The 54,159-nt window shown below is 38.0% G+C and overlaps 5 protein-coding genes and 2 long non-coding RNA genes across 29 annotated transcripts; 6 read left to right on the top strand and 1 right to left on the bottom strand.

The window, feature by feature from the left end:
* Positions 1-1,091: 1,091 nt before the first annotated feature.
* Positions 1,092-7,281, top strand: LOC126627422 (uncharacterized). 13 transcript variants are annotated; one of them, XR_007625006.1, is made up of 8 exons: positions 1,092-1,937; positions 2,125-2,339; positions 2,535-2,561; positions 2,682-2,760; positions 3,688-3,772; positions 4,682-4,742; positions 4,913-4,974; positions 5,367-6,429. It is a non-coding gene; the product is annotated as an uncharacterized LOC126627422 (long non-coding RNA). The 13 variants fall into 13 exon arrangements; XR_007624998.1 differs by adding an exon at positions 6,727-7,281 and having other exon boundaries at positions 2,682-4,742; positions 5,367-6,626; XR_007625009.1 differs by adding an exon at positions 6,727-7,281 and having other exon boundaries at positions 2,682-4,742; positions 5,367-6,227.
* A 5,726-nt stretch (positions 7,282-13,007) lies between these two features.
* On the top strand, positions 13,008-15,504 carry LOC126627424 (uncharacterized). The gene is made up of 2 exons (XR_007625011.1): positions 13,008-13,250; positions 15,269-15,504. It is a non-coding gene; the product is annotated as an uncharacterized LOC126627424 (long non-coding RNA).
* A 3,904-nt stretch (positions 15,505-19,408) lies between these two features.
* LOC126627396 (protein STICHEL-like 2) lies at positions 19,409-24,781 on the top strand. 8 transcript variants are annotated; one of them, XM_050296872.1, is made up of 9 exons: positions 19,409-19,742; positions 19,877-20,109; positions 20,314-21,994; positions 22,095-22,314; positions 22,629-22,799; positions 22,941-23,129; positions 23,327-24,071; positions 24,152-24,208; positions 24,368-24,781. In XM_050296872.1, the coding sequence occupies exons 3-9, from the start codon at positions 20,408-20,410 to the stop codon at positions 24,378-24,380; spliced, it is 2,982 nt and encodes a 993-aa protein (XP_050152829.1). In that variant the 5' UTR covers positions 19,409-19,742; positions 19,877-20,109; positions 20,314-20,407; the 3' UTR covers positions 24,381-24,781. The 8 variants fall into 8 exon arrangements, with proteins under 8 accessions (XP_050152829.1, XP_050152828.1, XP_050152825.1 ...); XM_050296871.1 differs by having other exon boundaries at positions 19,877-20,086; XM_050296868.1 differs by having other exon boundaries at positions 19,877-20,033.
* Positions 24,782-34,692: 9,911 nt separating this feature from the next.
* On the top strand, positions 34,693-39,330 carry LOC126627404 (probable Ufm1-specific protease). Its single transcript, XM_050296934.1, has 13 exons — positions 34,693-34,971; positions 35,079-35,441; positions 35,965-36,233; positions 36,366-36,453; positions 36,570-36,745; positions 37,300-37,390; positions 37,712-37,837; positions 37,956-38,003; positions 38,093-38,169; positions 38,359-38,447; positions 38,564-38,675; positions 38,761-38,863; positions 38,992-39,330. The coding sequence occupies exons 1-13, from the start codon at positions 34,791-34,793 to the stop codon at positions 39,219-39,221; spliced, it is 1,953 nt and encodes a 650-aa protein (XP_050152891.1). The 5' UTR covers positions 34,693-34,790; the 3' UTR covers positions 39,222-39,330.
* Positions 39,258-40,724, bottom strand: LOC126627409 (uncharacterized). Its single transcript, XM_050296939.1, has one exon. The coding sequence runs from the start codon at positions 40,627-40,629 to the stop codon at positions 39,481-39,483; it is 1,149 nt and encodes a 382-aa protein (XP_050152896.1). The 5' UTR covers positions 40,630-40,724; the 3' UTR covers positions 39,258-39,480.
* Positions 40,725-41,963: 1,239 nt separating this feature from the next.
* LOC126627397 (pentatricopeptide repeat-containing protein At5g50280, chloroplastic) lies at positions 41,964-45,597 on the top strand. 3 transcript variants are annotated; one of them, XR_007624993.1, is made up of 3 exons: positions 41,964-42,914; positions 43,365-44,894; positions 45,056-45,597. XR_007624993.1 is itself a non-coding variant. In XM_050296876.1 (2 exons), the coding sequence occupies exons 1-2, from the start codon at positions 42,058-42,060 to the stop codon at positions 44,668-44,670; spliced, it is 2,163 nt and encodes a 720-aa protein (XP_050152833.1). In that variant the 5' UTR covers positions 41,964-42,057; the 3' UTR covers positions 44,671-45,029. The 3 variants fall into 3 exon arrangements, 1 of the variants encoding a protein (XP_050152833.1); XR_007624992.1 differs by having other exon boundaries at positions 45,087-45,597; XM_050296876.1 differs by lacking the exon at positions 45,056-45,597 and having other exon boundaries at positions 43,365-45,029.
* Positions 45,598-48,830: 3,233 nt separating this feature from the next.
* Positions 48,831-52,886, top strand: LOC126627399 (MA3 DOMAIN-CONTAINING TRANSLATION REGULATORY FACTOR 1-like). 2 transcript variants are annotated; one of them, XM_050296877.1, is made up of 4 exons: positions 48,831-49,170; positions 49,727-49,963; positions 50,618-50,712; positions 50,826-52,886. In XM_050296877.1, the coding sequence occupies exons 2-4, from the start codon at positions 49,744-49,746 to the stop codon at positions 52,623-52,625; spliced, it is 2,115 nt and encodes a 704-aa protein (XP_050152834.1). In that variant the 5' UTR covers positions 48,831-49,170; positions 49,727-49,743; the 3' UTR covers positions 52,626-52,886. The 2 variants fall into 2 exon arrangements, with proteins under 2 accessions (XP_050152834.1, XP_050152835.1); XM_050296878.1 differs by lacking the exon at positions 48,831-49,170 and adding an exon at positions 49,177-49,410.
* Positions 52,887-54,159: the final 1,273 nt, after the last annotated feature.

A 54,159-nucleotide genomic window follows, 5' to 3' on the forward strand; every position in this document is an offset into this window, starting at 1 on the left:
CCACCCTCATCCCCTCACCCTTCCTCTCCCAACGCCTGCACCCTTTAGCTTCATGGTCGCACGACTAAATTTAATAGCCAGGATTAATGGATATCTCAGCTCTTGAGGTAAAGATCCGGAGATGATCTTAGTCCTAATAGCAATAGCGACACTACTTTGATGTGAATATATTTCTACTGCTCCTTAGGGACCTTTTTCAAGATATTTGCCTTTAAAAATACTTTAAGCAACAAATCTCACCTCCTCATTTGAGATTTCGAGAAAATTGGATCAACAAATTTCATGAAACCTCTATGGAATTATAAATCTATTAAAATTCCTCAAAATCCCAACTAATTACACCAAAACTTGGTTTAGTAAATAGTATTTTCTTCCTATCCCTAAACTCTAATTTCTTAGGAAAACTAATGAAAAGGGCTTGAAAACTTTGAGTTTTAATGATAAGGACAAAATAAAGGGTAAAGTGAATAGTACCAGGATTGACTTTTTAGTGTAAAAATGTGGTTTTTCGTTAAAGTGAACAGTACCGGGTGCTTTTCGTTAAAGTTCCCTTTCTGGTGGCTCCCTTGGAATGACAAGTTGTTCATCTTCTCCCTTTAAGAATTAAGCTCCTCGCGACAGCTATACTTCGCCAGCAAAAGGAAGCTGTTAATTTTAATATTTGTTATGCAGGCTAAAATAGGAAACAACAACAACATCCAAAGCAGTTTTCGACCAAAAAAAATCAAAAGCAGTCAAATTGCATAATTTTCAGAAGGATCTACCTAAAAAAAAACAACAAAATCTGCTATAAGAATCCTTTTCTGGCCAGAGAATTTGAAGACCTTTTAGCATCTCTGCCGATATAGCTCAATCAATCACGTTATACATATACTAAAACCCAAACTCGGATGGCACTGTTTTTCACTGTTCATGAACAGTGAAATGACGAAAATGCCCTCATATTTTTTGGCTGGTAGCACTTTGTTTCAACTTATCTACAGTGAAAGGACGGTTATGCCCTTCCACTCCACATGTCGACCATCACTGCGTCTTCTGGCATCTTCCCTTGCTTTTCTCTCTTTTTGCTTCTGTTGCTTTTCATTCTTTCTCTTCCAATTTTCGTTCGATTGTTTGGGTTTTTGTGGTTTACGTTTCCTTTGCTCTCTCTCCCTGTTACCTCTGTTGGTTTTTGTCACTGGTGTTCTTTGTTCTCTCATGTTCTATCTTGCTCTTCTATCACCTTAAAGCTTTCCGGTGAGTTATTCAAAACTTGCAAGTGGGAGGTTTTTTTTTTTTTTTTTTTCTTTCCAAATCGATGGGTTTTATTATCTTCAATTTTAGATGTTAAGAATTGATTGTTTATTTTGGTTAGATATTTTATTAACCTTTGTTATGTGTTCTGATCAAGGATTGAATTGGGTTTGGGAGTTTTAATTTGATGATTTTTTTTTTATTCAAATGTTTAGTTGCAAAAATTTAAATTAGTTTGTGTTCTGGGTTTCAGATTTGGCGAAATATTTTATTGCCCTGTGTTATGTGTTTTGATGAAGGTTTGAACACAAAAAAACAACCACACAGGCCTTGGCCCTTTGCATTGAGTATTTTGCTTTTTTTTTTTTTGGTGTTGTGGTTGTTTGTTTTTTATTTCAGGAAACATTGCTGATCGAATTTTAGGGTTTTGTATAGAAGCTTGCTAGCCCTTTCTGATTAAGGTATATAATTTATGTTTTTCCTCTTAAATCTTTTCTTGAACAAAAGTTTAAATTTTTTTGGGTCTTATTTCGTTTGCAGATCTATTTTATAATAATAATAATAATTAATTTTTGGGGTTTTGTTTCTGTGTTTGGATTTTTAGTGTGGGTATATGATTTGGTTTTTTATTTTATTTTGAGGAAGCAATGGTCATCGTTTTTTGCCGCTTTTATGTGTAGGGTTCCAGTTTCCAGGTGCTTGAGGTTCCTCTCTCTCTCTCTCTCTCTCTCTCTCTCTCTCTCTCTCTCACTTTTTTTATTCAATTCATGATCGAATTTCATTTGTATGAATGTTGGATCTAAAATCTATTGCCTTCGACAAATTGTGCACTTTGTTTACTTCGACTAATTTTTTGTGGTTTGATTTGGTGAATTTTTGGGAAAATCCAAGGTCAATCTCGTTCTGTTTGCAGCATACTAGCGATGATTTAAAACATTTTACGGTGGACAATCAATTGGAAACAGCTTCAAATGGGAAGTTTTCGCAAGGGACGCATGTAAGTGGGGTTTGCCCGATGCCGATGGAGAATGCTTTTTGGAATTCCATTAAGGGAAATTTTGGGTTTTATTGAAGAAATTTTAAACCCATAAAGCTTGGGTTTCCTGGTGAGTTCTCTGACATTTTTTGTTAGGGTTTAGTTCTTGGGTTCTCTTTTCGTTGTTCAAATTTTTGTGATTTTAATTTTAAAAATCTGGGTTAATGAAATTTTTCTGAGTTAATTCATGATATTGTATGAAGTATGCCTTATTCTACTCTCTTTTTATTGAGGTATGAATTTACATGGAAATGTTTATATGTAGGTGGACTATGCCGTTTGAGAAACTATGGTATTCATATGTTCTGTAATTATATTTATTTTATTTTGGATTTGTTCAAGTTCCAGTTTGCACGATTATAAGATGTATATCTAATTCCAAGTATCTAATTGGTTTTTTACCAATATATAGTACTCAAACGCTCTCAACGAATAGCCACTTTCTCCCTCTCTCTCATGATAATTGATACGGAGTACCAGACCCAGAGAAGGTGAGAATCTAGACTTCCCAAACTTGGCCTCCCATCTCGGCTGTGGAGTATCAATCGGTACACTTGAGCTTCCCAAACTATGTTGAAATATTTGAGAAATGCTGAGTAAACAAAAGAGAAAAGGAATTTTAGAGAGAGTGATATAATAGTTGCTCTATAATTGTATGAATGAATTAACTATTCAACAAAGAGAGAGAGTTAACAATTTATACAACAACTAATCACCTTGCTTAGCTCTCATGGCACATACTTAACAGACTAACAAACACTAACAATCTCTAAACTGGTCTGCTGAGCTGGACCATTAACCTCTGTTTATATCTCAGCCACTCATTTTTCGGCACTTATCACTATTTGCAAAGTCTAGAATTGCAGAAACCCCATTCTTAATGAATATTATTTTTTGTTGATAATTAATTGATGATTAATCTATTCCATTATTATTATTTTACCGCCAAATACTTTGAATATTCATTAGCAAAAGATATAGGGTTAACTATTTAATGAATACAATTTTGATGGTTGATTGCATTTCGTCAGTTATAAATATGGTGAATCCATTATTCAATGCTAGCTGAATAATCACAATGATTTGGCCACTTATCTTGAATTCTGTTCAAATTGATGAAGTCGCATGTTTTTAAATGGAAACTTGTGTTCTTTGAATTTGGCTTTTACAATTGAAGTCAAATTGACTCTGGCTTGAGCGACATTTGTAAATCCCGTGTTCTGAAAAATACTTTACACACCATGACCTGCATTTCTAACTGTTTACTAGTCTATACTTTAGAGATAGTGTACATCATTTTACTTTTTGTTGTGCATGTGACTGTGATCTTGAATATTTGATATTCTTTGAGATTTTCAGCATTCAGGTTTCGAAAATTCTGAACTCTATTCTTTTGTTTTTCTTCCTGTTTTATCAAGAATTGAGCCATGGTCCTTTAAACAACATTTGGGGCAAGCTGTTTTTATCCCTGTTGGATGCCCTTTTCAAGTCAGGAATCTTTAGGTAGTTTTCTTTGTTGCTAAATTAATATTTTTGAAGTACCAACTCCGGGATATTTAATGAAAATGTGAACGGTTTAGATTGACTAGACAAGTAATTTATTTAAAGCATCTAATTGTACTTGCATATGTATTAGTTTTATTTCTTGGTCGTTCAACGACGTCACATAGCAAAAGTTAAGTCATCTAATACTACAATGTACATACAATACAGAAAGAAGAAACTATCTTAATATTGGATAACTTAACATTCTCTATTTTTTATTTTTTAGTTTTCATTAACCCTGTAACTTAAAAAATAGTTATTTTGGAGTTTTGTAGGCTACTTTTATCAATTGTCAAATGTGACTCAAAAACTAATCCAAAAGCTTTTAAAAAATTTTACTGTTTGATAATTTCCTTTCCGAAATTCTAATTATGTTTATACTTTTGTCAATCATTACATTTTTTGTAAGAACTCCAAATTCACATTGTATTTCAATAAATTTAAAACGCTTTGTCTACGCTCTTAAATTTTTTTACTACAATGTGTTAAATATTTTTAATTACTAAATCAAATTATTGCTATTCCATTTAGTAGAAAAAAAAAATTCCAGCATTATTCTTATCATTCACAGATGTGTGCTTCTCAAGCTTTGTTCTATATAAATTTTAATGCACTTAACACTTCAGGATCATTGGCATTGATCAAATAAGGTGACCAAATTCTTATTATTGATCATTCAATACCTTCTTTCTTTGCTAAGTTTTTTTCACCCCTCTTAAAACTTATTAACTTTGATATGCTTCAAGTTATTCCTTGGAATAGAACCTGCCTCAACTGCTTTCGAAATAATCAGATTCTCTTTTGCATGATTATGTGAATGATTGAATTTTTGAAAGAAATTGATTTAATTTTTTTTTTCATATTTAGGCGGGCAAGAGAAAATGAATTGACAAAGCAGAAAGCTTTGGAGAAAGCTAGAAAGCTTAAGGTAAAAATCGTGAATGCATTTTGCGTTATTCTTCTTTTCATAAGTTCGAAATGCAAATGATACTTGAAATGCAGTGCTTATTTTATGGTTCACAATTTTCCTAAAAGGTATTAAGAAACTTCTTTTGTCAAATTTTCCTTCCTTTTTGGTTGATGGTGGGAATAATACAGGTAAAAAAACTGCATGTTACAAAGGAAAAACCACACCAGCGCACACTTGGAAATAGCTAGAGGTATTGGCAAACCTCACTTTGTATATACATGCTTTACAATTCGTGGAAATCCACATGACTCCTGAAAATGATAGTAGCAAATATGAGATAAAGGGACTTATTTTATTAACATGCTTCTTGCGATTTTGGAGTTATGCCAGGATGAGTAGTTTACCCTTGGGTGTGGGTTGATGATTGTACACACATTACATTTATGTTACGATAATTATAAATAACATCTTATTTCGTGGATGAATTTATTTCTACTCTTCATTTAGACATTGAAGCTGATGCAACTCTAAAATTAACATCTTGATAGACTAGAAGTAGATATCTGTTTTTTTATTATCCACACTTCTGTCTAACTTCTTCTTGAGTGATAGTTTAGTTAATTTCTTTTTACTTTCTTGCAGGTTTCATGGGAATTTTCAGCTATTTGCAATAATGAGAATGCAAAGTAATAGTTTTGTCATCTTTTGATTTATATTAAATTTTATTGTTTTGTACATTAATAATTATGCGACTGATTATATTTTATTGTGCTAATGTGTAGTGTATATAACTTTAGCCAACATTATAGAATCCATTTTATGTTGAAAATTTTGAATGTTCTGTGATGGAAAAGGTTATGATAAATTGCAAGGTAGAAATTATGTTATGAGTTCTTCAGCTGATTTGGGGCATGTTTCTTTACGATGTTTAATTTCATCTAGAAACAAATAGTGTTTAGAATCACCAAGTGGTACAAAAAAGTATTTTAAATTGTTTTTTAACCAATCTATTGCCAACTTTTCCAACAGGTTTCTTATTTTATTTTCCATTATTATTGTGTGCGTAAGAATTAATCTGTTTTGTTTGATCCTTATGTTACAATACTATATGTGGTTGCAAATTTGAAAAATGTAGGGAGACATATCAGTTATGAACAAATTAGCATGGTTCATCCTAATGCTATATAAGTTAGGTGGCTGATTTGTTTCCTCATTTCTTCATTGGTGATTTGTGTTTTCAGTGACTTTCCATTCGTGGGTAATAAGTTTTTGTCAAGAGTTAATGTGTTTAGTTCTTTTTCTTTTTTAATTTCTGTTATGTGTGGTTCTGTGTCATGTGGTTGAAGTGTCATGTGATTAGAGGTTCTAAAAGAGAAACATTACTTCTTTTATTTGGTCAGAGGAGGGGGATGAAGTTCTGTTCAATTTTGGTTTTTCCGATGGTTTAGGAAGAAATTATGTCACTATTGATATTGCAGGTGGACAGCTTGCAGAAATTACAAGGTATGCTACAATTTGTACTTCTTCGGTAGATTTGATTCAAATTGATAGATTTCGGTGAGAAATAAACTTTTATCTTTTCTTTCAGTTAAGGACTCTTAGGACTTCAAATTTGTAAAAGATGTGAATGTTAGAACAATGGCAATAGAACCACCAATCCATATGATTGTAAACAGATTTCAACATATATCTAAATACTATTGCATATCGTATGTATTTAGAACTTTTCACATGTTTTATACAGTTTTAAAACCCGCAGCATCGCCCGGGCACTGTTGCTAGTTAATGTACTAAAGAACTTATGACACTTCAAATTCCTATTGAGTCTGCATACTAAAATTCAAGTGTTCAACTCTTTTTACAAAATCGGACGCACGGAAAGTTGATACAACGATACCTACGGTAAAAACCATTTATTAATGATTAAACCTTCTGTTGTGTTTGGCTCATATACTTATGAGTTGGCAACAATTTTGATAGTGTAACATTCTGAGTGCTACAGAGAAATGGTAGTAGCCACTTTGTGTTTGGCTTTCAGTTGTGGCATGGATGTCTTGTTTCAAGAGAAGACATGGTGACCACCACAAGCAAAGTTGGAAGCAAGACTTGACTTTGTGGTTGCTTGCACACAATTGTGCATTTTTTATTTTATATGCATTAAATGACAAATGGAGAAAAGTTCTACTTTATAGACTAGGTATAGACTTTGATGCATGCTAGGTAGGCTAGGTGATAATTATGTCATGTGAACTTAAGACTTTTTGGTCTTGTTTGTTGGCATAATTGTTAGTGTATGCCTATAACTAGATGCAATATTTGTGCATTTAGAAATGCATTGAGAGAGCATCCGAAGGAGAACACAAAGGAGAGAAAATATAGAGTGAGAGTGAGAAACTCTCGGGGAGAGTGAGGCTCTTAGTAAAATTTTGTGAGGGTACAAGGGATTGGGGTTTGGGTTATGTTGATTTAACTCAAGTGTATATTGTACTAGTTATTCTCATAGTGAAGAGCAATATCTCTTGGAGGACGTAGGCAGATTTTTGCCGAACCTCGTAAATTTCTCGGTGTATTTATTTCTTGTATTTTATTATGTTCAACTGAGTGTGATTTGGTGAGGTTGTAATCTGAATCTCGTTTCCGCACTGACAAACGGGCCAAGGCACAACACCTTCAACCCCTGAACTTGCACTAGTTGATGACAGAAACATACACGACTGCTGATCATCCGTGTCTTCCGTAGAAGGTCGTATAGAACCTACAAGGTGATGGAGCAATATTAGAAAATATGAAAATCACACAAGAATTCTAATATATAATAATAATCATAAAGGAATTCACAACATCAGTTATGTATGAGATTAATATCAATAACTAGAGAGAAAGTTAGAAAAACTGACAAACTTGGAGATTGAGGCTTGCATAAATGAATGTCCTAAAGACTTCGCCCCTACTCATGTGCTTGTAAACAATCTATAATCCAAAGTCGAAGCACTTCAATCTTCGAACTCTGGCGAACCCAATACATTCTATACTCTCAAGACACGACTCGAAATTAACAACAAAGAATGAAAGAAACATAGTGGGGAAAGTCTATTTCTCATGAATAAGAGTTGACTCACTAATTCTCTATATGCACGTCTTAGTGTCTTTGGGTTTATGTAGAACCCATTTCACTGTTTGATGGAAGATGTAACCTATCAGAAATATGCAATATTTCAAACAAAAACCGTTGGTTCTTCACTACTTGGCATCATGTTTGCGTTGTGGAACAATGCAACTATTCATGCAAATTATAATATGTAATTTCCAACACAAGTCCCCTCTTTCTGCCTGACATTCATAGAAAATGTAATCTGCCAAAACATAAACACGTATAAGCAATTCGCAAATGATACAACATAAAAAAAATTCATTCAGCTAAACAAAGAACATGGAATTGTAATTTACTGAGGTTAAAGCTGATATGATTCACCATAATTTATTGTCAAAGAAACAAATACGTAAAATTTAAGCCTCTCTCACTATCTCGCTAAAAATTATAGTAGATCAGTCAACTACAGCCAGCTGCTGGTACTCTTCATCGGATATGGCGGCTTCCATGACCTTGTCCGGGCCAATTTCCCCATCATTTTCCAAGAAAATTTTGAGCAAATTTTTGGAAAAATCACACACTATCGTCACCCCTGGTTGTGTATAAGGGATTAGTGGCCTTCCTTCATCCTGAAAGTATTTATCTGCCAAGTTCCAGTACACTAATTGTGGCACAACATCTCCATATCCTTTCTCTGTAAACTTCCTTTGTATTGCCTTATAATCGGTCTTCGAGCAGCAGTCACCATAGGGATAATCCTCCTTTTAAAAGACTTGGTGACTGAACACAAACACCTTCTTGATCATCTGCTCTGGCTCCAAATTCTCATTCACAGCCACCTCGAGAATCAAATCAAACATCTTCTTGATATCAGTCGAGCTGTTGCTGTCCATCCTTTTAACAAAATCGCACTTGCACGCACTGTTGCTGTCCATCCTTTTAACAAACTCGCACTTGTACCTAAAATCATTGCCTTGTATCCGATGCAGCTCAGGTGACTTATTGAAACTGATCACTTTTCCTTTCCATGGCTCTTCACTCAATTCAGCTATCAAAATTCCCAGCGCAGACGACACATCCTCCTGAAGCCCCCTTATCCATGTCTTGCCAGGGTCGCATACAGCCAAGCAGTTTTTGAATTTCCCTTGCTTTAAGTAGATGTCCTCCACCATCGCCTTCCACTGAAGCTCGGCTGCTTGCCTTAAATTCGAATGATTCACATAGCGTAGGACCTCATGTGGAAGTAAAGCATTGGCCACAATCTTGGACTTGTCGGCTTTCACCTCCTTCAAATACTTTTCAACATTAAGGGGCATCCTTCCAAATCCCATATGGGTGCTAATAGAGCTGTAGTACTTCTCCAAGGGATTCAAAAACTCCTTCCTAAGCCGGTCGGCGACTCTTCTTGTGTAATTGGCCTCCTTAGCACCTTGGTATTCTGGATATGATTCCTGCGGGAAAACCTTCCTCGCAATGTTTTCACACAGAAAAGTGGCGCGGATTGGGACCCAGGTATAGTGGCGGTTGAAAACGCAACTGTCTGCAGCATCACTTATCTTCTCACAGTTCTCATCATCATCATCATCATCATCATTATCATCAAAATAACCACCATGATATTCACGCTTAAGATTTTGCTGCTTCAATTTTTCAAGATCAGACTTCAAGGATTCTGCATAAACATCAGTGACCTGGTCGTATAACAACTTATAATCTGGGTCACGCTTGTACCTCTCAATAGCTTTCTTGGCCATGGCGAGGGTCTTCTTCTCACTCCCCCTTCTCCCGTCTTGGTCTTCTAGAAGACGGTACAGAATCTCCGGAAGTTCAAACAATTTCCCTATCGACTTGGCAAATGTTGCGTAGCACAATAGGGTCTTGGGGTGGTTGTGGTGGAGCCAGTACGCCGCCGTGTAAAACCCTTCCCAGTAAAGTCTGCCGTGCACTAGGTAAGCAATGAGCTTGAGGGTGGTCAAGGGATCATGGGACCAGGCCAGCGGCAGCAGTTGCTTCAGATATGCACACGAAGCGTCCACCTCGGCCTCTCTCTCTAAGTTTTTCTTGTTTTCGGATTTGTACTCGTATGGTTCGACAACGTTGTAAAAGAGATCATGGCAGCTGAAGGTGCGACGGGTGAATCCTTGTTCGGAATCTGATCACTGGTAGTACTCAAGCCCCCCCCCTCATTCGTATCGAATTTGGGGGTCTCATGTTGATTCTTGTCATCGCTGTGGCTCTCTCGTTCTTGAAATTCGCAACCGTTAACGGTCGTTGGAGCTGCGGAGGAGGAGCAAGAGTTGTATAACTCGTAGCTGCCATTGCCAATGCCATGGATCTTGCTCTTGTGAGATGCAGGATGTGGTTGACTGACAGGATTTTCTCCATTTTCCTGATAACAACGAATGGGCATCTTTTTCGTTTTTAATATAGAACTAAATACTTGGACATCAAGCAATTGCCTGCTCCGTTTAAATTCCTCATTATCTTTTATTTTTAGGAAAACTAATGAAAATGACTTCAAATCTTTATATTTTAATAAAAAATCATACACTAGATTTTATTTAATGATAAGGACAAAAAATAAAAATAAAAATAAATAAAGAACTTAAAAAAACTCAGGTCATCGTCAATAAAAATAAAAAACCAACTGGAAAGGCTTCTGCATCTTTCTTTTTAGTCTCACACTTGGGAAGTGAAGAGATGAAAGAAAGAGTTTACTGTAAGATTAAACTTATCAAAATATAAGTTAAGAGATTAAGCTCATAAACCACAAATTTATATAAGTATTAAAATCACAATTTGATAAACACAATGACAAACTAACCCGTAAAAGCAGCAGAAGAAGAAGCCAAAGTAGACTTCTAAACAGTGCACCTTCTCCTCTCTTGCAAAACCAAAAGTACTCAAACTAACAATAGGTCTTAGTTCAATATTGAGCATATCTTTTGTGAGAGCAGTGGCTTATGTTTTTATACTAAACATAGATTGCCCTATTACAATCCTACAAGGAATACAAGACCAAATCTTTGTATAAGTATGAGTTCTATTCTCGAGCCAATAGTAGAGTTTCAATCCAAACCAAAGTTGAATTAACTCTTATAAACACATCAAGACCTCTTTATACCAATCTAAAATAACAATGATTATTACTAAACTGTAAGAATCGCACTCATACTCTAACATTCTCCCACTTGAGTATGATTCACAACAGTAAATAATCATCTCAAATTCAATATAAAGGTGATCACATAAGTCATTCTTCAACCACACTAGTACATAGACACAATCAGCTTACATAAACCAAAACAACGAATTTATAATTGCCTCTGCAACACAATATACAGATTTAACTTACAAATCACAATGTCCAGTTTGTGTTCATAGCAATGTATCTAAGCTCAAAAGTAAACCAAGACGTCTACTCCCACTCATATAGCCACCAAATCTTTTGGATAACAAAAGCTTAACCTCACATACAACTTACCTATGCATTTTAAAGTATTGAACTTAAGAATCTTTTCTGTTACATCGCAGAATTAACTCAAAAGTCACAACATACTTAATTTGCACTTTGTAATTATGTGAACCAATATAGCAAAACCAAACCAATTTGCTCCCACTTATCTAGGCCATACTCAACACAACCAAGTTAAGTAAAAGATGTGGTATAGCAACTATATTAACTAAAAAATCATTCCAATACAATGAACGACTAATCAGAATCCATATGGAAACCAAATTCATTTCCTTTTGAATGCTAACCGACATAATAGGATCTTTCTCATTACTTAAACAAATTAAGTAACACAAATAATTCAACCAAATGAATTATAATGGCCGGCCTAACTCTTAGCCTTATGCTTACATTCAAACATATGATTTCTAAGGTGCATTGTTTAGAAGTCTACTTTGGCTTCTTCTTCTGCTGCTTTTACGGGTTAGTTTGTCATTGTGTTTATCAAATTGTGATTTTAATACTTATATAAATTTGTGGTTTATGAGCTTAATCTCTTAACTTATATTTTGATAAGTTTAATCTTACATGTGGTATCAGAGCCTAAGATTTTTGCTCTTGAATTCAAATTGAAAGTATTAAATTAAAAGAGCAAAATACGTGACGGTAAATTAGCAGGGTTCAGGCTTAGTTTGTGAGAAATTTTGGACTTTGAATTGAGTTTCTTGTAATGAATATCATGTTTGCCGCGTATAGTCTTGTAACTTTGGCATGTTGCTGCCAAACGAATGAAAGGATAATGAATCAATTCAATTTGATAGACTTCGATTATAAATATGGTGTGCGGCATTATACATAAGTTTCGTAAGTATAAATGGTTGAGCGTATTATTTCATATCGGGATCTTGGTATATATAATTTATGGAACAACACGCTTCTTATTGTCAATTATTGATTTTCAATTGGATTGATTTATGTCAAGTTTGGGTTGGAATTAATAGAATTGACTGCATATCATGTATTATTTATACGGTTCAAATCCGTGATATTAATTTTCGTCAAATATGAAAGCTTGTGGGTGCTATGGAGCAACACATACAAATGAATATATAAGGTAGACGTTTTATTGACTGCCTACAATGAGTCTTGCGACAATAAACTTTTAGCCATTTACAAAATGTATATTCCATTATGAATCAGAAAGCAAATAATTATTTTGTCATCTTACTGGAAAATCATAAGATTAATGATATGTAGCTGTCATTATTTTCTCCAATGCCTTGCTTACAAATATGTATATAATTTATGATGGTGTTGACAATGAATTAAAGGTATGAAGATTTTTAATTTGGATTATTGTCAACTTATGTTATCATGTATAAATCTTAGGATTAATAGAATTGTTATTGTACATATGTCAATATATTGAATTGCATATGTCGATATTGGAGGCCATGGTTTTGTGTCTTGATGCATCTAATGGTTAGTCTAATAATTAACCTTTTTATTTGTTGTGGTTATTAAATTAATGGTTTGATATTAGACTAATAAAGCATTAATGCATGTGACACAATCGGTATTGAGGCAAGAAGCTATTATTTGTAATTTTTATAAGGATTATCTTGAATGCAACTTGTGTATTTGTTATTATGAAATATTGGTTTTGTGGTTTCTTGGTTTGAAGACATTTATATGGTGTCTAACATATTTTAAGAGATACTAACGTTCATAATTTTTTTTTTACGGGAATTTGTGTTGACGAGATACGGGCCGATAACTTTTGACGATGATTTTGGTTCGACGAACTTGTAACACTGGAGATTTACTTCAATAATTTGCAATATTATGGGATCCATGTGAATCTGGAGTGAAGGCAATCTGCATGGATGGTTCTTAAGCATTGATGGATAGTTTGTTTCGTTGATGTGGAGTCGAGGAATCTCAGTCGGGTTGACTAATACGGGTCCAGTGATGCATTCGGGTAACTCATTTCACTGTTTCATGCATGATTAATTGTTCTCTTATATGCATGATTATAGTGTGATGAGTTAGAGCATGATGAATTAGGGCTTTTGTTATTTCGAGTATGCTTGTTTATTTATATATATTGTGAAGGCATGATTAAACTCGAAATCCCTATATAGATGCCAACTTGTGATTTATGTGAGATGTTTGAAATCATCTTTTGATATGTTTTATTGATTGCCTCAAGTGAATTTTTGCGGCTATAAAGTTGGGCTTTTCTAATGGTCGTGATTTCATTCTCATTATTATAAAAGTATATGTAAACATATATATGCATCTTTTTGAGTATGCGATTTATTCATTATTTTGGGCACATGATCTATGGTTGGCATATTATATCATTCATGGTGTATACTTGAAAATAAATAAATTAGGTTTTCAATATATATACCCTCTATGGGGTCATATATAGACTTGTTTGGTGTACATTCTTGTGGTGCTGACATTGAATTCACGATAGGAATTTTAATTTGGGTTACTGTCACCTTAGTTATTATGTACAACACAAATTGACATTGCCGAATGCATATTGATTTAATTTATGAATTCATAAGAAAGCATGTGCTTAATATTGTATTGTGAAAATCAAGGAGTTTAAGATGCATGCTTGTTGTATATGTATATTTGTGATTTCATTTATGATGCATGCTTCCGCTATTATGTTTTGGTTGAAATCACAAATAGGGAGGAAGATGAACTTTGAGTTCTCCAGAACAAATAGTGGTCTTGATTATCTCGTTTTAATCAAGACATGTTGTAATATATATCTAGACATTATCAAAATTTGGTCGATCTTGCTCGATGGATATTGAACTAGATATTGAACTAGTTAGGATCAAATTGAATGCAAAAATATTGTGCTTGCTATTCTGATTTTGATCATTGTTGAAACTAGTGATTTTGGGTTTATGTGAGATAAGTTTTTCCGAATGGATTGTGACTATCTTTTGATACATAGACTATTTGCATAATGGTTTAGGTGTATATGACTAAACAGAGATTATGCAATTGGTGAGGAATCAGGAACCAATTGGTTCATATCTCCGGTTTCTTTATTGGTTGTGCAATACATTTTGCTTATGCTTAAGTGGGAGAATCATATGTTTGAATGTAAGCATAAGGCTAAGAGTTAGGCCGGCCATTATAATTCATTTGGTTGAATTATTTGTGTTACTTAATTTGTTTAAGTAATGAGAAAGATCCTATTATGTCGGTTAGCATTCAAAAGGAAATGAATTTGGTTTCCATATGGATTCTGATTAGTCGTTCATTGTATTGGAATGATTTTTTAGTTAATATAGTTGCTATACCACATCTTTTACTTAACTTGGTTGTGTTGAGTATGGCCTAGATAAGTGGGAGCAAATTGGTTTGGTTTTGCTATATTGGTTCACATAATTACAAAGTGCAAATTAAGTATGTTGTGACTTTTGAGTTAATTCTGCGATGTAACAGAAAAGATTCTTAAGTTCAATACTTTAAAATGCATAGGTAAGTTGTATGTGAGGTTAAGCTTTTGTTATCCAAAAGATTTGGTGGCTATATGAGTGGGAGTAGACGTCTTGGTTTACTTTTGAGCTTAGATACATTGCTATGAACACAAACTGGACATTGTGATTTGTAAGTTAAATCTGTATATTGTGTTGCAGAGGCAATTATAAATTCGTTGTTTTGGTTTATGTAAGCTGATTGTGTCTATGTACTAGTGTGGTTGAAGAATGACTTATGTGATCACCTTTATATTGAATTTGAGATGATTATTTACTGTTGTGAATCATACTCAAGTGGGAGAATGTTAGAGTATGAGTGCGATTCTTACAGTTTAGTAATAATCATTGTTATTTTAGATTGGTATAAAGAGGTCTTGATGTGTTTATAAGAGTTAATTCAACTTTGGTTTGGATTGAAACTCTACTATTGGCTCGAGAATAGAACTCATACTTATACAAGGATTTGGTCTTGTATTCCTTGTAGGATTGTAATAGGGCAATCTATGTTTAGTATAAAAACATAAGCCACTGCTCTCACAAAAGATATGCTCAATATTGAACTAAGACCTATTGTTAGTTTGAGTACTTTTGGTTTTGCAAGAGAGGAGAAGGTGCACTGTTTAGAAGTCTACTTTGGCTTCTTCTTCTGCTGCTTTTACGGGTTAGTTTGTCATTGTGTTTATCAAATTGTGATTTTAATACTTATATAAATTTGTGGTTTATGAGCTTAATCTCTTAACTTATATTTTGATAAGTTTAATCTTACATTTACCTGTATTCCACACACACCCCCCCCCCCGGCGACGGCTCTCTATGACATCCCTTGCCTTTCCCCACTTCCCCCCTCTCTGTAACTCCCTCCCTTCCCTTCCCCGCCCCCACCCCCGTAATTCCAACCCTCCTCCGTAAAACCCATCACAATCCCCTCTCTCACACTTCATCGTCAGCTCCATCCACAAAAGCACCATCTTCTCTGTCTCCTCGTCTCCTTCCATGACAAAGCCTAGCAAACCTATACGCTAATTGTAATTTCCTAACCTTCAAATCAAACCCAGTTTCCTCTATGCCTCATTTTGTGGAAAGCCATAGCTTGATGGAACAAGGTTGCATAAGGGAAGGTTTCCCAATAATAGCAGGGAACAATATCAAATCAAATCAAGTCCATTAACTGCCTTTTTCAATACAAAGTGAATTGTTTGAGAAAATTGCAAAATCTGATTAATCCATGGCATTGCAGGTTCTAGATGGTTGCTAAATCTGACTGTATTTTCATAAACAGTGTAGTAAGTTTCATAAACAGTGTCGTAAGTTTCATAAATGGTGTCGTAAGTTTCATAAATAGTTTGTGCGCGCGTTAGATTTTTTTTTTTAAATATTAAAATTATGTCTTTTTCATTAAAATTTAAGCTCTTTTGTCCTTTTGATTAAAATTTAAGGGTTTTTCATTAAATTTTAAGTCTTTTTAATTAAATAAAGTTATATCATGATTTTTTTATTAAAATAAACTTTGCCCAATCTCTTTTCATAAAAATTCCCTTTATTTTTTGAATAATATAAAAAAGATAAGTATTTCCGTAATGTTGAAAATAAAGTAGAGAGTAAAAGAAACCAAGATAGAATAAAGAGAAACGAAAGAGGGTTTTGAGGAGAAATTAGTGTATATTTCCTTATCATTAGAAAATGCTTCATGGTTTAATCGTAACAATTTAAAATAAGAGGGAAGAGAGTTTAGGAGAGACTCCATCACTGGAGAAGAGATTAATAACAATGGCAACACAATTTCACCAAAAGAACTCCATGGTCTAGCAGACTTTATCCTACAATTTCACCAAAAAAACTCCATGTTGTAGCAGACTTTCTCCTACAATTTCACTTCACATCTTCACCACTCAACCGTCATCCACCGCCATGACTGCCGTCACCCCACCCCCATCCCTTCCTCCTTCCTCTCCATCTCCGTCGGCTGCACCCCTTTCCCCTCTAGCTTCGTGGTCACACGATAAATAACGATAGCGACACAACGTTGATGCGAATATATTTCCGCTGCTCCTTGGGGGGCTTTTTTTTCAAGATATTTGCTCTTAGATGCAAATTTTATTGCCCTTACTACTAGCGTTTCTTGCATTACTTTTTACATTCTACACATCTCTTATTGATTTACATCATTTGATTCTCTTTAATTCATTTGGTCCGACAACTAATATGTAAAAAAGTGAGTGTATGCGGATATCACCGCCATATTCGTTAAAGAAAAATGCTAGTAAACATTTGCACTAACATTTACACTTCAACCTTTTGACTCCTTCACATGACATGTATCATTTTTTTTTGCAATCATATGTTCTGTTTTTCATCATCAATATCATGCAGGAACCTACTCCCCATCGACGGCTCGTGCAATTTAGCTAAAAGGAAAGCCAATGATTCATAAATACCAACACTATGGACCAACCCTCTATCTTTCGCCGTACTACTCCCTATGTGAGCAGGTATCTGGACCTATAAAGTTGAAGGTCATATATGTATCAAAATTAGGTGCAATGCGCAGTGGAGAGGCTGTCTTCCCCATTGCTATGCAGAGGAGTAAAATATGTAGGTGTGTGTTTACTTTTTTGGTAATGCCATCATGACATGTCAATACGTTTTCTGAATGGTTAATATGGCCTCGTTTGAAAGCAGAGCCGGAGTTCGAAATCAGTCTCATGAAGAATTTTTATTGGCATGAAAAATTTAGGGTCTGCTACCCACAAATCTAATTTGTACTTCTCATACACCTATAAATTTTCGAACCCAAGGCCTGTGGATCTTTCAAACTGCACTTACCAATACACTGCAAGCTATTTATTGAAAACATTAGCAAACAATATATATATCAAATTTCAGGATGAGCCTAGGCCTTTTCTACCTTCCGTGTGGCTCCGTCACTATTTGAAAGTGTTTTAAAATGACTGAAAGTTCTTTTTTTTTTTGGTAAAATTGATTTTGGATTCCGAAACACTTTAAGCGTTTTCTGAAATGTACTTTTTGCAGGAAGCACTTAAAGTGCTTTTTTAGGATTCACTTGAATTTTTATTAAAGATTTGTTTGAAAAACATTTTCACAAAAAACATTTTCAATCATTTTATAATCACAGTCAAACGAGCTCTATATATATTCTTTTCTACAAGTACAGTAGTACTCTCTAGAGGTTATAACTTAGGACCCTTCAACAAGATCTAGTGATTCTCATTTTATGCAACTCAAAACAACAAATATCAGAAACTTTTTGGTTGTTTAGAACATGTAGCGAGAATTTTTTAACAAACAACTAGAGAACGAAAACGAAGTTAGCAAGTTAGTCTTGAGTAGAAACGCCTTCGACTTTGAGTCGTAACCATGTTTGTGTAAAAACTGTGTCAACATGTTTAACTCAAGTAGTAAAGTTGTGACATTTGAAAATGCCTTCAATCCTATACCTAAGTGAAATAATTACATTTGATATTTTACATTGGTGATTCTTTGAGATTCAAATTTCAATCATAATTTTAAGATAAATTATTAAATTCCTTTTAAAAATTTGAGGAGTATTCAATCAGAATTTTAAGTGATTTTTTAAAGGTTGTTTTTATCCAAAATGGTTCCTAAGATTTGAAATTAATATAAGTGGTTCCTGAGTTTGTCTACTATCAAACTTTTGGTCATTTTAAAAAAAAATTCTGTTAAATAAGGACTACAAAGATAAAAAAATACCCTCAAATTAATATAAAAAAGGGCCAAAATGATTGACAAAAATTTAGGGTATTTGTGTCATTTTATTCTTATTTAATGGAGATTTTTCACAGAAGGGCCAAAATGCTTTGTACAAACTCAGGGACAGTTATATCGATTTCAAATCTCATGGACTAAAGTAAAGAGTTATGCCAATTTTAAGAACCATTTTAACTAAAAAGCCTTCTCTAAAATAAACGTGTATTCAATTAGGATTTTAAAATAGCTTATTAAAATCTTTATAAATTCGGGTGTATTTAATTAGAATTTAAAAAAAAAATTATACATCCATATGTATTCAACCTAAAAATTTACTTTAAAGAATTTTAAAAAGTTGACGAATTTGAGGGACTCAGAGAGATTTCATTGTGTATTAGGTATTCATAAATTATACCTCTTTCTATGAGATTCCATTGTGAATCCTTTAAAATTTCTCAAAATCTTAATCAAATAACCCTAATATTAGTATCACATTGGAAACACACGCAATCAATTATTTTCATATACAGGTATGTCCAAAACTTGGTGCAAAATTTACTATTTTTGTTCCTCAAATTCAACAGGGGCCATGTTACATAAAAGTTTCAAATACTTTTATATTTGTAGTATTAAAAAATCACCTCAATTTACTGTATACTCACAGACTCTCAAATAATTCAAACTTTGCTGACTTTTCCTCCATTTTCCCGGGAAACAAACAGACCAAAATGGAAAAACACGCGCCACTCATGCGCGTGGGAAAAATCCAAAAGGATACCCATCGAAATCTACCGCTAGATACAGCTTTTTCCCGGGACCAAACTAACTAAAACCGCCCAGTCCGAAATTACCAAAAAACCCCTTTCATTGTCTCTCTCTTTCTCTCTCCTCTCTCTGCACAATTGCACATTAACTCTGCAACAAGCAACAGAAATTTTCTGACCAAATTTATGTCTGTCCTCTCCTCACTGTCCACGTCGGCACCTTCCTCACAAGCAAAATGGCACTCCCTAACCTTACCGCCCCTCGCATTCACCGCATTTACAACTCTGCCACTGACCTCCCCTCTACCGCCTTCCCCTACCTATTGCTGCTCCTCCACGGAGCTCAACCACCGAGACCCCCCTCTGTTTTTAGGGTTTAGGGTTTTATTCTATTCCGACTTTTGCGCTTGCCCATTTGAAAAATTTCCCAAATTTCGAAGCGGGTGAAGATTAATTTCTAATTCGGAGGTTTGGGTTCGCTCAAACTTTGTCCTTTTTTGTTTGCCTTCGAATATTTTTATTGTATTTTTTGTTTAGATTTTGAATTTTTAGATTCTCTCTTTGACTTTTTTCTCTCTCTACGTCTCTCTCTCTCTCTCTAGACTGTGTAGTGGTGAGCTGGAATGGATGATGGTGTTGTGGACTAATGGGAATGGGATTGCAGGTTTTGGTGGGACGGCCAACGGAGTAGTCAGCAGTGAGTTTTTGATGCTTTTTCTTGGGAATGGCTTTCTGGGGTTTTGGTTTTGGTATCCAGAGGTAGGAAGAAAGTGGCTTTTCTGAATTTCATGGTGTTATTCTGTAGCAAAAAGGTGCTGCATTGTTCTGTATTTCGGTAAAAATGCTCAAGTTTTGAACTTTATTCTCTAATATGGCAATGCTGATTGATATATATGTGTGTGTGTATGTTCTGTTTCCAGTTTTGTGGTTTATTGTTCTCTGCGAAATCAAGGCTACCGCGATTCTTTACCGGTTTTGTTTATTCGAGTTTTTTCTGGTGTCTTTTTTAAAGTGTGTATTGTTGGCTTGCCTCTCTCAGGTTGGGAATGCAGCTTCTTTTGGGTGCTGAAATTTGAGTTTGGCGGGTGAATTTTGGAATTTCTTTTGAGTTATTGTGTTTGATTGGGACAAAGATGGATGGGAGGCGACATTCTGTTGATATTCCTATCTCGAAAACTCTTGTGCAACTGAGGAGGGTGAGGTCTTTAAGGGATCCTGATACTAATTCTATGAGCAAGTACTCTGCTTTGGTTGAGAATGTGAACTGGGAAACGAATTCGAATAATGATATTTCTGTGCAGTTCATGAATAGTTTCCAAGGTGGCTCTGACAAACATCGTTCTTTTAGATCAAAGAATCCGGGTCTGTATGGATTAGGAGGGGATTGCATAGATGATTTTGAATTAGATTGTGCTTTAGGAAAATCTAGGTTTATCTTGCATGAGAATTCAGAGTGGATTGGAAGTACAGGGAGTCGTCTGGTTAGGAGCAAACAAGCTGAAGAATTTGATTTTTCAGGATCAGATAAGGAAGATGTGTATGGAAATAAATCCCTCAGTGATAGACACTGCGGCAGTCAAATGGATAAAGGATTGGCCTTGACATGCGTCAACCCTTTGGAGGATGGGGATTATGAAGCAGCTGGTAGATCATTGCATTTAGAAAGAACAGATCAGATTGCATCAAAGAGACAATCACAACGCAAAAATAATGTAAATTCGTTCAGGGAAGTTGGTAATTTTCGTAAAGTTTGCAGTCCATGCCGCTCAGCAAGTGATTCTCTTTCAAGCCATAGTGCATCTTTATTTGTAAATGAAGAGGCCGATGCCATTGATCACAACCGTCCTAGTTGTGAGGTCAACTGCTGCTGGTCAAGAACCCCTCGATTCAGAGGAGCTAACCTCCCTTTCAACGTAGATGAATTTCCTTTGTTATACAAGCATGCAGATGAGAGTGCGCTTTATGAACAGAAGAGCTTGAAACACATTGGCAATGAAAGGAGTCCGTATCCTAGGAGTCTGAGTCAGAAATTCAGGCCAAAATCTTTTAATGAATTGGTGGGACAAAATGTAGTAGCGAGGTCTCTTTTGAGAGCTATCTCTAGAGGAAGAATAGCCTCGTTCTATCTATTTCATGGCCCTCGTGGTACAGGAAAGACATCTGCCGCAAGGATTTTTGCTGCTGCGCTAAATTGCCTTTCGCATGAGGAGCATAGGCCATGTGGTCTCTGCTGTGAATGTGTTTTGTACTTTTCTGGAAGGAGTGGGGACATCAAGGAAGTTGATTCTGTGAGAATCAATCGAAGAGACAGGGTTAGATCTCTTATTAAGAATGCAGCTATTCCTCCACTTTCATCACGGTTTAAGGTTTTGATTATTGATGAGTGCCACCTGATGCATGGGGAAACATGGGCAACGGTTTTGAATAGCATAGATAACCTTTCTCAACATGTTGTCTTCGTGATGATCACTCCAGACGTCAATGAGCTTCCCCGAAGTGCAGTTTCACGGTCTCAAAGATTTCACTTTCCAAAGGTTAAGGACGCTGATATTGCAAGCAGATTAGGGAGAATCTGTGTTAAAGAGGGTCTTGAATTTGATCAGGGTGCTGTTGACTTTGTTGCTTCCAAATCGAATGGTTCACTTAGGGATGCAGAGATGGTGCTTGATCAACTAAGTTTACTTGGCAAAAAGGTCACAATGGGCCTGGCATACGAGCTTGTGAGTGCTCAGTCTATTTTTATTCATTTATTTACTTTATATATATCGCATTCTATTTATCCAGTATTTACAGGAAAATTTCCCTGTTATTGTAATGCAGATTGGAGTCATCTCGGATGATGAATTACTGGGTTTGCTAGATATGGCATTGTCATCCGACACTTCTAATACGGTAATAAAAGCCAGGGAGTTGATGAGATCTCGGGTTGATCCTATGCAACTGATATCACAGTTGGCAAATCTTGTTATGGACATTCTTGCTGGTAAATGTCAGGACAATGTTTCTGAAGTCCGAAAAAAGTTCTGTAGCAGGCACACCTGTAAGTTGTTTAAGATTGCGCTTGTAATATTGTCACTTACTCCCCGAAAGCTCCCTACACAATTTATACAGGAAATGCAAGTTCTTTGAGCATGCTTTCTTAGACCCTAAGTTTTGTTTGATTTTGGTCATGACTCACGAGTAATGGTCAAGGAAATTAATTATTAATGGTTTTCAAGCAGTCCAACAATTGTTTTGCTGCATTATTAATGTTTGTTGATTAATCGTCGTGCCTTCTGCTGTTAATTACTCTCTGTCATCTCATGATTATATGCTTATACTAAGGTGCTGTTCCCTCAATTTTCTTCCTCGCAGCTGAAGCGGACTTGCAGAAACTGACTTTTGCATTGAGAATATTCTCCGAAACTGAGAAGCAATTAAGGGTGTCCAAAAATCAAACAACATGGCTTACTGCAGCTCTGCTGCAGCTAAGCTCTGTGGAGTCTTCCTCCTCGGATGGAAATGGTACAAAATTGTGTTTCAGAAGTACGCAAGACATTAGCTTGACTGACAAATATCTTCCCTTTAATTCCGTTCGTGAAAGGCTTTTCTTTTTCCATAAACCCTAGTTAGTATGGCTGAACTTTCATATATTTTGCTATTATTCTGATGGTACATCATCCACAGCGGACAGCTTCAAGAATCTTGCCACTTGTTCATGCAAGTTAAATACACCAGACAAGTTGCGCATGCAGAAGGATAGTGATGGAAAGTTGGAAGCCGTATGGAAGAGAGCTACAGATTTATGCCTATCCAATTCACTCAAGAATTTTCTGAAGAAACAAGGAAAATTGTCTTCCTTGCTTCTTGGTCAAGGTACATTCGTCTAGTAATATCTAGTAAATTATCCTTGATCTTCAAATTCTGGTACAAACCACATGAAACATAAAAAAAAACCAGAGGAAGATGGAAATCAAGATCATCTCAAATCATCAACTTTATCTTCGTAGTTTGGCTTGTTATATGACATTTATGTATGTGCAATTGTTCTCACCTCTAATGCTTAATTGTAGGTTTAGCAATAGCTGAGTTGGAATTCTGCCATCCTGATTATGTATCAAAGGCTGAGAAGTCGTGGAAGATCATTGCAAATTCACTTCAATCTATATGTGGTTGCAATGTGGAGATCAGGATCAATCTTGTACCTTGTGCTTCTGATTCCAAGTATGCAAAAGTGAAGAAGTCATCTTTGAGGTTGTTCAGCTGTTCCCGCAGAATGCAGCAGAAGTCACAATCATCTACCAAACGTGGAACTGATTCAGACTATTCTGAGTACACATCTGAAAAGCCCATGTTAAGTGATCAACCGACTTTACCTTGCTCCTCTGAGTGTTCTTATAAAATGCCAAATAACTGCAGTGACAGAATGGTGGTGGTAAGTACTTTGAGAAATGGCGAAGGAAATATACTCAGCACAAGGACTGCCTCATCCCACAGATCAGTTGAAGATGATATGTCAAAGATACCTGGGTTAGTGGTTGATTCTTCAAAGGAAGAGGGAAGCAATCATGAATTCCATGTTTTATCTTTTGAAGAACCTGAACATCAACCAAATTGTTTTCCTAGAACTCTGAGGCTTCAAAAGAAGTTCCGTTCGTCAAATGCTTCTCATACGACCTGTTGCACCAAACAACATAACAAGACTGCATCATCTAGCCTAAGCAAGACATCTTTTGGTACATGTCTCGTGGGAAATGATTCATATGTTTTCTGCAGCGGTGCTTGTAATAACACTGACAGCTGTATAAACGAGAATGTGTAAGTGTTGCTGTAGTCTCCTTTCCATATGTTGGTGCCCTTAAACTTTGGGTTTGAGATTCTTCTTGTCTAAACTGCAGACTGAAGAAGAATTCAGCCATGCTCTGTTGGAGAACCCCATGCTTCACTCGGGAAAGGTATTAGTAAAAAACTACAGGACTGTACTAATCGTATGTTGAAAATTTTAAATTGATTTTTCGTTGAAGTTTTAGGACCAAAAGCAAGGGACAAGATGTTCTTTCACTGCATACTTAACGAGATAAGGTCTGCCTAATTCAAGCGTGTTAAATCTGCAGGCCTTACAGTTGAGACATAAGCGCAACATTTGAACCGAGGGTGTTGGATTCTTCCCTGCGCAACTGCTAAGTAGTTCTACAAAGGAGGAGCACTTGAGAAAATAACCATAATTTATCATGACGGTTGCAGAGGAGCTCGAAAGACTTCATATATCACATATTTCTTTTTGTAGGTTTATATTTTGCAATCTGCAGCGGTTGTCATTGATGTTATAGGTATTTTCTGGACCCGGATTCAGGGTTTTACATAGAGTATCTAGCAAGAACTGTTTCTTCTCCGATCTAGTAAGTGTTTCTTGTTTGGTTTCGTACATGCCTTGCTTACGAAAACAGTACTGTACAACCGGTGTGTACCCTACTAACTCTCGGTCTAGTGGTATTTCTGCTTCCAATGCAATGGAACATTCATTACAACGCCTTCTCGCTATATACATTGTTAAATCAAGGTATCGACCCCCTTTTCTATTGAAATGAGAAAATACAAGCATCGACGGAATGGTAAGGTGCATTTATTTAAGGGTTCTTTAGATATAGACCCTTGCAACTCTTATTCCCTAGATAAAAACCCACTTAATTCTAAACATCCAAATAAAACCTAAATTTGAAAAAGATTACCAAGTAAAAAAGTAATTGACCTATTATTACAAAATATTTACAACTTGTGCCACAATATTCAAATCAAATTAATAAATGTTATTTCTCACCTTAATTATAATGAACAAATAATTATTGCACATACTATTACCCCTAACATATATATATATATATATATATATATATAGAGAGAGAGAGAGAGAGAGAGAGAGAGAGAGAGAGAGAGAGACACACACACACACACATACATCAGAAGTATATAGTACTACTATAAGTTCAATATATATATAATTTACCAATATGTACTACTATACGTCTTACCTATATATGTAAATTTATGATTAGCAAATAATATATATTTTGTAGGTAAATTAATAATGAATCAAATAACATTCTTTTATTTTGTAGGTAACTTATTGTTCATATATTATTACATGTTGTTGATGCACAAAATCAGTGAGAACTTTGGTACAACAGAAAGTGTTAAGTTTGTGACCTTCGCTAGATTGCTCCGGTCACTAGTGTGGATAAATATGTAAATGGATAGGGACAGGGAAGCAAACACAAGATGTGCGTGGTTCACCCAGATTGGCTACGTCCACGGAGTAGAGGAGTTCTCATTAATTGTGAAGGGTTTACACAAGTACATAGGTTCAAGCTCTCCTTTAGTGAGTACTAGTGAATGATTTAGTACAAATGACATTAGGAAATATTGTGAGAGAATGATCTCTATTTATAGAAGAGAGTTTCTAGTTTCATTCTGATATTGACACGTGTTGTGTTGTGATTGGCTTCTGATGTTGACACGTGTCGCGTTATGATTGGCTTTTGATATCGACACGTGTCGCGTTGTGATTGGCCTTCTGGTTGTAGGGAAACTCTTCTGGGTTCTTGACGGTATAACGTTGACCGGTGCTCAGTAGTTTCGAGATTGGTCAAGTATGGTACAAACACTGCTCCCCTAAGTTCCCGAGTGAGGGAAGCTCCTCGGTTGGGGACTTGCAAGATCCAAGCCATTGAGTAATCACGAAACTTCTAAGTACCAAAGTGTGGTATCATTTTCACTTGCCTTATCTGTCTCATACGTAGATGTGACATCTTCTCTGGAAGTACTTTTCCTCCATCCAGGGGTGGTATCTTTAACTGATGAAGATGCACAAGGTAATGTATCAATTTCACTTGAAGCTTACTTGTAGTTTCGGGCTTGGTCAAGTGCGATACAAAGTGGTACAACTCACCTTCGTACCACCAACCAAGTGATGAAAGCAACTCACCATTCATTCCACCTATCAGAAGACGAGTGGTACAACTTGTACATGTGAACTCTTAGCATTCACAAATAATAAAAAACCCTTAAGCTTGACAACTCAACTAAGGGAGCACTTATGCCCAACAAGAGTTATAGTCACCAATAAAGTCTTATTGCAAGCCAACAAAAACTTCAGTGCATGGCATACGAAGATTAAGTTATTCAGCCCTCTTGCATCTGCTTCAAACATTTCCCCTTTGTAACAATGCAAACACTACAACTTGTAGAAAGCTTTACACACTCTTGATCAAGACAGTGTGAAGCAAAACCAATTTATGGTGCCAACAAGAGCTTCATCAATGGAGGGCAACCACAATTCTCAAAAGCTTTACACACTCTTGATCAAGACAGTGTGAAGCAAAACCAATTTATGGTGCCAACAAGAGCTTCATCAAAGGAGTTCAACCACAATTCTCAAAAGCTTCACACATTCTTGATCAAGACAGTGTGAAGCAAAACCAATTTATGGTGCCAGCAAGAGCTTCATCAATGGAGGACAACCATAATTCTCAAAAGCTTCACACGCTCTTGATCAAGACAGTGTGAAGCAAAACCAATTTATGGTGTCAACAAGAGCTTCATCAAAGAAGTTCAACCACAATTCTCAAAAGCTTCACACACTCTTGATCAAGACAGTGTGAAGCAAAACCAATTTATGGTGCCAACAAGAGCTTCATCAATGGAGGGCAACCACAATTCTCAAAAGCTTCACACACTCTTGATCAAGACAGTGTGAAGCAAAACCAATTTATGGTGCCAACAAAAACTTCACCAATGGAGGGCAACTACAATTCTCAGACCTTCAAAGCAAATTCAATTTATATGGTTCATCCAAACCTTCGACTACTACAAGGTGTGGCTTGCATCACAATCTCTTGCTCAACAGTGTGGAAGCAAAATTTGTATATGTTGTCTCTCCCACATTTTCAAATTTCTAGTTTCCCAAAAAAAAAATTGGGAAATTCAACAAAGCTTCATCAATGGAGGACAACTACAAATTCTCAAAAGCTTCACACTATCTTGATCAAGATAGTGTGAAGCAAAATCAATTCATAGTACCCAACAAAAGCTTCAACTCCAAAGCTTCACCTACAAAGCTTCAACTCCAAACAAAAGCTTCAACACAAAAGCTTCACCCACAAAAGCTTCACCTACAAAAGCTTGACCCACAAAAGCTTGACCTACAAAAGCTTTACCCACAAAAACTTGACCCACAAAAGCTTGACCCACAAAATCTTCACCTACAAAGCTTCAACACAAAAGCTTCACCTACAAAAGCTTCACACTATCTTGATTAAGATAGTGTGAAGCAAAATCAATTCATGGTGCCCAACAAAGCTTCAACCTCAAAGCTTTACCTACAAAGCTTCAACACCAAAGCTTCAACACCAAAGCTTCACTTACAAAGCTTTAAAAATATATATATTTATTTATTTATTTTCAGAAATTAGAAAATTCAAAAAAATAAATAAAAATTGCCTAGGCCTCATCTTCTTTGGGCCTAACAACTTTCATAACAAATATATATGAAGAAGGAGTTTTGGGCTACCACTTAGAAAGGAAATGCCTCATTTATCAACTCCCTCGACCGGAGACTTGAGGGACTCCTACCATATGCTACTGCATCTTGATACTCGGAAGTCTGACGACCACTCAGTGACTTGGATTTTTCAAGTCTCCAAACGAGAAGTTTTCCTCACTCGGGAAATTAAGGGAGCACTACCTCAACCTACATGCTTCACTCACAAAGCTTCAACATACAAGCTTCAACAAAAGGAAAAATTCAAACAACGTAGTGAAGAAGGCCTTGGTGTATTTAATACAATACGTTGAAATGAAGAAAAGCTTGTTTATTGATATCTCCGATAAGTTACAAATATGTACATATACATGAATCAAAATAAACAAACAAGAATGAGCTTTCACAAAGGTTGCTCAGGAGAAGTCTCAGCAGTCGACAGAGCCCCAAAAAGAGGAGGCACCAGAGGATGATTATTCGAAGCCTCAGTACTAGGCAGAACCCCAAAAGGATGAGGCACTGAAGGTTGATCATTTGGAGCTTCATTACGCGGTACAGCCCCAGAAGACGAAGGCAATGCCTTTGGAACAAACCCACAAACCTCTGATGATCAAGTAAAATCTGACCATCAGATTCCTGCAGCTGGTCGAGCTTCCTCTTCATGTTTGTAGCATGGTCATGTGCGAGCCTTTCCATTTTTTATTCTCATGCTTGAGCCCTCTTATCTCCTATTTGAGACTTATCACTTTAGCCGCCAATGATTCAACTTGGCGGGTTCGAGCAAATAGGCGTTAGGCCATATTAGACATAGAACCTGCACACTGAACACTGAGAGCCAGAAAATCCTTAACAGCCAACTCATCAGACCGTTTGGAAAGTAGTATGTTATTTTTTGGAGTGAAAAGGTTCCTGGCTGACACACCCCGATCCTAGAATCAAGGCGTGTTGTGGTTTTGCTTCACACTGTCTTGATCAAGAATGTGTGAAGCTTTTGAGAATTGTGGTTGAACTCCTTTGATGAAGCTCTTGTTGGCACCATAAATTGGTTTTGCTTCACACTGTCTTGATCAAGAGTGTGTGAAGCTTTTGAGAATTGTGGTTGCCCTCCATTGATGAAACTCTTGTTGGCACCATAAATTGGTTTTGCTTCACACTGTCTTGATCAAGAGTGTGTAAAGCTTTCTACAAGTTGTAGTGTTTGCATTGTTACAAAGGGGAAATGTTTGAAGCAAATGCAAGAGGGCTGAATAACTTAATCTTCGTATGCCATGCACTGAAGTTTTTGTTGGCTTGCAATAAGACTTTATTGGTGACTATAACTCTTGTTGGGCATAAGTGCTCCCTTAGTTGAGTTGTCAAGCTTAAGGGTTTTTTATTATTTGTGAATGCTAGGAGTTCACATGTACAAGTTGTACCACTCGTCTTCTGGTAGGTGGAATGAATGGTGAGTTGCTTTCATCACTTGGTTGGTGGTACGAAAGTGAGTTGTACCACTTTGTATCGCACTTGACCAAGCCCGAAACTACAAGTAAGCTTCAAGTGAAATTGATACATTACCTTGTGCATCTTCATCAGTTAAAGATACCACCCCTGGATGGAGGAAAAGTACTTCCAGAGAAGATGCCACATCTACGTATGAGACAGATAAGGCAAGTGAAAATGATACCACACTTTGGTACTTAGAAGTTTCGTGATTACTCAATGGCTTGGATCTTGCAAGTCCCCAACCGAGGAGCTTCCCTCACTCGGGAACTTAGGGGAGCAGTGCTTATACCATACTTGACCAATCTCGAAACTACTAAGCACCGGTCAACGTTATACCGTCAAGAACCCAGAAGAGTTTCCCTACAACCAGAAGGCCAATCACAACGCGACACGTGTCGATATCAAAAGCCAATCATAACGCGACACGTGTTAACATCAGAAGCCAATCACAACACGACACGTGTCAATGTCAGAATGAAACTAGAAACTCTCTTCTATAAATAGAGATCATTCTCTCACAATATTTCCTAATGTCATTTGTACTAAATCATTCACTAGTACTCACTAAATGAGAGCTTGAACCTATATACTTGTGTAAACCCTTCACAATTAATGAGAACTCCTCTACTCCGTGGACGTAGCCAATCTGGGTGAACCACGTACATCTTATGTTTGCTTCCCTGTCCCTATCCATTTACATACTTATCCACACTAGTGATCGGAGCAATCTAGCGAAGGTCACAAACTTAACATTTTCTGTTGTACCAAAGTCCTCACTGATTTTGTGCATCAACATTTGGTGCCGTCTGTGGGAATCGACACAAAAAACTATGTCGGTTTTCTTTTATTTTTTCACCTCCGCCATGAATCTGCAAAACACACAGAGACACAGACAGCTATGCTCCGTTTCTCCAACAATTTTCAAGAAATGGCACATCTTTTTACTTCTTCTCTCACTCTCCACCTCCACTGTTATTTCCTATAGGCCTTCAGGCACGCAACCATCACTCCCACCCGACGCTCTCGCCCTCGTTGCCTTCAAATCCAAAGCGGATTTACACGGCGCCCTTCCATTCTCTTCCAATGCCACTGCCGTACAGTTTTTTCTGTCAATACGACTATTTACCGGACAGACATTCAGTGGACCGGTCCCGCCTCTAAACCAGACCACACTCCAAACGTTCAATGTCTCCACAAACAACCTCACTGGCGCAATCCCCGTCACTCTGACTCTGCTGCGGTTCGGTGCTTCGTCCTTCTCTTGGAACCCAAGCCTCTGCGGCGAGACTGTGAATAAGGAATGCAACCGGACAAGATCCTTTTTTTCGGCGCAACTCATGTTCACGAAGCTTCGCCACCCACGAGGGCGCTCGGGCAGAGCAGTGTAGAAAATATCCACGGCTTTGAGTTGACTCAGCCGATTCACAAAATCCCAAGAAGAACCGCCCTCATTATAGGGTTTTCCACTGGCGTCTTCGTCCTGATATGCTCGTTCCTGCTCGCTCCCCTGTTTCACAATCACGGTGAAGAAACAATTCGAATCCGTGATCGGACTTTTCAGCCCAAACTTCGACCCGACTTGGAATAACAGCCTCATTCTCCAGAATTGCTCGGCGTCGCAAAACAGCTGTATCATTCCCGTCGATTTCGTTCAGAAGCAGTTTCAATTTAGAAAGCTGCAGGTCCAGCGTCGATAACATCATCTGCCTGTTTCAGATGCAGGTCCTTCGGGTCGATTTCGGTTCAGTCGGATGGGGAGTCGCCGCTCTCGTTGGATTTCGAAACGGTGGAGTTGGGATGAAGACTTAAGGGATTCTGTGATTGTGATCCGAATGCCACGGGTACTCGAGTAAAGCTCGTCGAGATGACGGACGGGTACCAATGCAGATGCGTTGATGGTTTCGACGACGACGACTTCAATCATGGGTCGGGCTGCCGGAGAAATGGAGAGACAGAAAGAAGTGCGCTAAGAAAAGAAAAAGGAAAAGCAAGTTTGCAGGGAGGTGGAGAGACATAGCGGGGTGCAAAAGGAAAAGAGAAAAAAAGAAAAAGAAAAAGAATGAGTGATGGGCACGACCAGGCTGTCCAAGAAAAACAAGTGGAGTTAGCCTTCTAGTTTCGCCAAGAGACAGAGACAGAGACGCAGTGGAAAGCAAAAGGAAAAGAGAAAGAAATGGAGTGGGAAAAGCAAAAGCAAACCAAAAAAACAAAAGCAAGGAATAAACATCCCACCAGAATGATGTAATTTATTTTTATCTTTTGGAGACATCTGTATAAACCCTATCAGAGGGTAAAAAAAAAACGGCAAGCCCAAAATAATGGGCTACAATGTCATGTGGAGGGCGAATACCCATATGCCCAAAAGAGCCAGACCAAAAGTACGCCCAGTACTCCACAATTATTCGGCAACCTGCCGCTATTACCACCAACCAGGTGATCAAAAGTACGCCCAGTACTCCAAAATTATTCAGCAACTTGCCGCTATTACCACCAACCAGGTGATGAAATGTACAACTCGTACTCTAATATCATTTAGCAACTAGCCATTCATGCCACCAACCCGGTGATGAAATGTACAACCCGTACTCTCCTTCATGCCACCAACCAGGTGATCAAAAGTACGACCAGTACTCCAAATTATACTTGAGCATTAATCATGTCATTCATACATAAACATTCATGAGCATCACTCACGACAATCATACATAAACATTTATGACCATTATTCATGTCAACATTCATGAGCATCACTCATAACAACATCCATGAGCATCACTCATGTCAATCAACAGAAACATTCATGAGCATCACTCATATCAAACAGCTTCAAAAACTTCATTTACGGAGCTCTATCTTCAAAAGCTTCATTTACAGAGTTATAGCTTCAAAAGCTTCATTTACAGAGCTCTAGCTTCAAAAGCTTAATTTACAAAAGCTCCAGCTTCGAAAGCTTCATTTACAGAGCTCTAACTTCAAAGCTTCACCTACAAAGCTTCAGTGCAGGGTATATAAATACCGCATCCGAACAACCGCCACTTCGGCCCATACATGGATTCAATTTGAAGTCTCCAGCCAACAGACTCTATTGACCGAAGACTTGGGGGACTACATTATGTACCATATATTAAGCCTCAACTAGGCCTCATGAAAAATATTTGGGGGACTTAGCCCATTACTTATGTATTGAGAAGCGAGTCCTTATTCTATAAAAGGGACTCCCTCACTTTCATTAGAGAGCACCCATTATTCATGTACTGAGGAGCGAGCCCTTATTTTATAAAAGGGACTCCCTCACCATCATTAGAGAGCAACGCCGCCAATTGAGCAATCGCCTCGCCGCGAGCATCACTCCTAACCCATCACTTATGTATTGAGAAGTGAGCTCTTATTCTATAAAAGGGACTCCCTCACCACCATTAGAGAGCATCGCCGCCTACTGAGGAACGAGCCCTTATTCTATAAAAGGGACTCCCTCAACTCTAGCCCATCATTTATGTATTGAGGAACGAGCCCTTATTCTATAAAAGGGATTCCCTCACCATCATTAGAGAGCATCAACTTTAGCCCATCATTCATGTATTGAGGAGCGAGCCCTTATTCTATAAAAGGGATTCCCTCACCTTCGACGCCACAAGCCGAGCCAACCAAGGCAACATAAGCCACGAGCCGAGCAGCCTCGCAGCATGTGCTACTTCTAGTTGAGCATCATTTCAGATTGAGCACCGCCTCATATCAAGCATCAGTTCAAGACAACATCTAGTTACTTCGGCTCACACATGGACTGAATTGCAAGTCTCCGGCCAAAAGACTCTCTTGACTAAAGACTTCTGGGACTACTGTTTATACCATATTTAGGGCCTCTGTATTTAGATCTCGTACAAATACACAGGGGACTTAAATGTAATTATGTAATAAAGGAATGGGCAAATATGTAATAAGTGAGAAGCCCTTATTCTATAAAAGGACTCATCACCCTCACAATAGGGCGAGGCCATTTCTTAAGCCTTCTCACCCTTCTCACATCCCCTCTCATATTCAGAGGTTCTCTCCCTCACCTCTCAGATAAATACAAATATCAGTGTGGACGTAGCCCAAACCTTGGGGTGAACCACGATACATCTTGTGTTACATACATTTCATGCAGATTCACGGTCGGATTTACGTTGTTCCAAGACCTCCGGTTTTGTGCATCAACACATGTATTTGACACATTTTATTATTATAAGATATGTACAAATAATAGGTAAATTAACTTCGAATCAAATAACCTTGCTTTTATTTTGTAAGTAAATTAATTTTGAATCAAATAGCATTCTTTTGTTATGTAGGTATTTTATTTTGTATTTATCAATATCATATATATATATATATATATATATATATATATGTATATATTTGACACATTTTATTATGTAGGTAAATTATTTTGGTTGTATTTTGCATATATTAGGTTTGTTATTATGTAGGTAAATTATTTTTCATGTATTTTACATATCTTGGGTAAATTATTTTTTTTAAAGCAATCTAACATTTTAAAATTTTAATAGTAGGTGCACTATTTGAATCAAATGATTTTATTTTTTGTAGGTCAATTATTTTACATGAATTTTACATATATATATATGTATATATGTGTATCTGAAATAATTTACCTACATTAATATGTAAAATATAATTTTATTGACTTAATTAAGCATGTATAATAACATATATTAGACATGTTTTATGTTATTATATATTAGGCAATGAGTTTATAACGTTAGTGGTTTTTTTTTTTGTAAAGTCATTAATTCTTCCTTACAATCTGCATGACATTAATTATGTACATCAAACATCCAAATATGGTTTATCAATAAATTTAAAAAAAATTCAAATAGGGGTGTTTTAGGCATTCGGAATTTTTAAATGTGTAAAGTCAAACGTAATTAATGAATTTGTTGATGTGGAATCTAGTCAATGTGTTTTATTCAAGTAAAAAACCTATGTCGGGTTTTATGTAGAGAAAATTAAGTTTTAAGGGCTAAAGTTATATTTTCAGTTTATTTAAATCTTTGGAGAAAAAAACTTTTGGGGTTTTAGGTGCTCAAAAATTGAAGTCCTATAGGATGTAACGGTTGTTTGTTCTTGACTATTGATGCACGTAGGTCTCACAATGCATCAACAGTTGAGATTCGCTTACGTGATTGCGCTTGAGCAATTGGATGTGCAAAATTTCAAAAAGTAAAATGAAATGAAGATGGTTCCACACATATATTTTGTTTATCACTCGATTCTTCTTTGATTTAATTATTAAAAATCGCTTTTGGTTCCAGATCAATTTCAAACAATCCCTTGGATCCAATCGCTAAGCCAATGGGCCAAATTACAACGATTGAACAATTATTGGACCCAAATGGCCCATAAATCCACTCCGATTTTCAGTTATCAAAGTTTCGGCCTCTCCGAAACGGCGGAAGGCAGTGAAATCGGGAAGACGAGAGCAGCTCTGGTTTGAGCAAAGCTCACAGTCAGAGTGAATGGAGAACGTAAACGAGAGTACAAGCGTTCGAGTTCTATGCCCTAAGCTCGTCCTTGACAAGAACGAACCGGGCCTCCAATGGCTGATTGGATCCCCATTTTTCCCGCCACACACCGTCGTCTCCACCGTCAGATGCATCCACACCGATTCCTCCTCTCCCGACTACCGCAGAGAATCAGGTACCGGAATTCTGTTTGTTTCGCGAGGAAATCGAAGAAATTGAATAAATTTAGTGCTTTCGGGCATTTGCAGTTCGAATTTTGATTAGTTTTCGTAATCTGAGCAGAAGAGCTTCGGACATTACTGTTGAAAGGATTCGAGGTGATCGGAGCATTGGTCGTTGCAAATTCCGGTGATGGAATGAGCGCCGCCGGCGAGGCAATTGCTGCGGCACGAAGGCTGCGGAAGCTGCTCCGCAGAGAAAATGGAAAAAAATTGGATAGTCGACAAGTAATTGGTGGTGTTGCGGATTGTAGTGGCGGCGACATTCAGTTTTTCGTGTCGAAATCCGAGAGCTTGACCAGCTTTGAAGCTGTGAATGTGTTGTATGATGGTCATCCTGAAAAGTATGTTTGGGAGAGGGGCTGTCTGCTCCGGTGTGAGCTTCCGTTTAAGCTGCCAATCTATTATCCAGTTAACAAGCCAAAGGGTAAGTTTTTCGGTTGGTGTTTTTTCGTAGAGTTGTGTAGTTTCATTTGGAAATTTGATTGAGCATTGGTGGTGGTTCAGGCTTGGTTGTTTGTTATGTTTGGTACTGTGATTTGGTTTGCTTGTGGATGAATGAGCTACTGACGGGAGCTTTTACTCGCTAAAATGAAAGCATAACGATTTCTGAAGCATTATATTGTGCGAGTCTAGATAGATTGCAGTGACTTTTTCGGGGTGGTGGAACGCTGGTGTGTGGTAGAAGGGTAGATTCATAGACTAACTATACTATAGTTGACCGCTTTAAAAACAAAGGCTTTGTGTAGTGTCTATTGACGAGAATGTAGCTGGATTTGTTCATAGTCACTTTTTTTTTCCCAAAGGCCTTCTCATTCATTTCTGATTTCATACTTGCAATTGGATAAAATTTAGCCGCGGTTTAACTCTGCCTTTTGGATGAAGAGATCCATGTGCTTTATTGCAAATTGATTTGAATGGTGTTCATTTCTTGTGTACTATTGTATTAGATTCAGAAAAGATGTTTCGGCATGCAACTGAAGCAGTTATTGCAAAATTCAAAGATCCAAAGGCTGCGTACTTGGTAGAAGCATTAAGCAAAACATCTGCCGAAGTACCCCAACCTGTCATCCTCCGCGGTGTAGATTTGGATTTTGACACAGATCTCTCAAATGTCAAACTTGCGGGAGAAAGCGCCCAAGATTCTGAGGCTGGTCTTTTGTCATGTTCCCACTTCTGTTTAGAAAGTAAAAAAGGTGCACCGGTATATTCTGTTGAGGTAGGACAAAGTGAAAGTGATTGATTGCTTATTTGAGATCTTGTAATTTTTCCCTTGGTAGTTTGTTTAAATCTTCTTTTAGCAATAACAGTAAATATTAGAATTCAGTTTTTGAATATCTTTCCTGCTTAGCATGCAGATAGAATCCAAGTAAGCATTCTGCTGAATAGTTCGGATAAGTCAGAAAAATCTACGGCACCCGTTGCAGAATATTTTCCAGGTATTGCTTGCACTCTTAATCATATGAGGTACAGATATACATTTTCAAATATGAAGCTTTCTAGTGGAGATTATATTTGTACTCAGTTTAATGGAATTTAAATTGTGTGGTTTCAGCTTTGGAAGAAGCCAAAGTTTTGGTGGTCGATTTTAAGCTAGAAGTGCTCTGCTATTCAGCCAAGGGTCTCCCACTGAAGCATGCAGTTTCAAAGTTATTGATCCCGGGGTTGATTGATCAGTTTAATTTAGTGGGAAATACAGTCCTACCCAACCTCTTAGCACAACATCCTCAGGTAAGGCAAACCATTTCTTGTATAATATCATATGGATCTCTCGTTCTTACTATCCATCTAAATACTAATTCAACCAGAAAATTCAGAAACACAAGATTAATTCTAGTACAAGCGAGTAATTTCTGTTCCACGCTCTCTTTCCATGTGCATGCTTTCTGCTACTGTAATTCATAAAGACATCATCTGGCAGAAGGCCAATTGTTGATTGTGAACCCTTAAAATTCACACTTTGGGTTTACCAAGTTCTTTTTACTAAGAAACTAGTTTCTTTTCTTCTTTATGTATGAAAAGGTCCAGTCTAATTGGCATTATCCTCATTCCACTGTGCAATTTTCTTTATTTGAAATTTACACTGTGCTTGTGCTCCCATATCATATAATTATGGACTAGCACATATGTGCACATGCTCGAAAACCTTAAGCTTTGTCTGGACATTCCGTAGCATCTGATGCCCGCTCACAGAAATATTGAATAAAAAGCTAGTACAGTGATTAATGATTATCAGAACAGCCAGATCAAACTTCAAGTAACTATTTTGTTTGTTGCATTTGCAGCTACATCCATATCACTTTAGCCCTCCTGGTGTTCTGCATCCGATCACTGTTGTCTATGAACTCAACTATGGGGAAACAGAAATGAAGCAAGGTACGCAGTGGCAAAGATCAAATTTTCTTCCAAACAATCTACTTTTGAAAGAGTACTAGTCTTAAAACAAAAAGGTTAAGATGCTGTTAAGTGGCTCGGGCTCCTCACAGAAAACTTAGAGATTGTTCTTTTTTATCATCAAAATAAACACTCACATCTCTTTTATGATTAAAAAGTTGCTTTTGCTTCAGTGTTTGTGAATGTGGTAAAGGTAGTATTATTTCTTAGATGGATAGATTTTTAGAGAGGAAGCTTATACAAGTTTCTTTTGTAATTTTCTCTTGGAATTAGTTTTCTTAATCTTGCCATTGCTTTCTGCAGTTGAAGTTAGAAAATCTTTACACTTAAGACTGGGTTTACCTTTTGATCGTCCTCTTCTAAGAATTGCCAACGCTCTCGATTTCTCTACATCGAGGGATGTTGTAAGGAGTGATGCAAAGTGGAAAGGTAAACCATTTTCCATTGAATAGGCAACGTCATCCCGTCTCCATAAAGAAACGTTTCCTTTTTCTTTGGTTTTTTTGTTGGTAATAACTATTTTGATACAATTCTATGGTAATTTCAGGTTCTAGTTTGCTCAAAGATGTACACGTTGGGATTCCAAGCAGTGGCGGTTGGTGTCTGCTCTTGTTTCTTTGTTTATTCCCTTTCCCTGCCTTCTATTAGCGGGATTTTGCTTGATAATCTTATGTCGTTATGCAGTTTCTGGGGGCAGTGTGTCTTTGGTGCAAGGCTCTTATGAATACTACCATTATCTACAAGATGCCTTTAATGATTCGGTAATGAGCGATCTCTATACCTAGTATTCGTAATATCTTGTCGAGAATATACATTAAGCTGCAGTTAGGTTGAATTTTCATTATGATTGAATTAAAGCCGTCTAATAGTTCATTTCCCGGAGTGCCCGTCTTGGCCTTCTATGAGTTTGAAATTCAGTTATGTCAACTGTTGTTTCATTTCCTTGCTAGGGTTGGGGTTGTGCTTATCGCTCTCTACAAACGATCATTTCATGGTTCAGACTCCAACACTACACATCCGTACAAGTTCCTTCTCATAGGTAAAAGATGTACCAAGCACAGGATTTGCTTTGCCTTGGTTAATTGTTTCGCTTTCTTTTCCAACACCTCATATCGGCATCATATAATTTCATCTGACTAGCCAAAGTAATATTAGGGAAATACAGCAGGCACTTGTAGAGATTGGTGATAAAGATCCTTCTTTCATCGGGTCACACGAATGGATTGGCGCCATCGAGTTGAGCTTTGTCCTGGACAAGCTATTGGGTGTAAGTACCATCAATGTGGTTTACTGAGAATTTCTCAAATAAAACGCACCGGAGTTTAACGAGATTAGTTTCTTGTATTGAACAGGTTAGTTGCAAAGTCATGAATGTCCGATCTGGTGCTGAGCTTCCCGAAAAATGTCGAGAGCTGGCCTTACACTTCGAGACTCAAGGAACACCTATTATGATTGGTTAGTTCTACTTCTTCCCCGTCCCGTAAACTTGACGCTTCTCTGGATTAAAGATGGTATGATATTTTGCAGAAACAATTGATGAAACACGAAATGATAACCTCTTATGATTCGATATATAAATGCAGGTGGTGGAGTTCTGGCATATACGCTATTGGGAGTTGATTACAACGAAGCAAGCGGAGATTGCGCGTTCCTAATACTCGATCCTCACTACACAGGCAGTGACGAACACAAGAAAATTGTAAATGGCGGATGGTGCGGGTGGAAAAAGGCTGTCGATAGCAAGGGAAAGAGTTTCTTTTTGCATGATAAGTTCTATAATCTTCTGCTTCCACAGAGGCCTAATATGGTTTGATCTATACAAAAATCATCATCGAATCTATACACCCTGTTATGAAATGTAGCATCACATTAAGCAGCAACAGGTATTTAATCTATACAAAACGATCATGTTTAAGCACTAATTTTGAAATTATGCTAATCATGTCTAAAATCTTCCTTGTTATGCAAGAAAAATACAATAGAAGTCAACAGCGATTTGACATCTAAATTCTAACCTATCAACAAGTGCAGATAATACAACGTTCCGCAGCAGCAAATCTCTTTCATCCTCTTCAATTCACACCGGTGGTGGTGGCGGCCGCAGCAGAAGCAGCCTGATCGTGGTGAGGAACTTCATCATACGCGCCAGTCTCCTCATTGTATGAGTACCAAACCCCAGATGCAGCAGAGCAAAAGAGTCCTGTGGATGGATCGTAATAGTACCCCAAACTGCTGCTGTAATAGTACCCCGAATTCTCATCAAACACATAATCATTCTGCCCTTCAGACGAACCGGCTCCTGCTCCGTTAGAATCCGAGGGTCTAGCAGCAGCATTAGCATCTTCTTCATCATCATCCTCACCAAACATATCATATCCATCTCCAGCAGATTCACCACCATTGTTATCATTCCCAACTGGCGCGGCCGGGATGCCTTCGAGTCTTGCCCTAGCTAAAGTCTCGTACCCTTGAGCCTCCCTTTCGAAAATCTCCTTCTTCTCATGATTCACATCGTACTCCCCGTGCTTGTCCATCAGCGTCACAGCGTCCTCAGTCAGCTGGTCGAAAACCCTCTTCGTCTCCGGTGACATCTTCACCTTCTTGTCCCCCTTCAACCTCCTCAGAGCCCGCAACACCGTTTCGCCTTCCTCGAGCACGTCGGCAATGCGCCTCTTAATCTTCCCAATATCTTCATCTTCCGGTGGCAAATCCGCCGCATCATCTTCGGTTTTCGGCTTGGGAACATGTAATTTCGTAACCCCAGCTTCAACACTATCAAGCCAAGCATCCTTCACGCGATTCCCCTCGGCATACTCCACGAAATTCCCCTCGGCATCGAAATACCCCTCTTTCCTCTCCTTCTCTAAGTTGAAAGGGTCCATCTGAATCCCGTCGTCCACGAAGTTGTCGTAATCCAATTCCTCGCCGTACGCGACTTCCGCGGCGGAGACATCGTCGCCGATCCCGTCGTCCCCGAACCGCCGCCGCTTCTCGCGCTCTTTGGCGGCGAAACGGGGGTCCGGAAACTCACCCCCGATCTCGTCGTCGTCGTCCTCGTCGGCTCTGCGTATCTTCACGGGTTCGTCTTCCCGTTTCGCCTTCTTCCCCTTGGGAAACTTAACCTTCCTTTCCGCCGTGGGTCTGTCGGAATCGGAATCGGAGTCGGAGAGCTCAGGGATGGGGCGCTTGCGATTGGATCGCGACGGAAGATCTGGTTCCATTGAAGAGATTGGAAGCAAATCGAATCAAGACGGAGGTTTTTGGGATGGTGTAATTACTGACCGATATTTGTGTGTTCTAGAACGTTGAGACGGTGGTAGAGTAGGGGTTTTGTGGAGATTTTCTTATTTTTTTATTTTTTTATTTGAGAACATCGATATTTTTGTATTAAAAAAATAAGAGTTCGATTAAGTCATATAATAGGCACATACGTAATATATTATTAATAAAAAAAGATAGAGGGATGTGACACATAATTACCGTTCATGTTTGGTGACACAAAAAAATCTATGGTTTTTGTGAGGAGGATTTCTTTTTACATGGTTTATGGAATAAAATTTTAATTTTTCTCTTCTAGTTTATTTGATTTTTTAAAATAAAATAATTTTTACTAATCATATAGGCAAATAAGGTTGGTAAGAAACAACAATATTTGGCTACTCAAAAATGAATAGGAACTCTTACTTAAAATTTCTCAAAATTGTTTGTTGTCAATTTATAAAACTTCGTTTTTATAATCAGAACCATTCATTTTATAAATCACTCTATAAAGATCGTCTTTGTAAAAAATCAATTAAAACTAAGGTCATTTAGTAATCAAACTGTTTAAAAACAAATGAACGGTATTGGTAAAAGCATTACGAATCATCTATGTATTTGCTACAATAAATTGACTAAATGACCTTATTTTTAATTTATTTTTTCAGAGATGATCTTTACAGTGTGATTCATAGTATGAATGATTATGATCATAAGCACAAAGCTCTAGGATTAAAACACTAAGAGTTTTGAATAGGAGTTCTTACTCATTTTTAAGTAACCAAGCATTGTTCTGTAAAAAATTTGAGTGAAGGATAACCGTTAATGTTTTCGTTGACAGAAACTTGACGGAAATGGTCGGTCACGGAAAGAGAAACATATGAAGGGATGGGGGCTTCCGGTTACAGTTCTCAAATAAATTTCATCGTTTAATTCAATTTGTTAAAACTTGGTTAGAATTTTTACTCAAAAATAATGGTTATTAGCACTTCAAATAAAGTACTTTTTATTTTTTCAACAAACAAGGTACGTTTTTGGGTGGAACAAAATTTTAAAATGTGGTTCAAATCCGCTTTTCGTAAAAATCGAACTTAAGATCAGGAATACCACTAGACCATAGTACGGTAAAATTGAAAATTTTGGGTAAAAATAGGGGTGATGAGTGTCCTAATTACACTATTTGGTGTAAATAAATTCCTAAATTCTTTAAAGCCCACACATCATGCAAATTTGGGATTTTGACTTTTAAAGCCCAAATTACACGTCAACCCATACTCCTTCTGAGATTGCCCCAAACCGCAAAACGCACCGTCTAATCCCTCGTTTCCCAGGAGATAGTGCTGTTGCTAGTAGCAAAAGCTAGCAGCAGCTTATCCAAAAGGCGCCAAACCATGGCTCTCATCCGCCACCAACTCTCTCCTCCTCCGTCACTTCCCTCCTCCCGCAGCCACCCTCCACCAAACCACCACTTCCCAAAACCCTGCCTCTTCGTATTCTCCAAAAACCTCAGACTCTTCTCTCTCTACTCAGCTCCGCCCACTCCCTCCTCTCTCTCCTCCGCCCCCATTTTCCTCCCCTTTCTTCAAAACCAAGAGGAAGAAGACGAAGACGAAACTGAAGAAGAAACAGAAGAGCCACCAGCACTCGAAGAAGATGAAGAAGAGGAGGAGGACCCAGATGACCCAATTCTCAGATTCTTCAAGTCCCGCACTTCAACCCAAGACCCTGAGCGCGAAGGCAAGTTCTCTCTCCAAAAGAACCGCCGCTCCGCTTGGCGTTTGGCTGACGGTACCCACCTCGCAGACGAATCGGAACCCGAAATCGGCGTCAAAAAACTGCTCGGAGAACAGAAACAAGTTGGTCCAATCAAATTTGGTTCAAATGCATCGCCTGAGGGAATTGTCCAAGAGATTCTGCAAAAGGCAAGGACTTTGCCGCAGAATTTGACGTTGGGAGAGGCTTTGGGGGGTTTCGAAGGAAGGGTTGGGGAGAAAGAGTGTGTGAAAATATTGGAGGTGATGGGTGAGGAGGGGTTATTGGTGGGTTGCTTGTATTTCTTTGAGTGGATGGGTTTGCAGGAGCCGTCTCTCGTTACGCCTCGGGCGTGTTCGGTTTTGTTTCCGATGCTGGGGAGAGCTGGAATGGGGGATAAGTTGATGATTTTGTTTAGGAATTTACCGGCCAAGAAGGAGTTCTGGGATGTTCATGTGTATAATGCTGCAATTTCGGGCTTAATGTGCTCCAAGAGGTATGAAATGCTTTGATAATTGTGTTTTATTTTGCCGTTTGGAAGTTTAGATTTCGCTTTTCGGTCAATTTGTAGTGATATTAGTAATTGTAGTCTGACTATGAGAAGAACGGACCATTGATATATCATCGAAAATGTACTGATCTCACAATGTACCAACATATTGTAGAAGCATTTTTGACAATATCGATGCACATAGAACTTTTGTTGGTAGTTGTCTGAGTAGGGTGTTATATGATGAGTTACTGGAAGTTTGAATTGTTGGGATTTTATGCATGTTTCAGTGGACCCGAGGCAATGCCTTCGTGCTACTTGCATTATGTTCTTAATCCAAGTTGTTTGATTATTAGTTGAAAGAACAAAAATTTTGGGAAAGTTGTTGTTGATGCTTGCAAAAGATAAAGTAACTTGCTAGAATTCATTTGATAATATTTACTGACTTTTTTTCAGGTACGATGACGCTTGGAAGGTGTATGTGACTATGGAAGCAAATAATACCCTTCCGGATCATGTGACATGTTCAATCATGATTACTGTCATGAGAAAAGTTGGACGTAGTGCAAAAGATTCATGGCAGTTCTTCGAGAGAATGAACAGGAAAGGTGTCAGATGGAGTCAAGAAGTTTTAGGTGCTCTTATAAAATCATTCTGTGATGAGGGGTTGAAGAGAGAAGCCCTTATCATTCAAGTAGAAATGGAGAAGAAAGGGGTCTCATCAAACGCCATTGTGTATAACACTTTAATGGATGCCTTCTGTAATTCAAACCAAGTTGAAGAAGCTGAAGGTCTCTTTGCCGAGATGAAATCAAAAGGGATTAAACCAACAGCTGCCACCTTCAATGTTCTAATGAGTGCATACAGCAGAAAAATGGAGCCGGAGATTGTTGAGAAGCTGCTGGTCGAAATGCAGGATATGGGACTAAAGCCAAATGTCAAATCCTATACTTGTCTTATCAGTGCATATGGGAGGCAGAAGAAGATGAGTGATATGGCTGCGGATGCTTTTTTGAGGATGAAGAAGGTTGGTATTCGTCCAACATCACATTCTTATACAGCTCTTATTCACGCGTTTTCAGTCAGCGGCTGGCATGAGAAGGCTTACATTGCATTCGAAAACATGCAAAAAGAAGGACTAAAGCCCTCCATAGAAACCTATACTGCTATACTGGATGCATTTAGGCGTGCTGGTGACGCGCAGATGTTGATGAAAATTTGGAAACTGATGATCAAAGAGAAGATTGTGGGGACTAAGGTGACATACAACACTCTTCTCGATGGATTTGCCAAACAAGGGCACTATGTGGAAGCAAGAGATGTGATTTCCGAATTTGGTAATGTAGGCTTGCAGCCAACTGTGATGACATATAATATGCTGATGAATGCGTATGCACGGGGAGGGCAACACTCAAAGTTGCCACAGCTGTTGAAAGAGATGGCAGCTCTCAAGTTAAAACCTGATTCTGTAACTTACTCGACCATGATTTATGCCTATGTTCGTGTTCGTGATTTCAGACGAGCATTTTTCTACCACAAGCAAATGGTAAAAAATGGACAAGTGCCAGATGCCAGGTCTTATGAGAAGCTTAGGTCAATTTTGGATGTGAAGGCTGCACGGAAGAACAAAAAGGACAAGAGTGCTATACTTGGTATAATTAATAGCAAAATGGGTTTGTTGAAAGTTAAAAAGAAGGGAAAGAAAGATGAGTTCTGGAAGAACAAGAACAAGCGTTATGTCAGAACCGATAACTCAGAGTGATATCAATCTTCAGCTTATCACTTTCTGCATTTCTTTCAAAACTTTCAGAAAGGTTATGAGATAGTAGTTGTTTCGTGTCTGGACTGCCTAAGTTGGAAATTTGAAAAAAGCACCTCCACACCGAAGTTGTTAGGGTGAAATTCTCTACAAGATCTGCGTGATCCTTCACGAAACAAGAAGATTGGCTGCAGCTGATGCAGGCCAGTCTCCGTTGATACAACTAGGTAAGCATATCTGTTCATATGTCGATGTAAGGGAAAAAGTTCTTTTGCTTCCCCAGTCCCCTGTACTAGTCTACAATCTATTTGTACTGAGAAAATGTTGTTATTTGAGCATACATCTCATTCAGCTCTCATGGATTTCTTGTTCTTGTATTATCCTGTAGTTATGAGCCTCTTTGCTTTTGCATGTTTTAGAACTTCGGCTGCAAGGCTCAGGAGTGAGCTGACTGAAAACCGTTGAGGAATAGTCGGCTTACAGATTTGTTGTTCTTCCTAGTGCACAAGTTCCGGATGGTTTCCCTTCCCAGGTCCACTTCTTTGCTCGGGTTGGCTGTTGAAGCCGGAGGCCTTTTCAGTCTTCAAGAGGATAATATCCAAACTCTATCCACAGAGTCGGCATTTGTTCCAAAATCCAGTTGCAATATCTTTTTGTATGCCTTGATGCTGAAGAATCATCACCTAATATGGGTCACCATTGGGTGGGGCCCGGCCAGAGTTCAAACCCAACGAACTGGGCTGACCGGCCCTAAGAGCAACTTTACTCTTAGAGCGATAATTGCTCGGGCTATTGGACAATTGGCGATTATTGTCTTAGTGAACAGTAATCATCCGAGGGTAGCTCTACTCTGCAAATGAATTGCTCGGGCAATTGACTTTAAAAATTTATTTTTTTCATTAATAATAAAATATTATATTTAATTTCGAATTTTCTTAATTTTCTTTTTTGTTTTTCCATTTGTCTGTGTTTTTTAAATCATTTTTTAATGTTTTTGAAATGAATGATACAGACCCTTGGATTACAATTTTTGGCAATCCAAAATCCCAGGTTGTGCCACGTGGGATGAACCTTTTTTATGATTTTTTATTTTTTCTGAATTTAAAAAAGCAGATCAATATGGACCGTCGGATCTAAGAAATCCAACGACCCACATTGGAACAGAAACTGAGTGCGCCTGAGCGCAGGTCCCACTAACACTTTTTGGTTAGCTCACTTTCCCCACTTGCGCGTGAAGACCACGCACCTGACGTAAAAAAAATTATAACGTGGCTGACAATAGGCTGACTTTACCTGACGTCAGATTGCTTCAAGCAAGGCTTCATGCCAATCTCGCTCGACTGCTTGATCTGTGGGAGATGGGCCCACTTAATAGATGAGGCAATTGGATTAGGCTGGAGTAGATTTTGGAAGGGTTGTAGGATTCAATCACTCAATAGGTGGGGGCAATTTGTAGGGGTGGAGTTGCTCTAAATTAACAGCCCATGACCCACTTTGGCCATGGATTGCGAGCCAAGTGATGACCCTTTATTGGACCATGACAAGCTGCACCAAAAGAACTCATGAGTCAGCCAATCAAACTACATAAGTAGATGCAGCATCACTTAGCAAAAAAGGTAGATGCAAAGTTGGTTGCTAATGCACAATGTAGATGCATAATTGTGCATAACCAATTTACAAATGGAGAGTAGAACCATAATTAATTTACAAAGAGCAGCATCAGTTCAAAGTACAGCATCAATTCAAAGTGCAACATCAATTCAAAGTGCAGCATCGAAGCTAGACGGTTAATGCTTTTGCTCACAAAATTTAAATGCATATTCATTTTCTTTTTCAGATGTTTAAGAATCAATTAACAAACAGAATGTAGAATCAGAATTAATTTACAAAGTGCAGCATTTGTACAACGTAGATGCATAATTATGCAAAACCAATTTACAAACAGAAAGTAAAACCAAAATTAATTAACAAAGTGCAACATTAGTTCAAAGTGTAGCATCAGTTCAAAGTGTAGCATCGAAGATAGATGGTTAATGTTTTTACTCACAAAATTTAGACACATATTCATTTTCTTATTCAGATGTTTGACAAACAGTATACATATAAACTAAAAAAGCCTGAAACATCTAAAACACTGAAATTGGTTTTTCACGAACTGGAACATTGAATTTTTTGGTAAAATCAAGTGCAAAAAACACTTGATAATGCATGCATTTTTTTACAGTTTTCTTTTGCAAAATCAAGTGCAAAAACACTTGATAATGCATTCGTTTGTTACAGAGTTTGAATTATAATCATTCAAAAAGACGATTTTGAGTAGTAGGAAAACCTTTGAAACACTGATCTTTCTGGAAATCCGGCTAAACTTTGTGAATCACTGAAAATCCAGCTTAAAAGTTTATGAAACTATGGAGATTTTAGGGTTTTTTGTCTGGGAATGTATCTTTTGTGTGAGAGGAAATTTGAAATGATAGGTTTAGGGAAGAGGAACGCGGGTATTGAATGGAAAATGGGAAGAAACTGGTTGGTTTTAATGATTTTTGTCATGTAGTGGCTAACGTGGCCATTTATTAACGGTTATAGTTGATTCGTTTCTTTTTGGGTTTGGCTTGGTTTTTTGTTATTGGGTTTTTTGTCCTCTTTGTAATGTTTTAAAAGGTGTGAAGTTGTGTGAAATATGATATATATTTGTGTCTCTACAAGTAAAGCTCCCATTTTTTTTTCCATTTTTCTGTGTTTTTTTAATAATTTTTTAATGTTATTCAAATGAATGATATAGACCGTTGGATTATAATTTTTTGCAATCCAACATCATAGGTTGTGCCAAGTGGGATGAACCTTTTTCAATTTTTTTTTTCAAATTTAAAAAAAGCAGATCAATATGGACCGTTAGATATAAGAAATCCAACAACCCACGTTGGAACAAAAACTGAGTGCACCTGAGTGTAGGTCCTACTGAAACTTTTTGGTCAACTCACTCTCCCCACTTGCACGTGAAGACCACGCACTTGACATAAAAAAATATATAACGTGGCTGACAATAGGCTAACTTTACCTGACGTTAGATCGCTTCAAGCAAGGCTTCATGCCAAATCTCACTCGATTGCTTGATCCATGAGAGATGGGCCCACTCAATAGATTGGGCAATTAGCTTGGCTTGGAGCAGATTTTGGAAGGGTTGTAGGATTCAATCACTCAATTGGTGGGACAATCTGTAGGGATGGAGTTGCTCTAAATTAACAGCCCATGACCCATTTTGGCCATGGATTGTGAGCCAAGTGATGACCCTCTATGGGACCATGACAAGCTACACCAAAAGAACTCATGAGTCATCCAATCAAACTACAGAAAGCAGAAACGTCCTCCAACAAACTAGTGACAACTTTCACTAGATACAAGGAATTGTTTTAAATGATCAGGCTTACCTTCGACAAAGTGGCAACTACCAATACGGTGCAAAGTGCTCAGCTGAAGCTACATGTGTTAAGTGTGTGCTAGCAAAGTGATAGCCACCAGCACAGTGCGAAGTGCTCTATTGAAGCAGCTTGTGTGAAGTGCTGCCAAAATTTGCTTACTAAAACGTGTTAGATTGCCTAATTTGTGTAAAGTTTCTCAAGTTTCCACTCTTTTTCTCGTCCTCCACATTTATGTTCGTTCATGCTCTGGATTTAACAAATCAAAAAGAGAATCAAAAGACGAAAATAGTATGCAAAATCATCTCCAAAAATAACTATTCTATCAATGTCGAGTTAAAGACCTAACCATTCCAAAAGTTCACAGTAATTGACTCCTAAATGGTTAAAGACTTTGTACGAGTAAGTGGTTTAACTATTTACTTAAACACAAAACAAAATTTAATGCGTCAGATTAAGACAATTTTTTCATAAAACAAATTCCTTGGGAACAAAGATAAACCTCATTAGGACAAAACGACAAAAAACAGGGCAGAAGCGTAAATTCCGCGCGATATCCCAAACCGAAACCCTAAACCGGGTTAGACCGGAGTCGGGTGGAAGCAAAAGATAGGGCCAAAACAGTTCATGCTGGCTTTAGCGGGAAGGCCACGTGGACCGCCCTATTGCATATAACCCAAAACCCTCCCCCCCAACAGTGATGACGTGTCCTCGAAACCGTAGCCTCCCTATAAAACCCTCCGCTTCCCTACACTTTCAATCTCATCCATTTCCTCTCTCTCTCCTCACTTTCTCTCTCTACAAATCTCTAACCGATTGAGTCTCCGACACTCACTCACAGATTCGGATCCACCTCCGCCGCTTTCTGATAAACCCGGACCAACCCCGACCCGCCGATCCATCAGATTGTCGTCGTTTCGTTTCCGGTCTAGCACTTCTCTCCCGCCGTTTCGGGCTTTTCGGCTCTTCCAGTGGGACTCCGGAGCTCTGAGATTTGGATATCCGATTGCTTCTCCTGTTCTTGGCTCGAGATCCGGGCCAAGCACAGAAGAAATAGATTTGCCGCCCTTCCGACTTCGTATACGTACAGGTTATTTTCGAATTTTTTGTTTGCGGGAAGAAACTGATTCGCCGCTCTTCCGACTTCGTATGCATACAGCATCACTGAGTGGATTGTTTTATTGCTGTGTACGTCGGTGGTGTTTGGATGCTGAGAAAATACGGGAAAAGGAAAGGAAGATGATGCATTTGGTGTTTGGTTTTCGCATTGTTTGGGGCTCGGAAAAGTGAAATCTGTGCTTTACCGTGTCTGATGCTGCATTTTTCTTGTGTATTTCTTCAATTTGCTTCCCTTTTTTTGTAGGCAAACAGTGTTTAGCTATAATTTTTATGTGTAGTTAATGCTTGCTTAATCCGTTTTCAATATTTGATTTGTTAAATATTTGCTTAGGTAAATTCGTTTCTGATATTTGATTAGTTTAATATTGCTTAGGTAAATGAAAATCCTTTCCTGTAGGTGAATTTGTTTTCACTTGGGTTTTCGGTTTTAGTTAATGGAAGAACAGTGGAAGCTAGAGTGATCAATTTGAAAGTAATTCCGAAGATCGAATAATCTGCATTTTTACTAAATATTAATATTCATGTAGGACTTTTGGCTGGGTAAATGGCCTCGAGTGAGGGATTTCTGACGAATGAGCAGAGGGAGATGTTAAAAATTGCCAGCCAGAATGTGGAGGTTTTGTCGTCATCACCGAAATCCCCTACATCTTTTCTGTCTGAACACCATGTAAAAGCCCCTGCTGGTGGGAAGGCACCAACAGCTGGGATAGCTGCGAGGCATGTACGCCGGTCACACTCAGGGAAGTTCGTGCGAGTAAAGAAGGGTAAGTCCCCATCCGGCACTTTGTGATTTGGTTTGATTTTGTTTCAGCTTACCACTACGTAATGATGTTTATGGTTTTATTAATATCTCTAGTTGTCCAGTCGCCCCTTTGCTTCGTTATCTCTGCGACTCTTGTTATATTATTGTCGGCCTTATAAGAATTTGTATGCATATATCAATTGAATTTTTAACCTTTTAAGTAAATTATTGCTACTCTGGTTTTACACGAACCAGGACTTTACCTTCTATAACGGTGTACATCTCATGCATATTATCAGCGAGATTGCTGTAGTAGCTGAAGTCATGAACCATGATGGTGCAGTGAAACTTAGTTACACTATGCAAAAATATGCATCTCGTGCATGATTTTGAATTGTTGTTCTTCTATTAAGCTACTACGTGTGTAGCTTAACTTAGCTGTTGATAGGGTTTGATTGAAGTGAGTAAAATTCGTGACTGATTAATTCAAACCAAGGTAGTACTTAGATTTGGTCAGTTTTAAAATTCTTTTCTTTATAGCTCTGTGAGTTTTAACTTTTGATTTGATGTTGTTCGGTTGTGCTGAATCGATGATATTGTAGGTGGTTATTAAAATTAGCTATTTCTGGTATTTTGTTGGTGGGACTGATTTCTCGTCTTTGTCTTATGGCAACAGAGGGAGGTGGTGGAAAGGGCACGTGGGGAAAACTTCTTGACACTGATGGCGAAGCCACTCTTGATCGCAATGACCCTAACTATGACAGTGGCGAGGTAATAAATTTTCGAGTTTAGTGTATATATGTGTCCTATATTTATTACTCTCTGTGTCTGATAAGGTAGATTGAAAATTCTGATTTCTAATCTAAGTACTCTGGTTTCATCAGGAACCATATCAACTTGTTGAGTCAACTGTCACAGATCCCTTGGATGAATACAAGAAAGCTGTCGTTTCCATCATCGAGGAATACTTCAGCACTGGTGATGTGGCAGTGGCTGCATCTGACCTCAAAGAACTAGGCTCAAGTCAATATCATTCTTACTTCATTAAGCGACTTGTTTCCATTGCCTTGGATAGGCATGATAAGGAGAAAGAAATGGCTTCGGTTTTGCTTTCATCTTTGTATGCTGATGTCATTAGTCCTCCCCAGATTAAAGATGGATTTTTCATCCTTCTTGAATCTGCTGATGACCTCGCAGTGGACATACCGGATGCAGTAGACATCCTCGCTTTGTTTCTTGCTCGTGCAGTGGTTGATGACATCCTTCCCCCAGCCTTCTGCACCAGGGCAAAGAAGGCACTCCCAGAATCTTCAAAGGGCGTTCAAGTAATCCAGACTGCTGAGAAGAGCTATCTTTCAGCTCCACACCATGCAGAACTTGTGGAAAGGAGGTGGGGTGGTAGCACCCACATTACTGTTGAAGAGGTGAAGAAAAAAATTGCTGGTCTACTGAGGGAATACGTGGAAAGTGGAGACACTTCTGAGGCTTGTAGGTGCATAAGGGAGTTAGGTGTTCCATTCTTTCATCATGAGGTTGTGAAGAGGGCTTTGGTTCTTGCCATGGAGATTCAAACAGCTGAACCGCTAGTAATTAAGCTGTTAAAGGAAGCAGCTGAAGAAGGCCTGATTAGTTCTAGTCAAATGGTAAAGGGCTTTTCTCGATTGGTAGAGAGCCTTGACGACCTTGCTCTTGACATTCCGTCAGCAGTCAGCTTGTTCCAGTCCCTGGTACTCGAGGCGACAAATGGAGGTTGGCTTGATGCTTCCTTTTTGAAATCATCGAATGAAGATGGTGATGCACAAGTTGAAGATGAAAAAGTGAGGCGGTACAAGAAAGAGATTGTGCCCATAATCCATGAATATTTTCTCTCAGATGATATCCCAGAACTGATCCGGAGCCTTGAAGATCTTGGGGTACCTCAATATAATCCACTATTCTTGAAGAAGCTGATCACCCTTGCAATGGATCGCAAGAACCGTGAAAAGGAAATGGCATCTGTTTTGCTTTCTGCCCTTCACATTGAGATCTTTTCAACCGAGGACATAGTTAATGGCTTTGTCTTGCTTCTGGAATCTGCAGAGGATACAGAATTGGACATTTTGGATGCTTCGAACGAGCTTGCTCTTTTCCTGGCAAGGGCTGTAATTGATGATGTTTTAGCTCCTCTGAATTTGGAAGAAATTGGCAGCAAGTTGCCACCAAATAGCAGTGGAAGTGAGACTGTTCGATCAGCTCAGTCTCTGACTTCTGCTCGTCATGCTGGCGAGAGGCTCCTGAGATGTTGGGGAGGCGGGACTGGCTGGGCTGTGGAGGATGCGAAGGACAAGATAGCAAAGCTGCTAGAGGAGTTTGAGAGTGGGGGCGTTCTGAGCGAAGCCTGCCAGTGCATTCGGGATCTAGGGATGCCCTTCTTCAACCATGAGGTGGTGAAGAAGGCACTGGTCATGGCCATGGAAAAGAAGAACGACAGAATGCTAGACCTGCTTCAGGAGTGCTTCAGTGAAGGACTGATCACAATCAACCAGATGACTAAAGGCTTCACCCGAGTCAAGGATGGGCTAGATGATCTGGCTCTTGACATTCCAAACGCGAGAGAGAAGTTCAGCTTCTACGTGGATCAGGCGCAGGAGAAGGGGTGGCTCCTCCCTGCCTTCGGATCACCTGCTGCGGATGGCTCGCACTAACCCAACCCAGGCTCTGCAGCTTCTTGAGAAGGAACACATGTTTTTTGGTTGCTTCTCTCTCATGTAATGTTGTTGGCCATGAGCTCTCTCTCTCCCCCTCTCCCTCTCTCTCTCTCTCTCCCTCTCTGTACTGTTTAAATTCGTGTTTTTTCTGCAACTCTTTTGAAAGGCGGATGTGGGTATTGGGATGATATTTAGATTTGTTCTCAGATGTTTATTTTGTGTTATTAATGGTTAATTTAGTCGAGGAGATTATAGCGATCCTACTGCCCATGTATAAAGCTGCTGCTTTTTGTTTACGTTGACTGCCTTCTGAGTTGTGATCGGAATTCTGCAATGTAACCGCGTATTCTATACAACGGTGCGTTGGACTGCCGGATTTTGACAGTCCTTCGGCTGGCCGGCAAATACCAATGCATCTCATTCATCGATTTGTTCTGTGGTCGGAACATCCCACGGATTAGCCACATTCTTCTACTAGGGTTTTTTGGAAGAGCGTTTAGGTTTTTTTTTGTCGAAGAAGAGCGTTTAGTTTGACGGAGATGTTAGATTTTAAACATAAAATTTGATTTTAATAGCTTATGTGGTATTTTGATATTTTTTAAAATTTTGTTCTCCATTCGATAGGTCAAATTAACTGTTATTTTATAAAACTATTTTTTATCAAATTTTTTATTATATATTTTAAATTACGTATAAATAATTGATAAAAAGAAATTCATATTAACCTGGCCCCTTCTTTATGGACTTCTGATTTTTTTCTCTCTCTCTTTTCTGAATTCGAATCGAAGGGACTGCTCTTGCGAATCCATTTTTTCATACTTCCATAGCCGACTGGTAAACCCCATCTTGGCCATCTGATGTAGTTCTCTTCCATAGTTGCCTTTGTTGGGTACCTTTTAATTGAGGATTGGTGGAACGATTTGGGTTTCAGTACTTGGTACTGAGTTGTTTTTATAAAAAAAATAGGTATAAAAAAAATCTAAGCTCAAAAATATGTTTGGTAAATACCTATTTTCACAGTTTTAGATGAAAAAAAAAACTGAAAACGTGAAGCACAAAAAATGAGCTTATTTTCACAGCATAACAAAAGTAGATTTTTTTCAAAGCATAGCAGTACTAAACCAGCCCTCAGTATTTTAGAATCGGCTGATTCCAAGGAACTGTGGAACGGGAAGAGTAGGGAAGGAGAACGACGAGTGGACTCCGTTTGCAGGTGTGGTGATTGACTCCATGGATTTTCTTTTTCGGGATTGCAAAAAGGATTGAGAGCTCTTGTTTGAACTACGGTGCGAAATGGAGGCTTACATTTGGGCTTTAGACTGAGATCGTGAGGTTGATTTCTGGGTTTGCTACCAATCCATATCATCGCCACACAAGAAATGACACTTCGATTGAAGAATTTATTGTAATCTTTTGTTACTGTTATAACTTATGTGAACATTTTAACATCTTATTTAGAGATGCTCATATGTCTCTCCTTTCTTTGGGGCATTTGAGTGGCCAAAACAAACACCTCTGCGAAAGATAAAGT

The sequence above is a fragment of the Malus sylvestris genome, chromosome 6, assembly GCF_916048215.2.
Source record: "Malus sylvestris chromosome 6, drMalSylv7.2, whole genome shotgun sequence".
Classification (NCBI taxonomy): domain Eukaryota; kingdom Viridiplantae; phylum Streptophyta; class Magnoliopsida; order Rosales; family Rosaceae; genus Malus; species Malus sylvestris.

Excerpts from the sequence above, each read along its gene's own strand:
- LOC126627397 (XM_050296876.1), top strand. The coding sequence starts at position 42,058 with ATGGCTCTCATCCGCCACCAACTCTCTCCTCCTCCGTCACTTCCCTCC. Across the intron at positions 42,915-43,364 it reads GGCTTAATGTGCTCCAAGAG|GTACGATGACGCTTGGAAGG; the intron begins GTATGAAATGCT and ends ACTTTTTTTCAG.
- LOC126627396 (XM_050296872.1), top strand. The coding sequence starts at position 20,408 with ATGGATGGGAGGCGACATTCTGTTGATATTCCTATCTCGAAAACTCTT. Across the intron at positions 23,130-23,326 it reads TTCCTTGCTTCTTGGTCAAG|GTTTAGCAATAGCTGAGTTG; the intron begins GTACATTCGTCT and ends GCTTAATTGTAG. Across the intron at positions 24,072-24,151 it reads AGCTGTATAAACGAGAATGT|ACTGAAGAAGAATTCAGCCA; the intron begins GTAAGTGTTGCT and ends TCTAAACTGCAG.
- LOC126627399 (XM_050296877.1), top strand. The coding sequence starts at position 49,744 with ATGGCCTCGAGTGAGGGATTTCTGACGAATGAGCAGAGGGAGATGTTA. Across the intron at positions 49,964-50,617 it reads GTTCGTGCGAGTAAAGAAGG|AGGGAGGTGGTGGAAAGGGC; the intron begins GTAAGTCCCCAT and ends TTATGGCAACAG. Across the intron at positions 50,713-50,825 it reads CTAACTATGACAGTGGCGAG|GAACCATATCAACTTGTTGA; the intron begins GTAATAAATTTT and ends TGGTTTCATCAG.
- LOC126627409 (XM_050296939.1), bottom strand. The coding sequence starts at position 40,629 with ATGGAACCAGATCTTCCGTCGCGATCCAATCGCAAGCGCCCCATCCCT.
- LOC126627404 (XM_050296934.1), top strand. The coding sequence starts at position 34,791 with ATGGAGAACGTAAACGAGAGTACAAGCGTTCGAGTTCTATGCCCTAAG. Across the intron at positions 35,442-35,964 it reads TCCAGTTAACAAGCCAAAGG|ATTCAGAAAAGATGTTTCGG; the intron begins GTAAGTTTTTCG and ends CTATTGTATTAG. Across the intron at positions 38,004-38,092 it reads TGGGATTCCAAGCAGTGGCG|TTTCTGGGGGCAGTGTGTCT; the intron begins GTTGGTGTCTGC and ends GTCGTTATGCAG.